The sequence below is a fragment of the Lepisma saccharinum genome, chromosome 24 (assembly GCF_977018435.1).
Source record: "Lepisma saccharinum chromosome 24, izLepSacc3.1, whole genome shotgun sequence".
Lineage (NCBI taxonomy): Eukaryota > Metazoa > Arthropoda > Insecta > Zygentoma > Lepismatidae > Lepisma > Lepisma saccharinum.
The window spans coordinates 35,893,889-35,965,977 of record NC_139252.1 but is presented as its reverse complement, the minus strand read 5'-3'; the positions used below and the strand labels follow the sequence as shown (position 1 = coordinate 35,965,977).

General features: G+C 37.2%; 1 protein-coding gene and 1 non-coding gene across 2 annotated transcripts; one reads left to right on the top strand and one right to left on the bottom strand.

Annotated features, from left to right (window-relative positions):
* Window positions 1-12,117: 12,117 nt before the first annotated feature.
* Window positions 12,118-59,864, bottom strand: LOC145978090 (synaptic vesicle glycoprotein 2B-like). Its single transcript, XM_083110530.1, has 11 exons — window positions 59,530-59,864; window positions 45,312-45,365; window positions 29,325-29,486; window positions 24,787-24,949; window positions 21,776-21,897; window positions 20,735-20,973; window positions 19,890-20,065; window positions 16,729-16,988; window positions 15,612-15,771; window positions 15,029-15,156; window positions 12,118-12,592 (listed from the first exon to the last, which is right to left on the bottom strand). The coding sequence occupies exons 1-11, from the start codon at window positions 59,654-59,656 to the stop codon at window positions 12,537-12,539; spliced, it is 1,647 nt and encodes a 548-aa protein (XP_082966656.1). The 5' UTR covers window positions 59,657-59,864; the 3' UTR covers window positions 12,118-12,536.
* TRNAT-UGU (transfer RNA threonine (anticodon UGU)) lies at window positions 28,179-28,253 on the top strand. The gene has a single exon. It is a non-coding gene; the product is annotated as a tRNA-Thr (tRNA).
* Window positions 59,865-72,089: the final 12,225 nt, after the last annotated feature.

Sequence of the window (72,089 nt, the reverse complement as noted above, 5' to 3'; positions counted from 1 at the left end):
CGATGCTTGTGAGGGACGTGTGTTTTTGAAAAACAGACTCGTGTTGCGAGCGGACCAGGTTCGAGGGCACAAACTCAACTGGCATCTCTTGCATTACTATTTCAGCGAAGCGTTGCAGAACAAGCAATATTTGTGTTTCCCACGGCAGCATCTCGAGTATCATCACAACCTGGTCGGGGGTTACGTGCACCGTAACCCTCACATGAACGTGGTACTCAAAAACAGAACAGAAAATAAGATTATTTTGACATTGGATTTTACGTCACTCTACCCGAGCGTCATGCTCGCAGCCGGCCTCCCCCCTTTCAACGTGAACTTGGGGAGTGGCGCGAATTCCATGCCGCCGGAACAGGCGTTCTGCCCGGTACGGAAGTTGATGTTTATCGTGGCGTTATAAATCCAGTCGGCTGTATGGAAGCTGATCTTCACGTGTATTTCTCACGAGACACGCTCAATGCCACGTGCATCCGTAAGATCATAGCCTTGTGTAAAAAAAATCAAAAAATTTAAAAACGATAAGACTTTACCGCCGGGCAAACTGCTCAAAATTGATGCCAAACAGAACACGGCTAAATTAATAATAAATAGTATGCACAGGTAAATATACAAATTGAAAAACACCCCCGAAGAGATTCGCCCCCACGTCAATCAATTTTACGTTCGAAGGCTGTACGGGAAAACCTTTACTTTTTTGGTTGGGCACCACGCACTCCTGGCGGGGTTATGGGGGCCAGGAATCCTAAAAAACAACAATTATTATTATTTTGTTTGTTTGCTTGCGTCACAATACACGCGCACGCGTGTGTGTGTGTGTGTGTGTGTGTGACACATCGTTCCCCCGAGAGAGGTTTACAAAGGTCACGATATACAAACATTGCCGGAGTTGGAAAATTACGATAAGGCGCATTCGCTCATTACTGTTGCCAGCCATAAATCTCTCTCTCTCTCTCTTTTCATCTTACAGCAACGTTGGCATCTCTATTTTTTTTTAGTTGTAAGTAAATTGCCAACACACTCTAGTTAATAATGCTACATATTATACGCACACACGCACGCACATACTATATTACCATCCACCCATCTCTCTCTCTCTCTTTTACGGCAGTGCATGTTTGTTGCCGGCTCTCCTTGTTTAGTATATGTAGGTTGGCAAAAATTGCTTTATGCACTGTAAGGCAAGCCTCAAGCAAAGTTGCCAGCTCCTTGCTTTAGGCTAGGTTAGACCAAGGAAAAAAAAAGCTGTAGGTAGGCTGTCGGTTGTTTAACTCCTCCCTCTCTCTCTCCTCTCTCTTTTTTGTAAAAGATTATGGCAAAAATACCAGTAGGTTGGCAACCTTGCTTTATGCACTGTAAGGCAAGTCTTAAGTAAGGTTGCCAGCTCCTTGCTTTAGGTTAGGTTAGACCTGGTTAGGTTAGGTTAGGTTAGGTTAGGTTAGGTTAGGGTGGGTTAGGTTAGGTTAGGGTAGGTTAGGTTAGGTTAGGTTAGGGTGGGTGTTGGCAGCTGTCGGTTGTTTAACTCTTCCCTCTCTCTCTCCTCTCCTTTTTTTTGTAAAAGGCTATGGCAAAAGTACCAGTAGGTTGGCAACCTTGCTTTATGCACTGTAAAGCAAGTCTTAAGTAAGGTTGCCAGCTCCTTGCTTTAGGTTAGGTTAGACCTGGTTAGGTTAGGTTAGGTTAGGTTAGGTTAGACCTGGTTAGGTTAGGTTAGGTTAGGTTAGGGTGGGTTAGGTTAGGTTAGGTTAGGGTAGGTTAGGTTAGGTTAGGTTGGGTTAGGTTAGGTTAGGTTAGGTTAGGGTGGGTGTTGGCAGCTGTCGGTTGTTTAACTCTTCCCTCTCTCTCTCTCTCCTCTCTCTTTTTTGTAAAAGATTATGGCAAAAATACCAGTAGGTTGGCAACTTTGCTTTATGCACTGTAAGGCAAGTCTTAAGTAAGGTTGCCAGCTCCTTGCTTTAGGTTAGGTTAGACCTGGTTAGGTTACGTTAGGTTAGGTTAGGTTAAGTTAGGTTAGGTTAGGGTGGGTTAGGTTAGGTTAGGTTAGGTTAGGTTAGGTTAGGTTAGGGTGGGTGTTGGCAGCTGTCGGTTGTTTAACTCTTCCCTCTCTCTCTCCTCTCTCTTTTTTGTAAAAGGCTATGGCAAAAGTACCAGTAGGTTGGCAACCTTGCTTTATGCACTGTAAGGCAAGTCTTAAAGAAAGTTGCCAGCTCCTTGCTTTAGGTTAGGTTAGACCTGGTTAGGTTAGGTTAGGTTAGGTTAGGTTAGGGTGGGTTAGGTTAGGTTAGGTTAGGTTAGGTTAGGTTAGGTTAGAGTGGGTTAGGTTAGGTTAGGTTAGGTTAGGTTAGGGTGGGTGTTGGCAGCTGTCGGTTGTTTAACTCTTCCCTCTCTCTCTCCTCTCTCTTTTTTTTGTAAAAAGCTATGGCAAAAGTACCAGTAGGTTGGCAACTTTGCTTTATGCACTGTAAGGCAAGCCTCATCAAGGTTGCCAGCTTCTTGCTTTATGCACTGTAACGCAAGTCTCAAGCAAGATTGCCAGCTCCTTGCTTTAGGCTAGGTTAGACCCAAAAAAAAACCTTGGTGATTTTTTCGATTAAAATATTGGCAACACTGCGAGAAAATAGAGCTCATGCCTTACAAGAGCAAACCATTAAGGCGTGCCTCAAGCAAGATTGCCAGCTCCTTGCTTTAGGCTAGGTTAGACCCATAAAAAAACCTTGGTGATTTTTCGAGTAAGGAGCTGGCAACACTGCCAGAAAATGGAGCTCATGCCTTACGAGAGAAATCCATTAAGGCGAGCTCCACCGAGCTCCATTTTCTGTTGGTGAACTGTCTAATCTGCACTACTAGAGTCTTACAAGTAAAGAGAGACAAGTTGTAATAAATATTATTGTATACTTAAATCAGAAAAATCCTGGTAAAAGTGTTAGTTGGACTGCAAGCGAGAATGCTGAAACGACTGGAATTTCGTTCAAAACTGTTTACAAAATTAATAGCGAAGCGATTAAAGGTCCTCTTGGAACACCAAACGAGCAGAAAAACGGCAAGAAACAACAGGTAAGCAAAATCCAACGACTTCGAATATAACTTTTATACGAGGCGATGTCCGGCGAAAAGTCCCAGGCACATTGTATATAATTCATTGGCGGATTTTTCGGGAGGAGGTTCACTTGCCGCTCCCAAAATGATGACTAAGTATTATGAAAAGTATTGAGAGCATCATATTAAAAGATAAAGAAAATGATCGAGCCGTTTTCCCTAGATAGTTACAAGAATGCCAGTCTCCTTCTTTCTGTAATTATTCTTCATACAAATACAATAGAACTCCTTTAATTTCACACCTCTACTAATAATTGATTGATTGAGTTTTAAGTCCACTTTTATGCACAGATAGGTTAATTGGGACTGAACCTACAATTTTATGTGAGATACGAACTACTATGTGCCTCCAGCAGGTATGGAACCCTGGATCCCTTGATTATAATGCGACGACGGAAATTCTGCTAATGCTATACCCTTAGAATCGAAGGACCCTGGGTTCGTTTCCTGGCGGAGGTACATTCTAGGATGGATTATACATTGAAGGTTCAGTCCCGATTAGTTCATCTGACCACAAATTAGACCTAGAACGAACCCTTGTAATTGTATTGATGTGAATGACATGACATGTCCAATGGGGGTATGTGCTGCTCATAACTCCCCCTTGGATAAGTATTCCTAAAAGAAGAGGGTCAACGGCAGGAGAAGATGGCATATGAGGACCGGCTACTAAAAAGTATACGTACTACCCCCGCCCTCACCCTCTTCGAAAACACTGGGTACAACACTGATATAAGGGCACTTTTTGATGTGTCGAACAAGTTGCAAATCTGCACATTATACTGTGTATTTCCAATATTGCGTAATGTTTACAGCATATTCTGTGCACGTCCCAGAAAAAAAATCTAGACCCGCCTATGACTGGCGAGCTGCTGCTGTGCAAAACGAATAGAGGGACAAAACAATAAAGACACAACAAGACTTTCTGTGAGGCCTTACGAGTTGTTTGCGAGCACTTACAGGTCGGGGGGAGAGATTTGCTTTGGTGCATGCCGGTAATGAACACGGTTTTGTCTCAAACGAGACAGTGTGCCGATAAATGTGAAACAGGCCTCCCCGATGGCACAGTGGTAACGTCCTGGTTTGATACCCGGTGGAGCCATATAGTGGTTCGGATCCTAGTTTAAACTGTAGGTCCAGTCCCGATTAGCCTTTCTGTGCAAAAAGTGGACTTAAAAGAAAAAAACACGGCCAACGTACACGATGAAATGGACAGCAAGACGTATGACAAGTATATTCGGGAACAGTTATTTGCAAATCTCCATCCATGGACCGTCATTACTCTGTACCACAGCCGCATCAAAGAACAGCTTCCCATCAAATCATGGCGAAAGGATTTACATTCTTGTATTGAACAGTACCCGTTCCGTTGACCACTAACTTTTGTTGCGGCGTGTACTACAGCAGACGTTCGATGCGCGCCGGAGCCTTCTTCCACTGCGCACCATGCGGCAACACTGTCGCCATAAGCCCCATACTGAACTCTTAAGTTGGGCTCACCAATAGTGACAAGCTAGATACATTTTTTAACTAGTACTGCTGGTCTAGGCCAAAGTACCAACCTCTTATATATATATATATATATATATATATATATATATATATATATATATATATATATATATATATATATATATATATATATATATATATATATATATATATATTACCGTGTTTAAATTAAAGAGGATCGTGTCATTTTCTATGTGGGGGTTATTTCATATGTAATTCTATGTACATATTTAAGCAACGAAATAAATAGTATTTTTGTATATTTTTAAACAGAACGTCTGATCTATCATTGAAGAATTAAAGAACTGAGATTTTCCTAATATCCATGATATTGAATATGGTAGTTATTCAATGACTTAATATTCGATTGAACCGTTTTTGTTAGTTTTTTTTAAGTGTTATGCTAATTATTTTGCCTGGGGAAGTAACGAAGACAAGTAACAGGTCGAGACAAGGCAGGTTACTCCCTCCAGAAGAGAAATAGAGCATTACAAAGTGGAGAGTCTTTTAGAAGGAAAGAGACTTCCAGCTGTGTAGAATATAGGGAACAAATTTATTGAGTCAAGTATCACTTCGTAAGTTTCTGAAGAACACAGAAAATAAACCTGTGGATACAAGCGGAACAACCCAACACAGTCATTTGTACAGTCACGGACACTGCCGGCTTGTAATGAGAATATTGACTTTCAATGGAATCGTTACAAGCCGGCAGTGTCCGTGACTGTACGACTTGCATTTTCTATTTTTCTTACAAGCATGTGGATCGTTTATCTGTGAATGGTGTTGTAGTGAAAAGCACGTGTGTTAGAGAGGTTTCAGACCGAAGCGACAAGCAACAGCAGGCCCCTTTGGTCTATAAGCAAACATGGCGAGCAACAGACTGAGGCGACACCATGCACGCCGTTAGGAGTCCGAAAAACACGTGCAGCTTGTTGCGTCGCTTCGGTTTGATTTGATTTGCTTTATTTTACTTCGTTTTTTTGTGCCTCTTTTGGCTAATTTGCGAAGATGGGAATGAGTGATGATATGATGAAATTGATGAATGAACACTCAGAAACATCCATGCCTAGGCCAGGATTCGAACCCGGGACCCCTAGCGTCGTAGTGCGATTTGCTAACCACTCCACCACAGGGGCCGGCTCGCGTCGCTTCGGTTCGGAAGGTTGCATTTAGGGTGTGCGGGACAGATTCTCCCTCCTCCCCCATATTCTAACATAAAACATTGCTGCTTCTTTTAGAATCACAGTCACAGACCCCCCTCCCCCGTTCACACGCCTGTGCCTAGCCTTCCAGCAACACTACGGTTCACCACTGAACCCGATTACTATTGAACAACTTTTAATACGAAGGTTAAAATACTCATCGTTAATTATACGCAGTGGCGGCTGGCAGCTAGTATGATGGGTAGTGCCAACGTGATCAAGAAATCGAAAAATTGTCGCTAGCATATGTCATATAAATCTATTGAAAGAGGTAATTTTAATGGAACTTTGTTTACTAAAATTGCAGACAAAAATTCAGAGTTCCTAAGATTGGTTTATTTTACTTCGCATTTGTACTTCTTTTGGCTAATCGCGAAGATAAGGATGAGTGAACACTCACAAAGAGTTACGATGCTCAGGCCGAGATTCGAACCCGCAATCCCTGGCGTCGTAGCAGAGGTGGGCCAGAGTTTCTAGGAAATAAATGCGACTATTAAAATTTCGACGCCTGGCACCTTTACCATTTTTTTGATATTTTAAAATAGAATTGATGTTTAAATCTGACGTGTGACAGCCAAGTTGTTTAACTTTTAATTTAATATCGTATAGTACCTTGGAAAACGGTGTATGTAATAATTGGAGCCCGGAAGTTTGGCAAAATGCCTCTTTTTATCTACTGCATATATTGATAAATTTTTTCCGGATATACGTTTCTTATGTTGTTTCGAATGTTTTAGAAGCCTTTTCATTTTGCCTATTTTGCCTATTTGGGATCCCACTGCCTATTTTTAATTATAATGCCTTTTTTTGCCTTTTTCAATTAAATTTCACAATTTTTTTTTTAAAAAAAAATGTGTATATAAATTATTTTTCTCCCAAAAAACGTTGTTGGCATTTATTTTTCTTCCGTTTAATATGTGAATAATTTTCGCTTTATTTAAGTAATATTGAACTCACGCATGTTTCAACATTGCTGAAGGAGAAAAGTGTGAGAAAAATTTTTTCATGCTGAGTTAGGATATTGTCTTTCGGTTAACATTTCCTTGTGCATGATTGACTGCTGAAGTGGACAGGTTGATTTCGAACACAAAGAAGATATTTCTGAAATCTCCCTCTCGAACCTGAAAATTTCAGGAAGTTGCGCCTGAGCTTAGTTTACCTCCGCAACCAGTCTTGACGAGATGGGGAACCTGGATATCAGCAGCTATATATTATGCTAACAACCTTGAAAAAATCAGTGAGGTGATCGATGCTCTTCCAGAAAATGAAGCGGCTTCAATTCGTGAAGTGAAATAACTCCTGTGCTATTCAAGTTTATTTTTGCACATTATGGTGCATTGCCAGAGACAATTACAATTATAGCATCCATGAGAATCTACGAGGAATCTATGCAGCAGATGATGGAAGTGCCAGCTGTTGCGGAAAAGTGCAAAAGGGTAGTGAGTGCAAACGATGACTTGAAACAATTGAAAACAATTTGTGATATTCTTAAAGGTGAAAATGCTGTTACCAAAATGAGTTCAGCTACATTAGCTTGTTTTATGTATGCTCCAATAACTTCTGTCGAAGTAGAAAGATCATTTTCTATTATGAAAAACATTCTCTCTGACAAAACGACTATCAAAGAATGTTGAGAACTTAAAAAAACATCTTGTAGTTATGTGCAATCAAGACGGAGTAAATTGAAATGCTCTTCCCAATGTAGATTTTAATATTTTGCCAGAAATTATAGATAAAAGTAAGCGACTTCCAAATGTGCCTTTTTTCGGTTTATTTTGCCTTTTCTTTCATTTTTAGTGCCTATTTTCCACATTATAAATGCCTTTTTGCCTGCCTATTTTAACGAAAATAAATGCCTGAACTTCCGGGCTCTAGACTCATCTTTACTAACTACCCTTCCTTTCACACACCATCGGACACTTTCACTTCACTAAAAAGAAAAACACTGAACAGTTAGAGACACCGAGTCGATCACGGTATTCTCGCCTTGCTTTGTTTATAATTTGCTACCCCAGCACGGCAGATGGTACATCAACAATCGGTGTTAGTAACAACTGAAATATGATTATCTGCTAAATGTACTGTAGATCTACAATTTTTAGAATTCAATGCAACAAATTGAATTATATCTCCAAAAGAAATTCTTATACTGATAGATTTTCCGTGTGATTTTTTATAAATATTAAAGTAAAAAATCCCCTGGTGATGCGAATTCCCTTTGATATTTAGGCAATTCTTTTGAACAGAAAATGTATTCAATGTTGTCAACGTCAGTTGCAACACGTGAGTGTCTGTGCGCGTGAGAGCAAGGGATATATTTTTTCTTAAGGAAGAAATCGATAACAAAAAAGTCTGGATGGCTCTTTAGACGCATCTATCTAAATGGTTATATAAATTTGGGGAAGATATTACGTTCGTTCTTGCCAAGTATGCAGGAAAGTATATTTCTAGCGAATTACTTCTCCAACAAGTATTACAAATCGGTCAGGATTTGTCACTTCTGTGTGAAGTTTGCAACTATGTCAACACAATGCGAAAGCTCTCACGTCGTGCCAGCCGAAAAGGGGCACGGCTGGTTGTCTTATGGCTACCACCTCTTCGCTCGTTAACTGCGGAGACTTTTCATGCCTCCGCGCATGCCTCTGCGCACAGGCCAGATTATGCTGGCCCAGAGCAAGTGAGAGAACAGCTGGGGATGCGGTGCAGGAATTGAGGCTGCCGTAAGGTTGAACGCTTACGAGATTCGAATCTCCTCGTTCGTAAATGTATTAATTTAACTATATTTTGGCAAAGCAAGTGCTTTTTCTTTTTCTGAGGGTAGAGCCATGGCATGACGGCTTTCCCCTTAGAGCCGCCGCTGATTATACGTACTCGAACCAGAAAATTTGATTGATTTGCCTTATTTTACTGCCACTTTTGGCTAATTTGCGAAGATGGGAATGAGTGATATGATGATATTGATGAATGGACACTCACAAACATCCATGCCCAGGCCGGCATTCGAACCCGGGACCCCTGGCGTCGTAGCGCAATGTGCTAACCACTCCGCCACAGGGGCCGGCTCGAACCAGAAAAAATATAAAGCGCAATGTAGAACTTAAATGTTTGAATTATCAACCCACGGCAAATTAGGGTAAAGGTTGGTATTATCGTGATATAGGTAATATCGGGATAGTTTTGTATTGACGTATCCTGGTCAACGCGTGTGTTTCTGCCTGGCGCCATTTTGCTCACTTACTGGCAGGACCTTTACGAAACACGTACGAACGACAGGCAGTTTTTCGCACGCGAGGTTATTTCGTGATACGTCAATACAAAACTATCACGATTTTACCTATATCACGATAATACCAACCTTTACCCTATATCAAGTTTAGTGTTCTTTGTGTACATAGGCGCCGACTCCATGGGGCTTGGGGGGGCTCGAGCCCCCCAATGTTAACGGTGGGGAGGCAGAGCACCCAAAATAATTTTGCTTAAGAGGATCAAATGTATTATTTTGCTTCTCTTGTAAAGTTTACTCTGAATTGTGCCACATGAACTTAACTTTAAATACACATTTGAAATGTTCAGGACCATCAACTTTGGGGGACTGAGACCGCTAAACCATCAACTTTGGGGGGAGGGGGCTATGACCAGAGACAGCAACACACGTGACTTATTACTATATACTAAGTATGTAATTATGCGTATTGTTAAAATTTTTACTAAAAACAATTTCAAAGGACGATGTGCATGAATTAGGGTAGTGGATAGGACGTTCGGGCTACAAATGGGTTTCACATTACATTCAGAACGAGATCATTGATATATTAGGGAGATCTGTTTTGCGCTCCGTGTTAGCAGTTATTAAAAGTAGGGAATTTTTTGCTATTATGGTTGACGAAACGTGTGACATATCCATCCGTGGACAATTAATAAAAATTCTGCATTCGAACTGTGAATAAAAATGTTGATATTTTAGAGGAATTCATGGGCTTTTATGAGATTCCGAACACTGAGGCCAAAACTTAAAAAAGAGGGAGAGTGAGTCAATCATTAATTTTTTTCAGTGATCAGAGCCCCCCCAATAATTTTGCCAAGTCGGCGCCCCTGTTTGTGTATAAACATTCGTTATTTACCTCATTCGAGCTACCTTGCCTTTGCGCTTTAATATATTAATTTCTAGCTTCACAAGAATCCTTTTCGGATATTTGTGACTTGATTAACAAAAATGTTTAGGTAACGCATTTTCATTATCGATTTAGAAAGAAGCTCTTCATTTCGGTGAATGTAAAGCTTATGGAAACTAAATGACGAACGAAATTCTCTGACAGAAATATGCTGGCGCCGCCACAGGAAAAGTTTGACAGTGAGCAGCTCCATTAGTCTGATACTTATTGGTCGTTCCGCGATTTTTTCCCTCGACATGCAAGGAAAAACCTGGCAACCTTGCAGGTGGCAAAAACGAAATATAAATTTTACATTTTTAAGTAATAAGTATAATTCGTGAATGAGTACTGTCCTTTTCTAATAAAACGGGGGATCAGGATGTACGAAGAATAACATTTGAAACAGGTACAGTATGTAACTTTTACTAATCAAAATGAGCAGGTTAATTTAAACAGCTAACAAAGATTCATTGTCATGTTATGGCTAAAGTCGAGTTGATCTTCGATGATGAAATCAGCGACCATTTCAATTCACGACAATGAATATTCTTTGTTCCGAGATGTTAACAAAAAAGATCAGAAATTAAATATTTTTAGAATCTTAACGTACAGTGTTGACAGTCTAGGGTGACAGCAAGTTCATATTCTCAATATAGAGTCTAAGGGTACGTTCACCTTACATCCGGTGTCGTCCGATATTTTCCACTAGGATACAGGACAGAATACGGCAAAAACAACTACACAGTGTTAATTAGTGTGGACGCTCACATTGGAGCCCAGCCACTCCGGCGTGCACGGCCATTTTTCGAACCAAATCATCTTTTTTCGAATGACCCATAAGTGCCTTGCGCTGTTCATACAGGACTTTTTTCGTTTTGGGATGATCACAAGGGTCTGGGATTATGACGCAGACTGCGCCATCAAAATTTTGGAGGGAGAATTTTCTTCTTTAAAATAATGAAAAACTCAACATAAATACCTACATTTTTCTAAAAATATAATATATGTAAAAAGTTTTACACCTTAGGTGCACCATATTTAATCCATTAGATGAAGAAAATGAAAATTTTAGAGACAGAGGACGGGTTTGTGCCAACAGGCAGGTGGATCTATGATTGAAACTTGATTCAGTAAAGAGTACAGAATTGGACACAAACAAATTGAATTACGTTATCATTCCATTGTTGTTGTTATGTAAATAGCCATTTGTAGACTAACAAGGCAACTGTAACGGGTAATATGTATTATTAGAGAGGATAATATCCAACTTTTACATATTAGGCCTTAAATTCTGGTGGGGGAACAATATACAACCCTTGAATATCAATGTTAAGTCTTAGATCATGACGGAAATTTTAGTTAGGGGGAATGACCATTGAATTTGGGGGGGGGGGGATATTCAGCTCTTGAGTATCTTATCTTAGATTCTTGGTAAATCATTTTTTTTTTTTTGAAGGACTGTTTTCCTAAGACTGTTTTAACAATCAGCCATATTGTTCAGGTTCAGATGTGGTACTTGTGCAAACAGTTAAAATGTCCTTATTGTATGACAAAGCAATGACAACAGAAGCGCGTTACTTTTGGAAGCAAAATAACGGAAACGTGTTACTTTTCTAGAACAACTTACTCAACTCTGCTAACCATCAACAACAATATGGTGTTTGGACCTCGCCGATAGAACAGTGGCTAAGGCCTTGCATTCAATCGTTTGTGGAAGCAAACACAGTGAACTAGTCCCGATTAGCCTAAACACGAAGTGAACTTAAACAAACAGCTTGGTATTTGTTAGAATATAGCAACTTTATATTTACTTGTCTTTCTACTGAGTACAAGGTTATAAATCAGCATATGACTTACCCACATCGAAATTGGTTTATGGCATAATCAATATCAACGAGGCTGGTTAAAATAGAAAATGAAGATGACAATCGTGGCAGAGTATGTCACTTCTTTTCAAGTAGGCATTATGTAAAAATGTAATATTGTCCTCATGTTGCTGGGCCAGTATCAAAGTTTATATAGGGGCACTTTCCCAGAGCATAAAAAAAGGAGTTGAGGGTACAATATATTCCCTCCTCATGTGCAAGTGATGTCGGCATAAACAAATTCCAAATATCTTAAAAACAATGTGCACAAGTACAAAGAATAGTATATTTTCACTGCGACATGAAAAAATACACTAACTTATCACAGTTCAAAAATAATGTTTTGTTTTGTTGTTTTGTAAAAATATACATCCAGGAATAATTTATTAACAAGTATAAAATATATGATCAATAACATGTCTTAAAACAAATGAAATACAATATATACAGCAATATTTTAAGCTCTCTACATGATACAATGTACTTTTCATATCTATTTTATTATTTATTAAGGCTAGGCAATGCCTTGGTAAATATGGAAGAGTAATTTTGGCTTATCAGGAGCACGTCAATAGTGTTGAGATGCCGTTATATTGGCAATTGGAAGTTTGTTTCTTCAAATATACTACTCTAGCCATCTCTTGTGTCCTATTGGACAAGGACCTCACTACGCCTCAGATCTTATTGGTACGGCCTTCAGCCAATAGCAGAGAGTTTCAGGATAGTGATCCACCTGTAGTGTTGGGGAACAATAGCGACAGTAGGGCAGCAACTAGAATGGAAAACAAAAGATATGTGGGGAAAGAATCGTGATTAATTTTCGCATTCATAGAAATGCTACAAGGAAATGAATCAGACGTTGCAACGAAACTCTCATTTATTACAATGGAAAGCAGGAGGATTTTTTTCTTCATTGCTAGCACCAGCACTATTTATTTATTTATATATTTAAAAACATTACACTACAGGCAAATGCCCACTTACAGTGTCTTGTATTATAACACTGTTTGGTACACAAAATATGCAATCAGCAGAATTCATAAGGTACAATACTATGATAATATGTGTTACAGTAATATAAAAATTAATACAAGATTAGATATGAAAAAGAAGTATAAAGTAGTAACCTGACAGGTGAGGTTAGAACTTACACATGATAACCAAGAAAATAACAAAGGAAAAACATATGAGCTTCACCTTACATATAAACGATGATTGTAGATGTAATGATAGTAACTAGTAATTAGTAAATAACACAAAAAGAAAAAAATAGGATGGACCCTTTCGCCTGTACATAAAGAGACTGAACTACTAAACAAAGTTAAGTCTGGTGTTGGAAGTAAGTTTCAGTTTCCCTTTTGAACCTTTGAAAACTTTGGAAGATGTGGTACATAAAAAGGGATTTCTGAGAGCAGCTGACAGGAGTCTAATGAGTTGTTTAAAAGTTTATGAAAGAATAGTAACTGATGTAGTTTCTTCTATCGCCTAGGGATTGTACATTGAAGTATTTTTTTAGGGTATGGTAAGGAGTATATTTGGGGTAAACGCCGTCTTTTTTAGTCTTAAGAATCGAAGGAACTTCTTTTGTACATTCTCTATTCTGCTGGTTTCATTTAGGTTTTGTGGGAACCAGACGATAGACGCGTATTCCAATTTCGACCTTACGTAGGTATTGTATAGCATTTGGAATGTTTCTGATTTCTGAAAGTCGTTTCCCATTCTCATTATAAACCCAAGGTTTCGATAGCTACCCTTCTGCTACAATGCGGTCGATGTGCTTTCGGAAACTGTTATTTTCTTCAAACTGAACACCAAGATCTTTGTAACTAGAAACTCTGTCTAACATGTGGCCACTGATTGTGTAAGTGTGCGTGTGGGGTTGTTTCTTTCGAGTGCAAGTCATAATTTTGCATTTGTTAAAATTGAGTTTTAGTTTGTTTTGAGCGCACCATTCTACAAGATTTTCAATGTCTTTTTCCAGTTCCAAGGTATCATTATCGTTCGTTATAGACTTAAATATTTTCAGGTCATCCGCGTACAGGAGTTTCTTGGAATGTAGCAGGCAATCTGGGAGATCGTTAACAATCACAAGAAATAGCAGTGGTCCAAGGTTCGATCTTTCCGAGACACTCGAGGAGGTCTGGAATACAGTAGACATGCTATTATCATATCTAACATACTGTTTTCGGTCTTTCAGGTAGGAGGAGATAAGTTTTAAAACACGGACTGAGAGGTAAAGATGGTGAAGCTTTTGGAGAAGTGTATCATGGTCAACAAGATCGAACGCTTTTGAAATCAGTAGTTATAAATTACATCAACTTGCCCTTTCCTGTCCAGCATCAAGGTTATAAAGTCGGAGATTTCCAATAAATCTGTTACAATGGACCGTTTGGGTATGAATCCATGCTGGTGAGGGGACAGTATCGGATGAAGGTGCCTGGAAATCTATTTACGTAAGATTTGTTCGAAGAGTTTTGCGGGAGTTGAAATAAGTGCGACTGGCCTATAGTTGTTGATATCAGCTTTGTCGGAGGTCTTTTACGGGACACACCTCAGAAAGCTTCCATACCAAAAATGACGCAGGACAACACACGAAATTGAGTACACAAATGCATATTTCTTTGTGTCATTTCCTTTTCCTACCCATTTAGTTTCTCACTTCAAGTAAATTGAAAATCTTGAATTCTATACAGGGATGCATTATACCTCGATAATGGTTAATATTATTCTGATTTGGTTGTGTGGAAGTAATACTCGTACGTGTAATATTTCATATTCAATATCAAAGCAATTATGTCAAATTTTATATTAGTTAATATAATCGAAATACTGACTCCAATAATTGATATAGTTGTTAAAAATTAAAACCATTATATTATATATTTAGCTTTAACGTTGAAATCAATATGACATTTTTCAGGTTGAGTGTTATATGTATGATTTTACTTGAATTGTGTTTTATGGATTAAGGTGTGCCTTTGGTGTGCTAATGGTGAAACAGAGCGTTTTGAATTGAAAAGTCTTCACCTTTATTGTAGGCTCTGTGATACCTAGTCGTGGTTTAAAGCCTATTAAATGGTAATTTGTTAAAGACTTTCTAATATTTTGAACAATTAAAATAATTTCGGTCACAATTGTACAGTCACGGACATTTCTGGGTTGTAGCAACCCCCAATGATACCTTATTGTTTACTGAAGCACTACTTACCGATCATTATTCCGGATACACATAGAATCACGTGTGCACAATAGTAGTCTACAAGTTGTCCAATAACTACATTTCCTACGATAGATCCTAGTCGCCCTGCAACCATGGATAGAGATACAGCTTGAGCTCTGGAAAAGATATAACAATGTTTTGGTACTCAATTATGCAAGAGGATGGCACTTATTCACAGCCTTTGTATATATCACAGAAAGCTGTGATATATACATGTAAAACACTGAAAAAATAAAGGAAGACAGAGATCCTAATATGGAGAGAAGAAAGATCTTGCTAATAAGAAGGAGATAGAAGAACATTTATTCTATCATATAATATACATATACATATGCGTGTGTGGTATAAAGCCAATAATGGTTATTGAATAATTTTATGTTTCCCCCGTCTGCCACACCCCACCCATTGCCCACCCTGAAAATATTCTGGCTTCGCCAATGGCTCACTTGTGGTGATATAATTGGTGCAATTTTAAGAAGATCAACCTATCTGATGAGACGAGAAACAAACTATTTTTTTAACAATTAAAAAAATGAGAATTTCAAAGCACGATAATACTATTTTAAGTTACCTCAGGTGTGTCGGGAAGAGCTCCACAACAATGCAGCAGAGAACGCTAAATGGTATTGTTGCTGTGGCTTCGAAAATGCAACTCATCACCAAACTCTCCATTTTGGAATTCACGAGATAGAAGGCGAGTGCTGAGCATCCAGCAGCCAATAGACTCGATACTGAAAAAGAAACATAAAACATAAAATAAATAAATTATAGGTCTTATGGAGCCATATCTAGATGTTTAAGTCTACACCCTCCCCCCCCTCCAAGAAATAAAAATGAAAAAATAATATATTATTGCTGGTTCAGAGCTTAAAGTTATAAAGTGAACATGTTTACCATAGCTTTTACAGATATATTTCAATCCTAAACACATTCAATAATTCATAATTAATATTTTTATCATATAAACTTCTTTAAACTTATTTTAACTACTTAAAATTAACTCGTAAAACTATATACGTACACTGGTTATTTAATAATTTTTGATGCAGTTATTATTAGGGTCAAAAGTTATAATGACGTTTTATGTAAAAAATATTAGCTGCTTATGTTCATTGAAAAGTGGAAAGGTTTGCAATAGTTAATTTTAATGGTGATAAATTAGTATAAATTAATTTCCAAATGCAAACACAATAAGGAGATTCAGAATATTGAGGCTGACAAAACAGAATGAAGAAATTATTCCTCATTTATATACTACAAATTTTGTTATTGCGTTTTTTTGTACTGTTAATATGTGAATATTTTTAAATTCACTGTAATATTTTCATTTAACATTTATGTCAAGTTATTATTTTTATCATCATATATCCTATAGCTTTTACTCTAAACACCAGATGAACGAATATCTGATACGTACAACTGCTTCTTTATTTTTTCAGATTTCAAACCAGCACTGAGCTAAACAATTATTTTTATATTTTGTTAATATTTAAAAGTTGACCAATCTCAATAAGGGAAAATCTCTGAGAATCAAGGGAAAATTTTAGTCACAAAGACTATATTTTGTAACTTTTTTCATAAAAATCAAATTATTAAAATATGAATTTCTGACCCACGGTTTCAGCACCTTTATTTATCTTCGGTTAGTCTTCCGTAACGCTAATTAACTGAAACAAATTATAACTTACCAAGGAAAAACTTCCTCCCGAGCCTGTCGATGCAGAAAACGACGAATATGTTCATGGGGATCGAGGAGACGCTGATGATGAGGGTCGAAATGAGGACGTCCTTGTCCATTTCGTTCTCGCAGAAGTCGTCAATTCCTGTCACCATGTCGGCCCCGACTGAGGCAACCTCGCACACCGAGGCAGTCTCGTTGGGATAAAGACTCTCGAAGATCTCGTACCTGTTGTATATCTCCGGATTCCACAGCACCAGCGTGAAGTATCTGCAATATGAGAACACACACACACACAAGTAGAATGCTATCACAGAGTAATGTGACTCAATTGGGTACTGGTTCTGTATTAGAGATATTTTAAGGACCAGTGATTTACCTACACATACCTACACACACCCAAACTAAATTTACCCTTATATCATCCAGACGAAAAATTGTGCACAAACCTCTGTTCTGAACATCCACGACCGACGACGTAAAAAATATGCAAATATGCCTACTACAAAAAAAAATCAACTTAATTCTCGAGGGGGTACAGGGTCAACGGCCCAATAATGAATTCCCAATTAATCCAAATAATAATAACACATCCTTCTAGCTAATAACAACATAAAACATTTATAAACAACATAATCTTCATAAACCATGCACTATCTCAACGGGGTACAGAGGGTCAAGGGTAATTTCATTATATTTTGGGGTACTCCGCGAAAAGTGGTACTCCATGTAAATAACATCATCATCAGTTAATGTGGAAATTATTATTGCTTTTAATTGCGTTAACGCTTAAATGTTTGTAAATGCATATAATTTGCACATATCACCAATAAAAGTCACTAGCATCTGCAGCACATACAAATGAAGTCAAAATTTACACACGTAATGCACTGTTGTTGGTGCTTTTCAGGCACTCAGCCTATACCATCATACTCAAGGTTTTTTTCCCACTTGTTAGCAGACACCACAATGAAATCAGTTCATTATGAAGATTTTAATTCAATTGTCATGACTAGAACCTAAATATTTTATGTGTAAAATTTCACATACGTAACGCTGAAATGGCTCTTTTACATCTGCAGATGGTTTTTGAAACTTCATGTTTTACATTTTAATGAATTCATTAAATAAAACTTTACGAAATTACCCATTAAATTAAATTGAATTACGCAGTTGTTTATTGTTCTTGGAAAGCTAAGTGGAGAGAGATTAATAGAAGCGAAGAAAGAGGAAACTTTGAACAAAGAAATATACAAGATAGAGGAAGTGCTGAAGACATAGGGAGAATGTGAAAGAGGAAAATCACTTAAGAGAAAAAAATAGGAAAGTGTGAAGAGAGAGAGAGAGGGGGGGGTGAATAGCATATAAGTGGTAAAGAGAGGTCTGGTTAAGGAGTGGAATAGAAAAAGGGAGATGCAGAGGAAGGATAAGAAGGAAACTAAGAGAAATATGGGAAAAGAGAGAGGTACACACGATCATAAGTGATATAAGAGATAAATAACAAAACAAGGAGAGGAAAAGAGGAATATAGACATGAGAGAAAGAGAAATAATAAAAATAAATAACCAGGCGAGAGGAGAGGACACCCCAAATATTCTCGTCCCAACTGCATCTCTGTGACCTAAACATTCATGAACTTGTAGAATCTCCTTTTCTATGTTTGTAGAAGTGTGTCACACAAGGTGACGTCAATTCTTTTGAATGAAATATCCTTGTTTGTGAAAGACATGGTTTATATGAATCAGTAAATGAAACATCTGTTTCCAAAGTGCAAGTCAAAATACTAAAATAGGCTGTACGCAGGAAACGGAGTAATGATTGAACATTGTAAACATTGCAAGCTGTAAATATCAGTGACTGACGTCACTCCACTGAACTACATACGAACGGCGTGGAGGCAGGATTCTTTATAATGAACGCGATGAAGTCACCAGTGTTGGCGGTGTACGTTTTTGCTCGGTAGCGATCACACGACATCCACAAATGGGGCCTTAACTCCACATCTTCCTCCATATGCCTTCACCTTTAATTGATTTTTCTGAAGTAGCGATCCTTTTTTTCAGTTATTAGTAGTAATTTCCTGGGGCAGCGGTTCATAACCCTTCGGCTGTGGACCTGCAATGACCCACCATGTCCTCGCAGGGCATGCTTGTCGTGAAGGTTCAAAGATAATATATTGTGAATTACAAAACCAATATATTTATAAAATTCAAATATTGTCTCACAACTTGTTAGGAGAAAAATGTGAAATATTTATTATTTTATTAAAATTATATATTGTTTATAATACGCGCAAAATCTCAGCAAGGGGCCCCGGGATTGATAACTGTAAGTCCGTTCCCAAGTAGCCTTTGTGTGCATAAAGTGCACTTATATAAACTCAAACGAACTCATCATCAGGAGCAAACCTAAGAGGCGGAGTGGTCATCACAGCGCGGTACGACGACAGAGGTTCCGGGTTCGAATCACGTCCTGAACATGGGTTTTCTTTGTGAGCGTCTGTTCTTCAGTTTAATCCCTAATCCTAATCTTCGGAATTAGCCAAAAGTGGTAGCAAAGCGAACCAATCATCATTAGGACTTCATACAATATGATGCACTTCAGGACTTTTAATATTAAGTCCTGGGCGGAAAGGGAGAAGGGGCAACAAGAAAATATATATAATGGTGATCCGGAGTAAATCGAAGGCTAAGCACAGCCGCCTATGAAAAAGTAAATATTCATGCACAGCATATATAATTCATGAATGAATTCTCTCGGGCATCATCGACCAGATCAATTCTGGAACAGTTTCCTAGCTTTTGAGAGTTAACGTCACTCTCATCTTCAGAGTAGAAGGGAAGATGAAGATGAGAGCGACCTTAGCTCTCTAAAGCTCGGAAACTGTTCCAGAAATGACCTTGTCGCTGAAGTCCAAGAGAATTTATTCATCATTCACCGCCAGATTTACTTTATATATAATTCAGTTTTGCAGTAACAATAACCGAGAGTTAATTTAACAAATAAGTAACTGCATAGCTGAGTTATTTTTCAGATAAGTAAGTTCGGTTACCTAAAAATACATTATTTTTTTAAAGATTTACCAAAATATAATGGAATCTTCAGTATCACCAACTTAGTAAAAAAAATCAGTGACATGAAAATATATAACCAAAGAATGAAATTACTTACCCATACATGAAGCCGAACTGAACGAAGAGCATGATGAGGGTGTTCTTAAGATGCTTAATCCCGAAGAGACTCTTCACCTGGTACCATACATGCCTCAGAATGGTGCAGTGCCTGCTGCCTGACTCCAGGACTGGAAAGAGAGCTGTGTCTGTGGTTCCCACACTTAACACCTTTACCTGAGGGTTAAAAAAATCATTATTATAAAAAGGTATCATAGATATGTACAAATCAAAGATTTATTTATCTCGAACACAACAGGGAAGAATCCAATCACAGCGTTCTACATTGTGGATTTTAAATTGGTAATGAGCGTTATTGGCAATGAAAATTTTACAACTTACCATAACAGACTGAGAAAAAAAGAAAAAGGTGTCAAAACAACACAACATTTTGGTCAACTTTTAACTTCGGTGGTGTTAAAAAACACATGAGCTGTGTGCTGACCTGCTTTTGAACACCAGTACAATAGTCTCGAAGCAAGCCTTTTTACAAGTTTCACCAGAAATTTAAAGTAAATACGCAATATTGTATATGGTTATCCTGATGCCATTATAGTCAAATAATCAAAATATTTTTATAGGCTATATATAAAAAGAGGGGCCCAGCCGCTTCTCTGGTTTCAGTTCCTGACGAGGAATTGTTTTGAATTCGTTTTGAATGAACGAACTTGAAAGAAATATAAATTACTTTATTGCAAATATTTTGTTTTTGTTAAAGGCCTTCTTCCCTCCAAACTGTGAGAGGCTCAAATAGTCAATGTGTTGAAAAACCCTTCATTTTGAAAGCAATTTATTCATTAATCAAACTAGAACTACTTAGATGCTTAGAAAAATGTCTAAACTCACAGGATAGTCCAATTTGTTCTTCCCTGTGTTCAGGCTGAACATCGTTCTGAACACTCGAAGAGCATCGTCCTGTCTGCCGCTGGACAAAAGATACTTTGGGCTTTCTGGAAACGTGGTCAGCATCAGAGCTGCTACGAGATTAGGAATGGTCGACAGAGCCACGAACATCCTCCACGAATTGAAGAGGAATATGTCGGATTCGTATGCCCAAGGCTGTGGGATCACCATTCTCGCAAGACCTGGAAGAAAACGTGAGGATTCAGTATGTTATTTTGCAAGGACATTTCATGTTTATTGCCTCAAATTTGTTCTCTGTAGGCTTTAGTAAAAGAAGTAGTTTGTTTTGTAAATCTTTGAAGAAAGAACTAAGGAGGGGGGATTTTAAAACCTACGTTAGAAGCTTCATAAGTTTGGCCATGGCGAAGAACGAAGCGGGTGAAATGACAAACTAAGAAATAAGACTGTGTTGGAAGAAACTGATAAAAGAAGAGGTCCCAGGCTCGATCCCTAACCAGGGCCCCTAACCCAGAATCCCTGGCTTCGTACCGCGCTGTGCTAACCACTCCGCCACACAGGTCGGCAGGTCCCCGGTTCGAATTCCGGCTTGGACCGTGGTGGAGTGGTTAGCACATCGCGCTACGACTCCAGGGGTCCTGGGTTCGAATTCCGGCCTGGGGATGGATGTTTGTTAGTGTCCATTCATCAATTTCATTATTTCATCACTCATCTTCATCTTCGTAATTAGCCAAAAGTGGCACAAAAACCGAAGTAAAATAAAGCAAATCAATCAACCAATTCTGGCTTGGGCTTGCGTGTTGTTTGGGGGTGTCCCTTCATCAATTTCATCATATCATTACTCATCCTCATCTTCACGATTAGCCAAAACTGGGAGAAAACGAAATGAAATAAACCATATCAATCAATCAGTTAGTTCATCATTCATCCTTATCGTTACGATTGATCAAAGAAGTAGAGAAGCGATGTGAAATAACAAAAATAGAAATGGATGTGTATTTCTAACCAAACTACGTAAATACGTACCTGCTATGCCTACTTTCCCAAGTAACCAATAGACATCCAGCCAACAGACAGAGCCTCCTCGGTTTTTCGACGGTTGGAATTCCGCTAGATAAGGGTACATGACCGTCACGGCACCACTTACGCTGAAATTATTACATAGTAGTAACAAATATATCAACAGCAATGGAATATTACTAAACTTATATCAATTAATGATACTACAACGTATAAGAAATTAAGATTTGGCCTTTTTTTTGCAAATTAGTGGACAAAGTCACAAAGATGTGTCCATTGCGTAACATTGTTTCTGATGTATAGATACAAGCACGAACAAAGTGTATTCAAAAGTAAGCTCTATCAATGAAATTCTCACTTTAACTCATTACTTAACTTCAATCAGCTGTGTTTATTACATCAGTCAACACTTTGGCAGCCTGTGACTACTTTTCTGAAGTTCTTTTTCCTACCAAAACCTCAATTTCTATACCGAAGTTTTTCTTTTATCTTTTCCACATCTTCTATTATTGTCCCTTGCACTTAAAAAAATCCTTGCTTTTAGTTATTCCCTTCTACATCTACATCTATCCTTTTTTATCTTCTATTCTAATCACCAGGGAACGAATTTATACGTAAATACACATTTGAAGCTGAAATCAGTTATATTTTGTATTATCTTTGCTCATCATGGCATGTAGACTCGAAAAATTCAGTTTTTATTTTCGATATTTGTACATATATTAGGTTTTGGCTCACACTTTACATGTTTTAGTTATTTTTACATATCATTTTCATATTTGAGAACATTTCTCAACATATACTCCATATTCGCGGAATAACTACATGTCCCTGTGTGACCTAATGAGTTGGGTGAATTTCTTTCGAATAACTGACAATCTCCGAAACGACATTACACAAACGAAAGTTTACGAGCTATTGTTATACCCTCCAATTGCGATAATTAAAAGGTTTCTGTCATCCGAATAATAATGTGTTTTTTTCAAAACTGTTTGGTTTTGCTCATAGGCGCCGACTCCAAGGGGCTTGGGGGGGCTCGAGCCCCCCCAATGTTAATGATGTGGGGGCAGAGCCCCTCAAATAATTTTGCTTAAGAGGATCTAATGTATTATTTTGCTTCTCTTGTGAAGTTTACTCTGAATTGTGCAACATGAACTTAACTTTAAATACACATTTGAAATGTTCTAGACCATCAAATTTGGGGGGGGAGCTATGAACGGAGACAGCAAAACACATGACTTATTACTATATACTAAGTATATAATTATGAGTATTGTTAACATTTTTACTAAAAAGAGTTTCAAAATAACGAGGTGATATGACAATTATACCAGTATGTTGTTTAGTGAATTCTGAACAATTTGAGGTCGTAAACACGACTTTCAGGCAATATTGATATGTACGATATTTAGTTATCCTCGAAATCTCTTCCTCTAGTCCAAAGAATAAGGGGAAAATCATTCTAAAGTCTTTGAGTTTATTTAACACTGGTTTGCAGTAAAGTACGCAAGGAAAGCTTATGAAAAGTCTGTATTGTGAAAGCGGGAACGACTATGATCAAAGGCATTATTGGTAAAGCACAGCGTGTTATGCGTTTTTTTATTATTGCAAAATTAAATTTAAAAAGTAAAATATTGTAACAAGAACAAAAAAGTAAAACTAATTTTCCTGCGATTTGTGTTAGCATTTATGTAAATATTTAAATAAAACTGTTAAATATTGTAAATTTTCGTTATTTTTATTTGTACGTCAACACTAAGGTTATTTGCACCCGCCACATGTCCTTTCTTTACAAGTCTTTTGGGGACATTAAAACACACACACCCATCCCCTCGCCGGCACTCGAACCCGAGACCTCCGGATCAAAGCGAGTTTAGTCGAACACTGAACACGTTCCGCTACCGAGGCCGGCATAAAACTGTTATGTTGGCCTCTTAATGTAAAGACATAGCCTATTTTTAAATAAAAATGTTAATTGTTATCTAAAAAAAAAAAAATGAGCAGACACAGAAGACATAATGAGAGTTTGAAACATTTTCTAAAAGTTTTTCATGTTACATTTCATTTGCATGAGGAATATAATAGCTGCTTAAACACTGCTATACGAAGACGTAATTTTTATTTTTTAAAAAGGGAGTGAGTGAGTCATTCATTCATTTAATTCAGTGTTCAGAGCCCCCCAATAATTTTGACAAGTCGGCGCCCCTTTTGCTATTCTAAAACACTTCAAATTCCCGACAACGCCTGACAGCAGCGCCAGAAGCAACGGTTTTGTGGCGCACGTATGGGATTCACTTCTGGTTTCTATTCAAGACAGTCACGGTAATAGTCACAATGCCGAGGCTTTATTTTATGTAGCTCATGTAGTCTTATGTTAAAAAGGTAATTTTTATACAATTTCAAGTCTATATTTATCTCCATATTTTGGTGAAAATAACTAAATACGTATTTACATATATAGCACATTTTTACTACTTACAAATCCGTTCCCTGCTAATTACTTTTGTTTATATTTTCATTAATTGTTATACCAGAACACAGTCGTACGTGAAATAGTTGTTGATGTAAGGCACAAGATCGGATAGACTGGATATTGCAGTGAAAAGCTGGCTATGAATGAAATAATGCATAACACAAACATTTGACATATATTTTTATATATTGTAGCTAAAAGCAATATGCTTTATAGATTCAATTGATTCCATTTCTATTATCATGTAATTGTTGCTTCTCTATCAATATCTGGGAAGGGACATTCTTGGATTATACATATAACTAATATATAATTTTCATTAAAGTAATAAGATTTGAATCCATTATATTCTCTTCTTTAATACCATCCTGGTGTAGAGTTACCATCTCCGTTCTCCAAATCATCTGTTTTCTCTATGATAGAAATCCCTCTCATTCTTAATCCCATATTTTTCCTTCCCAGTATTATTTCACATAGAAATTGTAGCCAAGAAATATTATGCATTATTGATAGTAATTCTTAAAATCAGCGCAAAAGACCTCACCTGAAACCAGATATGAACCGACACACGAGAAACAGTTCGTAGGTCTGAGCAACGCTGGATGCCAATCCGGATACAACGTTAACCACGATTGACGCCACGAGGATCGACTTCCTGCCCATGGAGTCCGCCAGCGACCCCCAGACAAAGGCACCCATGCACATACCTTGGAAAGAAAAAGAGAACAGTGTAGTTACTTTTCACATGAAACTTGTCCTCGCATCTCATCTCGAGAGTTCCTATATCAGGACAAAAGACAGGATACGGTCACTTTACTAAAAGGAAAAATAAATATTGTGCTTTGAACTGTGTGCGTATATTGTCTATTATCTATTAGTTAAGCTACAACCATAATTAATGGGCAGGATCTGAACCACTGTAATTTGCTCGCAGCTGAAATCCACTCCGAGACCACTTTTGATCCGTCTATAATGAGTTCACGATTAGTATGACGCGCTCAATTGGTGCGTTGATTCTAAGAAGGAAAGACAGAGGAATAATGATACAGAACGACAGACAGAATGGAAGAAATAGGAGGATTTGAGGGAGAAATACAACTACAAAAAGAGACAGAAATAAAATAGAAAAAGGGACAGAGAAATGAACCAATACATGCAGTAGACAGGAAGGCATAATAAGAGTGAAGAAGAGAGAGGGAAAAACATGAATAGAGAGAAGAGGATAAAAACCGACTAAAGAACAGGGAGAAAGAAAATTATAAACAGAGAAGAAAGAGAACTCGAGAGAGAGAAAAACAGGTAATAATCGAAGTTACAATGAGAGAGAGAGAGATAAATAAATAAATAAACAGAAAGCGAGATAAGAGAGATACAGATAAAAGATAACGACACAGAGAGAAAAAAAGAAACATAAAGCAAGAGTAATAGAGCCTGATACAAATCAAGGAAGTTAGAAGGAGAGAGAGAAATGAAGAAGGAAGATACAAAGTCGGAGAGAAGGAGAGGGAGAGAGATAAATAAAGAAACAGAATAAAAAGACACAGAGAGAGAGAAATAAAGGAATAGTAAACAATAAAACGAAAGTATAAGAGACAGATAGAAGTAGAAGTTAGAATAAAGACAGAGAGAGAGGGAGAGAGAGAGAGAGAGACAGAGAGAGAGAGAGAGAGAGAAATAAACAAAAACAAAACGGAGAGAAAAAAAGAGAAATAAACATAAATCCGAGTTTTTGATACAGCCTCCCTGATGGCGCAGTGGTAGCATCATCGCCTTGCAATCAAGGGGTCCCGGGTTCGATACCCGATAGAGGCTCATAATGGTTCGGACCCCCTTTAAACTGTAGCCCCAGTCCCGATTAGCCTTACTGTGCACAAAGGAGACTTAAAACACCAAATCAATCAATCAATAAGTTTTTGATACATATGACAAAAATTTTCAAAAATTTAATTTCTAAAAAATCTACAGTAAGAATCACGAACCTTCCGACCCTCTGTAAACAACCGTATCACTTCGAGTAACGTATCACTCCGCGCCAGCTGTTCGTGAATGGTGCGGCCATCATATGCTGCTCGCTCGCAACTTTAATTTTACGTAACATGGAAAAACGTATTCTTATTTTAACTGATAATCTACACATTGAAGTATAATAAATTTTCTACAAGTGATTAAATACGTGTTCTTGTTCAAGAATGAACATATTTTTCTACGCCAAAAGTCCCATTTATCTGACACTGGGTTAACAGATCCCCCCTTCCCCCCTCCTCTCTCAGTATGACAGCGCCAAAGTTATACAAGAGAGTGAGAGATTCGTTTCAGTAAATTCAAGCCTTTATTGCCCAACATTGTTGACATGTAGAGTATTGTTTTCTCCTTTGTGCAACAAATATACCGCCAGTTTTAGCAGAAGCTAAACAAAGATAAGCCGGGGGATGAAAAGAGATTGTTTATCTTTCTCTCGGTTTCTCGTGCACAAGAAGGCGATGATAAGCGCATTATTTACGCACGTCTCATGCAAGTAATGTATTTTCTTACCTTGATTCAGCAGTTCCTTTTTGAACTTCAGGCATTTTCGGCGCTAGACATCATCCTGTCACAGTACGGTCTGTCAAATTTGCTTCCCAAAAAGGAACTCAACGTGGCACAAGAGGCGATTTAACACCGACTGCTAAAATTGGAAAGATCGTCATCAATCATCACTATCAACATCTTCCCAACAGTGCACAGGACGGCTCTTTGATTGAAAGAATACGAAAGCACCTCGCGTTGTATTGCGCTTATCTCAAAATCGGTGTACTTGTTTATACGAGCAACAACGTGTTTTTTTCGCGGGACTCACGACTTGACCGGTCGTTTTCCTTTCTTTCACAGCACCGAAAACACAAAGACGCAGACACACAATTACACTTGGACACCAACTTCACTGCTTGCTCAGGATAGCACCGACACAACGTCGCATAAACGTTAAGAACAACCTGCTTCTTGCCACTTTTCAAACGGCTGTATTTCCGAATGACTACTCTGAAAACACGGGAGACCTTCCTGCACGCATGGAAGTCGCCATGTTCGAAATTGGCGCTATTTTCTTGCTGTTCACGTGATCGATTGTAATTTATATAATAATCACGTATTATTATTATAAATAGAAACCTTTAATGAAAATATATTTTAAAATGTATAATCCAATGTAATTTACATGTTTCTCTTCCATTGGCGTACTTTCATAGAACGGACTACATGATGCGGAAGAAATCCGTTATTAGGCTGTTGCCAACCTCAATACTTCTCACTAAGTCAAGTACAGAAAACGGAAGTGGTATGTCGAATGTCGGCATATGATAGTGCGATTTCACATTGTCAGTGACGATCCTCCGGGATGGGGGAGGGGGTGGGACGAAGGAGTATATCTATAATTCAGAGGTGTTCACCATCCGGATGGTGACATCCTCACACTCCGGAATACTTTTGTGGGTGAAGGAGGGCAGGCCGTAGGGTGAGGGAGGTTGATTTAAAATGAACACCTCTCAACAAGAGAGAAGAAAAATGTGACAATATTTAAAAATTCACCCGCAAACATGCATTTTATTTTATATGTAGCGTACAATAAAATGTGACTGCCTCAAAATATTTCTGTATTCCTGAATCTTCTTTCCCCACTTTTATGCTTCTCTAAGTTGCCGTTTTAGTTTCCCTTGGTGTCTTTGCTGCATAATCCAGCATTTTTGAACGGGATGAAAAGGACATACGAGTGTGTTTTCGGATGAAGTAACTTTAGATATGTTGAAGTACATTCTGGAGGATACTGGAATGTGTGGCACTGAGGTGTAGATCGACCACGCTGTGACACGCACATTTGTCATTAGTTACGAGATGATGAGGGATAGGTGATATTTGAATGCCAAATTAGTTAGCCGTCCCCGTGACGGAGTGGTTAGTAGGGCCTCCACCATGGCGCAGTGGTAGCGTCCTTGCCTTGTAATCAAGGGGTCCCGGGTTCGATACCCGGTGGAGGCACAAGTGGTTCGGATCCCACTTTAAACTGTAGGTTCAGTCACGATTAGCCTTACTGTGCATAAAGTGGACTTAAAACAGCAACTCAAACCAAACGGAGTGGTTAGCACATCGGGCTACGACGCCAGGGGTCCCGGGTTCGAATCGTGGCCTGGGCATGAATGTTTGTGAATGTCCATTCATCGATTGCATCATATCATCATCATTCATCCCCATCTTCGCAAATTAGCCATAAGAGGCACAAGAGGGGAAATAAAATAAAGCAAACCAATCAAATCAAATGAGTTAGTTTGATTATTTTATCTAATTAATAATTATTAATTTAGTCAATCAAATCATATGTATTAACTTACTTTCATTATCTATAATAATAAATCATAACACTTTCAAACATCAAATAAATTTAATGAAGCGACCCCGGTTTCAAAACGTAATTTATCTCAGTGTGTCACATTCTTCTAGCAAGGTTTTTTTTTAGTAAAATATGAGAGAAAATTAATCCTTTGGTACGGAACCGTCTTACTTCTGGGGGATAAGATGTCAATTTTATATTTGATTTTTTTAAATTTAGCGTTGCTTTTCTTCCACTTTTGGCTAATCCCGACGATGAGAATGAGTGATCGTCAGATGAAATTGATGAAGGTACACTCACAAATAACACCCATGCCGGGATTCGAGCCAGGGAACTTCGGTGATGAGTCTGAAAGTCGGCCACCAGGCAAGATGTACAGTTTTTTTACATACATTCAATAACTTTCAACAGGTCATCAGTGATACACTGCTTATTCCGCATCTGTTGACAAATGGAAATGTTTTTACACCTTGTAGGCTATGTGGATTATTTTTTTTCATAAGTTTGCAACACTGTTAGGGTACACGTGCTTTTGTTTACAGAAGGTCTGAAGTTCTATGATTCTCACTTTTTTTTTATTTTTAAAAATTGTCGATTTTCGAACAATATAATAACCAAGTGACTTGTAAGCGATCAAAGAAATCTAACTGCACTGAATTGAAATACTGTGATACCTATTTCTTTTTCAAGGACGAAATTATGGTACATTTCAAGCAACTTACCGGCCAGTGGTGCAACATTAAGCCATCCTTTCTTGTCTGAGGTAAGTTCGAAGTCGCACTGTGCTGAAGGTAGCAGATAAGACACCACAGAAATATCCATGGTTGCTCCTGCATTTAGAACCCCACAGATTAGAAGGAGAAGATGATGAAATTTCCCACTACCTGGAAGATTTGGAAAATCAATCAAATAGCCTTTTATAAAATATAATTATATTATTATTTATAGTTTGTGAGATGAACATATACCTATGTATGTTTTTTAAACATTAAAATTCCGACTGGAATACTGGCATTCTCCTACAGCTAGTTAAATTAGTGTAGATCTAACTTTTACCCACAGGTGGTACAGTAAAGTTAAATATTGACTTCTCATGGAATTTATAAATGTACGGGAACGCTATAATATTCTTCCAGTTAATATCATTATAATTTTTTGCGTAATTAACTAAATCCAAATATTTGAGTATCTTTATAATGTAAATCTACTATTAATTTTAGAATGAACTTAAAACGCACGCGGTGGCTCAGTCGGTAACGCGTCTGACTACCATGCTAAAGGTCCCAGCCCCGGCCGGTTTAAATCCGGGAACTTTTCTAACGATGGAAGCGGCCCTGGCGCCCACCCAGCGTCGAATAACATGTGTACCTGGGGGAAACCGTGGAGGGTAAAGGCGGTCATGGGCGTGATGCTGATCACATCACCCCCACTCACGACCGGATACCCCCTATACGCCTTCATGGCGTGGTGCTATGCACAGGGGACCACTTTACTTTTTTTTTTACTTAAAACGCACGAAATAATTTTCCATATAAATATCATATCATTGTGGTTTAACTTCAGCATCTGTTCGTTTTAACTTTAACTTTTCATATCTTCAAACATCAAATGTTTAATAACGTTATTTTTCTGTCTGTTTTTTCTGTGTACAATAAGTTCTATAATACTATTTTGCAATATTGACCTTATTATAGTGAGAAAAAATAATAACAGTTATGGTTATGGGTGATAAAATGGATTTATCAAGACTTGATTGGTACATTCTCTCTCCCATAATACCCAGGTAATACGATGAATCAACCCACGAAAGTTAACATCAAATTCGCGAATTTCTGGAGTATTCGACTAGGGGAAAACTAAGTTATGAGTAGAGTTTAATAGCACTAGTGACGTTCACAGCACAACTCTTACTCTCGTACGGTGTGTTTTAACTAAAATTTTGAGAACAATTTTTCTAAAGTCTGTAAGTTTTGTGAAATAGACTTTTAATTAAAAGTGTTAGTGCTTCATATACATAGTCCGACAATTAAGTAATGAGACAGTCGTTAACAAATGAAATGGAAATAAAATATCTGAACATTGCTCGGCAAATTGTCCATGACTATTTTCATTAATTTTTCTCTTACCTGCTTGTTTTTTTAAGCAGTGGATTTTTATGTATGCTGGTGCAGAAGTTCTCAACAGCTTGTTTTGAGTTTTCTTTTAATTCTTGAAGCTCTTATTGGGTCAAATAAAGTGCACGAACATGGTGATGGACAATTTGCACGGTAATACTCGTGGATCCCACTGTACGCCCCTCCTGCATGAATGCAGCAATTGGCATGGTTGGCCAACGATTGAAACGACATCTACAAGTCTTTATGTGGTATGACTTGGAAAACACTTTTGTTTTAAACATGCCAACCCTGCTTTATAGACAGAATGAGAATAGTCTGTGGTGAAATATTAGCTAGTTGCGTAATATATAGTTACAGACAAATTCAAGCTTAAATTGTGGATTTAATCATAGCTTTTATTGTAAAAGTGTTGTGTGTCATTACAAGAAAGTACATTTATTGAAACGTAAGTTAATATTAAATAATCTTGTGATTTAGAAGATAAATCAGTGTTAAAATCTAGATTGCATGGAAGGCTCTGGGCCATCCAGATAAAGTTTCCTGCTTGTAAGAAATTCAACAAATTTCATTCAAGTGAGGGAAATGTCTAGCGAGGAAACTATTAATCAAAACAGAGAGGACGTCCAAATGGAGATGAATGAAGTAGTGGAAGTAAAAAAGGATAAGTCTTCAAATAAAGACGGAGACAATATGGATGTTGAATCGGTTGCTAAGCAACCAAAAAGTCAGAACACAAAACGAAATCGAGAAAAAGTTAGTGGAAAGGAGGAATCTATAAATGCTCCAAAAATTTTCAAAGCAAACGTATTAGAGCGTACAGTGCAATCAAAGGATAATGTGAATAAAAATGACTTATTCTATCCTGGGCACGATGGCCCATATATTGTTCTTGTTGAAGGCGTGGAACACAATGTTCGTAGCTTTAGTGCTATTATGTTAGGTAATCACTTAAGAGAAGCTAGAATTAAGGTGATTTTTTTTAAGGCATCGGGTCCTAATCGTGCAAAGGTTTACTTTTTAACATCCAATGATGCAAATTACTTTTACTTGAACAAAGAGTTTCAGAAGAAGTACAACGTAAATGTCAAAATCCCGAAGAGTCTTTTACACAGAATGGGACTAATATATGGGTTACCGTTATATATAAATTTAGAAGAAGTACAAGATGAAGCAGAGGCTGAGAGAAATATTCCAATAATCAAAATGGAAAGAATGAAGAAGAAGATTTATCAAGAAAATGGGGAATTTGGGTTCAAACCGACCAAATTGATCAGCATAACGTTTCAATCACAAAGGTTGCCTTCGCATGTAAAGCTACTCAGTAACATATTTCAGGTACAACCTAAAATAAAATCTGTGATGCAGTGCAGGAATTGTTTCCGTTTCTCTCATACAAAGGATGTTTGTAAGTCCAAAGCGATATGTCCAAGGTGCGGTTATTATGAACATGATGATATATGTGCTGCAGTATCTAAATGCATAAATTGCTCAGGAAATCATCTTGCAACTGAGAGGTCGTGCAATTGATTTGGTGTTTTAAGTCCACTTTATGCACAGTAAGGCTAATCGGGACTGGACCTACAATTTAAAGTGGGATCCGAACCACTTGTGCCTCCACCGGGTATCGAACCCGGGACCCCTTGTTTCCAAGGCGACAACGCTACCACTGCGCCATCGGGGAGGTCAAGAGAGGTCGTGCAATAAGTGGGAAGAGGAAAGAGAAATTCAGAAGGTGATAGCATATGAGGGCTGTTCATATCAAGAAGCAAAGAGAAAAGTTAGTTCTAGTAGTTCATTTATGACCGAAAGAGAAGATTATTCTTATGCAAACATACTACAAGATTTCCCAGTGCAAAAAACAACTAAAGCAGACTCTTCCTTTGTACACGCTCCAAGTTCAGCAATTACAACAGGTAACAGATATGAGGTACTGGACACTCTAAGAGATGAGGAATCAGGGACATCAAGAAACTTATATTCTTAGAAATCTTCTCAACCTGAATTTTACAACAAGAACAATAGTTATGCTGATCAAAGACTTGGGAAGATATTTAAAAGTAAAGAAGTTATGATAAAGGTATGCAAAATCTAAAGTCGTGTGACAAACCTAAAACCCAAAACGAACAAGAAAGACCAGATTATATTTTACTAAATTCCCAAAGCAGTCCAACGTCAGTGACAACAAGGGAAAAACAAAAATTACGGACTAGCATCCCACAATATGACTCTCAAAAGCAAATAATGATTAGTTTATTACAAGTTATGGCGAAACTAACGTCGAACATAACTGTGGATGATAATCTTCAGAGAATTAAAATTATTTTAGTCGATTGTGCAAATATTACTTCACAGTTATTGAAACTAATTGAAGATCTTGAATCATATGAGATGCTCAACATTAAATATAATAATCAGTAAGTTATCACATGGAAAATATGTTTTTGTTTGTGCAATGGAATTTATAATCGTTTCCTTCAAGAAAACTTGAACTCATGAAACTGATAGAAGAGCATCATCCTCTCGTTATATGTGTGTGTGAAGTATGGGGGGATGGAAGAGTTTCTATTGAAATAAATGTATCATGCAGTACTTAATCAAAAAGGTGGAAAAGGAGTGGGTATATTTATAAATGGAAGTCTGGCATTCCAACCCATATCATTTAATCCCAATTTAGTGATTCTTCGAGAATATCGGGTGGAAGTAGTGGGAATACAAGTGCAAATTTTGAATAAAATATTTACCGTTATCTCGATCTATATACCATCTTCCTATACATCGCAAAAAATTGCAGTGAAGCATTTAAGGTCTATGATTAGTTCGTTCAAGACTCCATTAATCATAACTGGAGATTTCAATTGCCACCACCCATTGTGGGGTCGACAGGCAGCAGATAAGTTGGGTCGAACTGTTGTTGAATGGATGGAGGCGGAACAGTTAACTATAATAAATGATGGTTCACCTACTCATATGCCTAGAAATGGAAGTAATCCGTCATCTATAGACTTAACATTAATTTCAGAAAAGTATTGTGCAGACTTTACATGGGAGGCTGATATGGACTTGAGAACAAGCGATCATTATCCATGTTATTTTTATCTGGCTTATTGCCATGCAACAAATGAAAGAATATTAACTATTCGTAAATGGAAAGTATTCAAAGCTAATTGGTCTAATTATACTAAACTTTTAAATATTTATTTCTCAGAGGATGATGGATTAAAACCTGATAATATTACATATGAGGAGTTTGTAAAAATCATTTCGGCTGCGATGGACTTGAGTTGTCCCAGGGTGATAAAAAGTAGTCAGCTACACTTCCCAAAGATATACTGGTGGACAGAAGAGTGTGCTGAAGCAAAACTGCATAGAGTCGAATTAGCAAGAATATACTCACATCAACGAAATCTGGAGAACTGGATAGCATTCAGACGTTCTATGGCTAAATCAAAGATATTATGCATAAAAGCAAAAAGAAAATCATGGAAATTATTTTGTGAAAATTTACACCCAAGCATGAAATTAGGATATGTGTGGAAAAAGTTTAGGTCGCTCAAAAATCCTCGTACAGCAAATTTTGAAATCAAATTGGAAGGCTGAATTTATTCAGAAACTCATACCTACAGTGCCAGACGGAGTAATTGAAACACCAAATGAATTATGTAGTTACACATCAAAACTACGTTCGGCGAAAGGTTTTGCAACTCCAATTTCAAAAGAGGAAATCTATGAAATCATCGGTAAGAGTAAAGAATCTGCTCCAGGGATGGATGGATGGAATTACTTATTCGATGATTAAACACCTTCCAGATGTAGCGTTAACAGGGATGTGCACAATTTTCAATAAATTCCTAAATAATGGAAAAGTACCAGAAGATTGGTCCAACCAGTTGATTATTCCAATTTTAAAAACAGGCAAGGACCCTCAAGTAGGTAAATCATATAGACCTATAGCTTTGACGTCAGTTATAGGAAAGATATTTGAGAAACTGATACAAAAAAGAATAGAATGTTTTTTTTAGAAAGCCAAAACATATTTGAGTTCGAACAAATAGGATTTCGAAAGGGATTAGGATGCCAAGACGGATTAATCACTCTTTCCTCGTATATTTTCGACTCACTGAAAAGAAATAGAATTGTATTAGCTGCATTCTTAGATGTAAGCGCAGCTTATGATAATGTAGATATTAATATCCTAATCCAAACAATACAACAGCTAAAAATACCTCACAACTATGTTTTGATATTATGGAAGTTACTGAGTAAAAGATCTGTATATTTCCACTTTTTCAGTGAAAGTAGAAAACTGTATTCAGCCTGCAAAGGGTTGGTTATCTCAAGGAAGTCCTTTGTTATTCAACATATATATGATTGGGATGGAAAGGAAATTAATTCCAACAATCAATTATCTTCAATATGCAGATTATATCTATCTATATGTCCACGACACAAATTCATACTGATTTTCCTGTTTTAGAGGGACAAATATTGCAAGTGCAAAAGTGGCTTGAAAGTAAAAAACTCTCTATTGTCATCTTGGATGAAAAACTAACTTGGAAGGACCAAATTAAAGCAATACAAGTCAAATCAGAAAAAGTGTTTAATTTGTTCAAAGCAATAGCAAATACTCAGTGGGGATGTCATCCTCGAGTTACGTTTTTATTTTACAAGAATTAGTTTTGGCCTATGATAGATTATTCTCTATTGGCAATGTGTAACTTGACAGAAGGAAAATTGAATTCTATTGATGTCATACAAAGGAAATTCTTGAGAAGATGTTTAGGCGTTATGAACAGCACTCCAAACGTAGTAGTATACATGGAAGCGGGTGAATGTTCCATTTCATGTAGACAGAAGATGTTAGCAGCAAATATGCTCTTCAAAGTGAAATCATATTGTGAGCATCCTTACAACAATGTACTAACAAATATGATACACTTATATGAAACAGGAAAAATAACAAACAGAAAAGCTGCTATGTGGATAGAATTGTATAATTCGTTTTGTAAAGAATACCAGGATGTTCTACAGATGCGTTTACGGCCTGTTTTTTCATTAGATTATCCTCAAACAGTCTCTGGATAATATTCATTTCCCTCGTTATTCGCACATATCGGAATATTTTACTCAATGGCCAAGTTTTTATTTCATATACACAGATGGATCTAAAAGTGAGTCAGGAGTTGGATGTGCAGTGTACGATCCACAACATAAAACATACCTATTATTTCGGCTTCCACAAGACTGTTCAATATTTACAGCAGAATCTTAAGCAATTTACCAAGCTTTAATATATGTCCAAAAATTAAATTTACGAAAGTTCTTAATACTTACTGACTCGCAAAGTGTATTACAGGCTCTTAAATCTTCTTACAAGAGTCTTTACAAATTATCCCCTTATATTATAAATTGTATACAATTAGTTCAAACAATACAAAAATCTGGAAAAACCATTGAGTTTTCTTGGGTTAGAGCTCATAGCAATATTACAGGTAATTCTCATGTAGATGAATGAGCAAAGAATGATTAAAGAAAGCAGTGCGTCTTCCAAATATTACGAATTTATCATTATACTATATGGATCATCTCCCTAGAGTAAAGAAGAAAATTCTAAATGAATGGTTTGATTGGTGTCGAAATGAACTTACAACAGTTGGAGAATCATACAGTCCATTTGCTGAATTCAAAACACAAAACCATGGTTTCATCATGTAAGTGCTACAAGAAATGTAATTGTATTAATTAATAGACTGAGAACGGGCCATTTGTGTACTAGGCAACATTTATCCAAAATTGGAATAACGAACAATAAGAAATGTGAATGTGGCTGGGAAAGTGCAGATGCACAACATATAATACTGGAATGCTCAAAATATAATAGAGAGAGAAAGATCTTGTATAAAACTTTAAATAATCTAAAGGTTCAGTTTCCAACAAATTTGTTAAGTTTAGTTGTTAATCCAGATGTGCGGATTGGTTATAGTTTGTTATAATTTTTAAGGAAGTGTAACATAAAATTGTAGCCTAAAAGGCAAAGTGTTCTTTTTTTTTAAAAAAATATCTAATATCTGTAAAATAGGGGGGAACGACTGATAATTTTATTGTAAAACAAATGTTTATATTTTATATGTGTATTGTTATGGACAAAAAAACGGCATATAAGCTGTTAGGTTCCAAATAAAGGAATGAATGAATGAATTATAGACAGATTGCACACGCGGGACAACATAAAATCAGTCTCATTCCTTAATTGTCGGACTGATCTGTGTAACTATTCTGTCACCAGCACTATAAGCACTTTCAGAAAATTATACAAATTATAGTTTAATGAAATAAAATGATCGAGATGTATCAATGGAGAAATTTTAACTTGTTGTGTACTTGCAGCAATATTATTATTTCTAAACTAAGGTAATATTATCTTACAAGAATTCGACATTTTTCTGCAGTTAATAAAGTTATAGGAATGTTAACAATTTTCTGCATTTAATGAAGTAGTAGGAATGTTAGTATTTTCTACAGTTAATAAACTGTCTGGAATGTTCACACTTGTAACGGTAGTTTAATTAAAGCAAGGAAAGTAACTGTCTACAATTAACGAAGTAGTTAGAACGATAACCTTTCGTTAGAAAAATTGACTAAGTACATTAGACAAACTTTATTTCATGGCTTGGTTTTTAGGGGAATGGTGGGATAGCGTCCTCGATGCTTGATCAATACAGAACACACTACGCATAACGGTAAGAAAATACTCGTAAATGTCACAATTACCGGACCCTGTGCATTAATATTATCAACGTACTGCATTGCCTTGTTAGGTGTTATTCTCCCTAGAACCACCAGTTCATATTCTGCCTACAATATAATTAAATATAATTAAATTAACAATTTCTATTACACTGAAAAAAGCAACATAAAATTTGTCGCTATTGATGATGAAATGTAAACATTGTTGTTCATATTACATTTTAAATGCTAAATAGGATGTATTTCTCCGTTTGCATCTCCTCAAAATCTCTAAAAACTACATTTCAGACAAGATCTCATTCCCGACACATTCCCAAATAGATGTAAGGAATTGTGATCACTCATTAGAACATCGGCGTGTTATTTTTTCTTTTCATTCGTACTTATTCGTAAATATCTTCTTGGTTCTCAATGTTATGGCTAAATTTTAAAAGCTTGGAATTAATTCGATATTGCTAAATCCATTTGAGATCCATCTTTACGTGGCTATGTAATCACACACGAACGCCTAGCTCTTACTGGTCTGTTCCCAGTAAATGTGTTGTTGCAACAAGCGCAGTACTGCCCAGATGTAGTAAAACGACCCGTTTTTTAAAAGTACTTACAAGCTATTGTCTTGCTAAGAACCAAGAGGCATTACTTTCTCCTTTAACGACACGTCATGAGCGCTATGCATCCTGATGTAGAAGCATTCACAAGATTACTTCTGTGTCTGAGGTTTCATTTGTGTGTATTTTTCAAGTTCAAGATGAAGTTGAAGTTTATGCATGTTAGCAGTCTGGTACAGTGGCGTAGAAACGTTTCTGTTTTCGGGGGTACAAACAAATTTCACACTCCGTTCATGTATACATGCGCGGGCATAGGATACGACTAGTATGTCAGTACAACAGGAAGGATGGAGTTTTTTTTATGCCATCTTTGCAATATAGAAATTTGCAAATTATTTAATTCTTTCTATTATTTGTGTTTCCGGTCCCACTTTCTGTTCTCACTTCTCTAGATTTTCATTTTTGTTTCAATATCTTAGAATCTACGTGGTTCTTCCTTGTTCATTCTTTTTTAACTGCATTTTCTTTGCTATTCTCTGCGTTGTTTTCCTTTTCTTTCTTTATCTCTTAAAACATTCATAACATAACTTCCCATAACATATAAATATACAGGGTGACCAGTAATTAGATGTATTCCCTGAAAGGGGTTGAAGTAGAGACAATAAATTTGACCATATGATGCCCCCCCCGAAAATTAGTAGTTTCCAAGATAATCGAATTTCTATTCTTTTTTTAAAAAAAAATAACAATTTTCCACATAAAAAGATGAATTGAGAAAAAATTGCTCATTGTATGGCACAAATTTCAGCGTTTTCTGATAGCTAACAAATAAGTGGTTCGTTGGAAAAAAGTTTTTCCCAAATAATAATCACATGTAAGTAACGTGTGCGTCTAAACTTACAAGTGGTGATAAAAAAATACACTCGTAGTTTACTAGGCAACGTATTACTAACAAAAATGGTATGACACGAAGCGTACAAATTACTTAAATCAGCTATCCAACAAGGTACAAATGTTGCTAACATTCACATTTGTGTACAATAAATAATACTTGATTCATTTCCATGTGAATGGAATCAATGAACATTACAATTAAAGAACATTACACGTCTTGCTCAAAGTGGGGCACCTCCGTTACGAATGCAGGCACGCAGGTTTTTACGGACAATTGATCTCGTCACTAGTGTGATGGTGTCCTTGATGTGTTGAGCAGCTGTTAAGATCCTCTCCCTGAGCTCTCTTTCGAGTTTACCGGTGTCTTGTAAAATACGTCTTTCATGTGGCCCCAAATGCAGAAGTCGCAAGGCGACAAATCGGGGGATCGAGCCGGCCAGGGAATCAGGCCGCCTCGGCCAATCCATTTATTTATTTGGGTAATTTTCATCCAGCCACTGTCGCACGCCCAGGCAGAAGTGAGCTGGGCAGCCATCATGCTGGTAAATCATGTCACATCTTGTGGCTAGAGTAAAGGCCTGCACAAGACCTGGAGCAGACCCGTTCGCGAGACATCGCTCCTGAAATGACATGCAACCTGCGCAACACCCTCGCTTGAGCAGCTTGTATGCCCACCTGCACAGATCGTTCCTGGCAGGCATTGTAGACCCGCCGGGTACCCGCAGTCTTACGATACCTAGTAGGTCTCAGTTCGTTCTTTCCATCAACTGCAGACCCCTCCCTCTGCATGACGTAGTTGCTTCGAGTAGAAACTGCACCTGGCCCACACCGTTCTGCAGTGTTGCCAACTGCAATAGATTTTCACTACTTAAAAAAGGGGACTCGAAGCTTCGTAAGCCACATCACCAATGAAATGAGATTTACGAATGTTGCTACCCCCCCCCCCCACACACACATTGAAATAGGTTTTCCGTGGCACAGGTTCCATAAGTATATGTCGTAAACAACCAATATACGTATATATAGTGATATAGGACAGGACTGAAACATGTCACGTTCGACGCTGAGGTCGCGAGTCGAACAACACACTGTTCTACTGCGAACACCAGGGCCGTAGCCAGCCAGGGCCATTGCCGTTACCCTCGTTTGGGGGGTAGGGTCAAGTACTTGGATAAACGTGCCAACAAGAACAATCACAATAATAGTAATAAAGTAGCATGAAAGGCATTATAATCCTCATAAATCACGCAAAAAGGGGGTAGAAGTCGGTTCTCACGCGCATTTGTGTTGAAACAGAGGATTAGAAATATTTTTTTTCAACACGTCAATTTCACATTAGCTAATAATGGAAAACAAGCACACAAACTGTTTTTGAAAGAAAGAAAGTGCATGATAAATGCATTCCGAATGTACAGACATATGGCATGTAAAATTTCCATCTACAATATTTTCTTTTCACATGGAGCGACGTATTACATAATCAATTCATCCAACTCGTAACAAACCAACATTAATAGCAAATAATATCACGGGCCGCCATAGCATTCTCTGTTTTAAAACTTTTCTCACTTAGATCGTTCGGCGCTCAGGGCCGACTCCCACTACCCCTTTGCTACGGCATTGAACTTGATGAGACTGGATAATATTTTATAATATATTTCTACTTTCATAAAATTTGAAATCAAGGGGTTGCAATTACCCCTGGTTGCGCCACTGCGTACCTGGTTAAGGCACCATGCAATGAAAAGCAATTAGTTTTCAGTGAGGAGATTTTTGTTTGCTCGATCATTTATTTAAATAAATGAAGCTGTAATACTGCGTGCATTTCCTGGCAATAAGATAAAAACTGCTTACGCTGAACTGAAATCGCTAAGTATATAAATTCTCCTTGAAGGAGAGAGCTCCTCCTAGGACCTCGTAGGATTTACGAGCTACGTAAGTAGGCAACACTGGCTGAAGCTGTCCACGTGGTGATGAAACACCTGGAGCGACACGCTGCCGGAGGGCTGTTTCCTTCCAGCAGGTTTTGCAGGCGCCCGGGTCTTGTTGAATGCCCAGTTACCTTGTAAGCGCAGAGCGCCTGGAAGACGAAGAACCCGGGTAAAGACGCAAGTCGACTCGTTGCCGTGGGCAGGCTAGCAGGTATACCTGTCCTCACGGGCAAGCGGGCAGTGGGTAGGTAAAATGCAGACTATGCTGGCCTCTGGGCTAGAGGCACATCCGCCAACAACATTGCCATCTCGTTCCTCAAAATATGTTCACAAGTGATGCCATTTAAGATTTGGGGCAGGAAAAATGGCCCGATGAAATGATTGTTGATGACACCCATCCATACATTCTCAATGAGAATCTCCTCTGACTGGCTTTTTCTTTGACTTTTTTCGGGTTCTCGCCGTTTGGCGCCCAATAATGCGCATTATGGTAATTGGTTACACCGTTCCGCTCGAACATTGATTCATCCGTCCATAAAATCTTGCTGAGGTAATCTGGATATTCAAGATCAGCGTTTATTAGAAAACGACAAAAATCCATCCTCCTGGCAGGGTCACCCTCCTCCAAAGCATGCACGGGCGTGTAGTGGTATGGATATAGCCGTGCCGTATGCAAAGTGAACCACACTTTCCACTGACCCATGCCAAGTTGCTTGGCCCCAACTCTCGTCGAAGTAGTGGGGTCTCTTTGAAAACACTCCAGTATTTTTTCCTCCGCTTCAGGAGCAAACTCGCGAGGTCTACCTCCATCGCCTTGCCGTCATCGAACCGAACCGGTTTCCCGGATGCGCCGGTATGTCGTACAAAACACTCGCGCGTCTGGTAAACGGCGATTAGGGAAACGACGCTCGTATTCTCTTCATGCTGCAGCTGCGTCACCATAACAAAACCCGTAAAAGTACAAAATATCAGCGTATTCTTCATTCTCGAATGCAGCCATTGCTGAACAGCACGATAACAACATTAGCACCTATTCTATCACTTATTTATTTCATTGCGAGGCTACGCAAAGGAGATTTATGCAGATCAGCCACTTCCAACCTGAGATAAGCTCTTAGATACTGCCATCTAGTGAGCGTCATTTCACTGCCATCTACCGGGCTGCATGTTTCACATTTGTATCACTTGTTTACGCCAGAGCTAGGAATTTTAGGTGCAAAAATTTGCCAATAAATGTGCAAAAAAAGGTGCTAAAATAGGTGCTAATTTTCAGACGTAAACTTTATTGTGAGCAGTGCATACATTTATGATTCAACTTGTCAGGATAAACACATAGAGTATTCTCTGGTTTTAAATAGTTTAATATAACTAAGCAAAGAAAATTCTCTGATACATTAGAAAGCAACATAAAGGAAAACATGCTTCTTCTTACTTGCTTAGAATTAGTCATCTAGAAAACTGTTAAAATAGATTACATTCAAAATTTCTATGTTCTTCTGAGTGAGGCTACATCTGCTGTCACTAAGCAGATATTTGTAAGTTGAAAAAGAACGTTCAAAGTCAACAGACACAAGTGGTGCGTATTTTGTTTTCAACCGGTAATCCACATCCTTGTTGGTTGCGACTTCCTGAACATCAGGGTTTTTGGCTAAACTTTGTTCTAACTTCTCTTTCCCGACCCCTTGCAGCTGTCGTTGCACATCCATCAAAACAGCCCACTGTGCTTCCTTTTCAGGACACTGCTCCTCCAGTTTTGTGATTGCAGTAGTAAGGAAAGAGAAGCCATGTATAATATAGAGTTCATCTTGCAATTCCTGTTTAAGTGCAAGTTTCTTGGCGTTTTCTACAGCTGAGGAATCACTAGGCAAAGCATCTAAAAATTTCGATATTGTATGGAAATGATTGCAAATAAACACTGCAGCTTTTAACCATGTACCTCATCCAGTGAGGATGGGAGAGGGTGGTAGTGGAAGTTTCGTAATTTCTACGTACTTCTGTATTCTAGAAGGAGCCTTTTCAGTATTTTCTTAATGCTAGAAATAAATTCGTTCACATATGTATATTCATCTTTAAGAGCTTCACAAACTCGATGCAAAGCATGAACAATGCAGGTCACATGTTTTAAGTTAGGATACATATTCTTCAGATTAGAAAATGCAGCTAACATGTAAGATGCTTGGTCTGTAAGAACTAACCACACTCTATCATATTTTACACCCTCCGGCCACAATACAAAACATGCATCATTGAAACTTTGCATTACACTTGCATTATCTGTTTTTCCGAGAAAATAAGTTTTAAAAAGCATGGGTTTCACTTGATGTATTGAGAGGTGCTACTAAAATGTTCAAAACGTACCTGTTTTGCCTATCTGTGGTTTCATCTGGTATGAAATAGACTGGATGGTCAGCTACTACTTGCCAGATCTGCGAGATTTTAGCTTCATAAAGAGGTCGAAGGTAAAATTTCCTTAAGGTGCTCTCATCTGGAACTGACTTCCCAGTATATTTTTGCAAATATGATTTTATGACAGGATTGTTAAGTTTCGAAAGAGATATTCCACACGCTATAAATGTCCTTGCTGTCTCACTGAAAAATCCATTTATATTTCTTGAACTCGAAGATGCAAGCTCTTCACCAATGAATTGCTGTCGCTTGCCACCTTTACCATCTCGTAGTTCTTTATTCCTGATGTGCTTCCCACTTTGTAGATGCTGAACAACCCGAGTGCGTTGGTGTCATCAACAGCAATAGAAATATCACACACATCACACCTCAGAACAGATCCATCACTCTGAACGCCGTCACCACTAAACTGTTTAACAATGTCCTGCAGTTTTCCAACATTTACTTTATGTTTTGGTATGGTGAACAAGCAAATCCGATGATGCATTGATCAGTCGATCACAGACGGCAGTTACCTTGCTCGCTGAGACGGGAGAAGGAAACGAAAACAAAACAGCTTTCCTACAACAATTGGTAAACAATACAGCATAGGACAAAAAGAGTACAATTTCTAGCAATTATAAAGCGTCATTGTTGGCATTGTTTAAAGTCCGCGTTTACTACATTAACGTCCAAGAACTGAAGAAAGACGATTCATTGTTGTGCGGTAAACAAGAATCGCGTGCCAAGAAGCCGTGCCTCGAATGTGGGTGGGGTTAAACAGATGCAAAATGGGCGAAAAGGTGCAAAAGGTTCTGAGATTGTGAAAAAGGTGCAGCTGGGATGAGTCACTTTTTTACCCGTTTTCACACAAAAAAATTAAGGTGCAGCACCTAAAATTCCTAGCTCTGGTGATAACACAAGTATTGTCATCTAGTTGGCGTACAATGTAACATGAAACAACCAAAGTGTAAGTAACAGTGGCCCAGATAGCGCGCTTCTAATGAAATTCACATGAAAATGAATGAAGTATTATTTCTTGTACACAAATGTGAATGTTAGCAACATTTGTACCTTGTTGGATAGCTGATGACTCAAGGAAGTAATTTAAGTAATTTGTACGCTTCGTGTCATACCATTTTTGTTATTAATACGTTGCCTAGTAAACTAAGAGTGTATTTTTTTATCATCACTTGTAAGTTTAGACCCACCCGTTACTTACATGTGATTGTTATTTGTGAAAAACTTTTTTTTTTCAACGAACCACTTATTTGTTAGCTATCAGAAAACGTTGAAATATGTGCCATACAATGAGCGGTTTTTTTCCTCAATTCAACTTTTTATGTGAAAAATTGTCATTTTTTAAAAAAAATTCGATTATCTCGAAAACTACTAATTTTCGGACGGGGTATCATGTAGTCAAATTTATTGCAAATTGTCTCTACTTTAACCCCTTTCAGGGAATACACCTAATTACAAGTCACCCTGTATGTTGCAATTTTATGTGTGTGTAGCTTATGTACGACATGATGGTAAAGGTAACCGTGTACGTGTTCACACATGCCATTAAGGCATATGGAGTGACGTGAAGGTATAGAGTTCCATATAGCCTATTCTTGATCTCGGCCATAATTGGAATGATGCGATCAGCATTACATCTCGCCGCCTTTACGACCCAGAGTTGCTCCCAGGTACCCATTATACGAGGCTGGGTGAACCTCAGAGCCAAACAGAAACAGGAAAATGACTGGAAAATTTCCTGGTCTCGGGATTCGAACCCTGGTCTTCCGCGAGGTAGCCAGATGCTCTATTTTGTTTTCGTTATTTTATGTTTTTTCTGCGATTGTAGCTAATCGTGACGATGATGATGAAAGATGATTGAGTGAAATTGATTAAAGGACACTCATGTAGAATACCCAAGCCCAAGCCAGAATTCGAATCTCGGAAATTCCAATTTCTACCACTTAATGCGTTCCACTGTTCAGCTGTTTATACACCACTTGAGGATACGACTTTTGGAGACCTGAGGTCCGCCACTGTACGTATATATGTACGTGCTTGTAATGCGCTAAGTTTTAAAGAATGCTTACCTGTCAGCTCTATCGCTTTGTCGAAGTTGATTTCCTTTTCATTTTCACACGCTTCTGAAAAGAGAGAAATCAATAACCATGAGAAATATAATCACTTAGACTATTTCTATTAAATATGTTGTACTCTCGAGTAACATTTCGTTAAAAAATCAATTTAAATCCTAGTAAATTGGTAAACATGTTGAATTATGCTTTGTTTACCTATTTCTTGAGATTGAAACGCCTGTCTCCAGTGGTCCCATAATTTAATCAGCTTTGGAAGTGCAGCCTCTTATCGCATTATCTACCAAACGAATAAATTATCAGGAAAGAAGGAGTAAGTATACAAGCGTTTTCCTATTTTTCTCATACTATGTAAAATACTGAGAGTGGATATTATAGGAGGTATGCCCTTGAGGAATAAGGGGTTGGAGTGTCTTGGCTCCTCCTGAATGCCAGCGCTTATAATCACAACATTTTTGATGCCTAAAATTGAAAGATGGTAACCCTATCTTAACATCTAAAATTATAGAAGATACTCAGCCTTCCACATTCAACTTCTACGTAAAATTTAATAAATGTTCCATTCTTTGAAGATAACGAATGTGTAGCAATAATAATGTTATAATTTTCGTGGTACTATTACAAGATTATTTAGAATTTATGAGATGAACACACACACACACACACACACACACACACACACACACACACACACACACACACACACACACACACACACATATATATATATATATATATATATATATATATATATATATATATATATAAATATAAATTCATTTGGTAAACCAGCAGCTTGCTGGTATTCTGCTACAGCTAGTTAAATTAGTGTAGGTCTAACTTTTCCCTACAGGTGGCACAGTGAAAGGAAATATTGACTTCTCATGGAATTAATAAATGTAGGGGAACTCTATAATATTCTTCCAGTTAATAATATTATAAATTTTACGTAATTTAGTAAATCGAAGTATTTGAATATATTTGTAATGTAAACCTATTATTAATTTTAGCATGAACTTAAAACATACTAAATGATTCTCCACATAAATATCATTGTTTTAACGTACTTCTATGTCGGTTCGTTCGGAAATAATCACTTATATTTCTCTAATATACGATTAAATACGTATGTTATACTCTCGAGTAACATTTGGTTGATCCTATTAAACTTGGTGGACATGTTGAATTATCCTTGCCCAGAGTATAAGGAATGTGGGAAGCAGGGCTAGAATTGGAAATTTTCACGGAACGTTCCGCTTTACTTTCGTTGGATATTGTCTTCTTTGTCTCTGATACTACAGCAACGAGATTAACGACTAGTGAAATTACGTGCTGTATTAAAATTCATAATAGTTAATATTAAAGTTTACCCCGCCAGTTGACAAGTACCGTGCGTGATTCGATTTCTTAACGCCAAAGGTTGTGAGAAGATGTGAAGTGTATGGTCCGAGTGTAATGAGTGAATCATAAGTACGGTAGTGGTGTGCGTTCAGACCCAAAAAGGGCGTAAAAAGTTCAAGCAAACTCCATCTGCACGGAAAGTCATTTCAGCTGCTTTCAGGGACCAACAAGGTGTGCTTTTGGAGGATTTAAAAGAGCCAGGCTAAACACATCGCAGTCGTACTGTGAAACCAAAACAAGACGTGCCATACAAAACCGCGGATGTGGAATGCTACGCTAAGGAACTGCTCTTATCCATGACAACACTTGACCATACACTGTTCCCTCACTCGAGACAAACGGTTCTGAAACTTTCTTTCTCATGGTACCCTTTAGTCGTAACTGGACGTCTAATGTACCCCCACCATAGGTTTTCTCAGAATAGTGGGTTTTGGGTAACTGATTGGTGAGGCGTTTTTGATATGTTGAAGGTATGTATCTTCAATAGGGAAAAATTGCATTCGAACTGTATGTGGAAAGATGATAAACAAACATTATAATCCTACACTTTATTATTTTTTTTGGTGTTCCTACGTTTACAATATTTATGATTAGTTACAAAAATAAAAATGCAGAACACCTGTATGCTAAGAGTACATTAAAAACTTTAATTTTCATATATTTTTTCTAGTTATTGAAAAAAAAGTAAAGAACCAAAATAAGTTTGTAAACAAACTGTCAAAAGCACAATTTTGGAGTTTTATTGTGAATCCTCAGAGTTTGTAGTGAGAAGGATGTGTCTCCACAGTTTCTTGATGTCTGGTTGTGCACTTGAAACTTTCAAGCGGATATTCGGCTCCAAATTTAGCCTATTTGGGTACTTGTTGCTTTAGATGGATGAATGAAAATGCACTCTCCCATTCAAGTGGTTCATGAGCCCCTGGGGGTACGCGTAACACAGTTTGAGAAAAAACTGCTCTAGACGATTCAGAGGCTCAGATGAGAACTTTCTGATCATTTCTCTGATAGTCCGGACTTTGTACAGTGGGATCCATGAGTCTTACCGTGCAAATTGTCCATGACTATTTTCATTAATTTTTCCTTTGCATCCAATGTGTTTTTAAGCGATGGATTCTTATGTATGCTGGTGCAGAAGTTGTCAACAGCTTGTTTTGAGTTTTGTTTCAATGATTGAAGTTCTTATTGGGCCAAATAAAGTGCACGAACATGGTGATGGACAATTTGCACGGTAATACTCTTAGATCCCACTGTACCTAGTAACTATCACGTCTTCCTGCACCTCAAAAAGTGGCATGCCTCTCAACGATTTGAAGAAACTGAGCTGTTGAATATGTGTTGCATTGGCTGAATTCCCAGGTGGCAAACTTCTATGCAGAGGGTATAAAAAAATCTTGTTCCACGGTACAAAAAGTGCTTGGACTACTATGTTATAATAATAATAGTGACTATGTTGAAAAATGAACTGGATATATACGTGTTTGTAACCACCAATACAGACTTGCTACACTTCTTTTCTTATCAATCGGCCTTTCGTTTGAAATGCGCCTCGTATATTCAACATATACACAGCCCCAATCCGAACACTGATTGACTGACTCACTGACATAAATGTTTGGAGGTGTAACAATACTTTCTTGTTTGTCATGTTTTTTGTATGACATGGAAACGAACGAATTTTCAAATAAGTGTACGTACTCAGTTGCTTCTCTTCTTTCAATAGTGGATGCCGACATTTTCAAAGACATGAAGATCATTGAGGAACCCCAACTCAACACTTCCTCTGGACAATTTTCGCGATTTATCAAACAACCCTCTTAATTAAATATAGAATAAGGTTGTTTTTAAAAGTTACACACACAGAACTCGAAATGTGCAAATTGATACAAATATCTTGACTTCAATAACATATTAAAGTGCAAAAATAGCTAATGTTGCGATTTTGGTTCACCAAAATACACAGAGCGATGCGTCAAAAGATAGTTTTGTAAGCTGCAGTTCCGTGCGATGCACTGGAAATTTATCAATTGAGAAGATATAACCACAGATTAACATATAACCACAGATTAAATATAACAATCATTTCAAAGAAACAAAAATTACACGTTTAATTGTGTCAATTTGTTTCGAGTTACGTGGGTAAAATACGCTACACTTTCCACAAAAGTATAATAAATATGACTTCCTTATCCAACTCTGTTTCCACAGGGGTTAAAATTTATACAAAAATGGCTCAAAATTTTTATACTCTTTACGTGTTACGTTGAGAAAATCTGAGTACATTTTAACATTCTCGAAATATTGTCGATAGAATTTTAAAGAAAATTCTTATTTTTCTTACAGCGTAATGAAGTCCAATAGCAAGCAAACTAGGAAAGTATGAAGACTATTGATTCATCCTTTCCAAGAATAACCAGAATGCTCACTATGTTTGTGCAGCTAGGAGACCAGTCACATTTCTACAAGGTATGTACGAAAGTAATTTCTTACTAGCATAAGCGTAACTTGGCGGGGACAAGAGGAGGCACTTGCTCCTCCAAAACTTTCAGGTTACTAAATTTAAAAGTGTAGGATAATTTTGCTAAGATCTTCGGACCTGAGGAGTTAAGTATTGAAGAGTATTTCTTATGATTGTACAAATGTAAGTTATTTAGCAAAATAGTCCTGAATGCTATTGTTGATTCTGCTCCCCGAAGTTAAGTTGCAAGTTTGATTGTACCCACCCAGAAAGTTAGTCTCAAGTTTGATTGTACCAACCCCGAAAGTTGTCTCAAGTTTAATTATACTCACTCCGAAAATTAAGTCTCAAGTTTGATTGTACCCACCCCTAAAGTTAAGTCTCAAGTTTGATTGTACCCACCCCGAAAGTTATGTCTCAGGTTTGATTGTACCCACCCCGAAAGATAAGTCTCAAGTTTGATTGTACTCTCCCCGAAAGTTAAGTCTGTAGTTTGATTGTACCCACCCAGAAAGTTTGTCTCGAGTTTGATTGTACCCACCCCGAAAGTTGTCTTAAGTTTGATTATACTCACCCCGAAAATTAAGTCTCAAGTTTGATTGTACCTACCCCGAAAGTTAAGTCTCAAGTTTGATTGTACCCACCCAGAAAGTTAGTCTCAAGTTTGATTTTACCAACCCCGAAAGTTGTCTCAAGTTTAATTATACTCACTCCGAAAATTAAGTTTCAAGTTTGATTGTACCCACCCCTAAAGTTAAGTCTCAAGTTTGATTGTACTCACCCCGAAAGTTATGTCTCGGGTTTGATTACACCCACTCGGAAAATTAAGTCCCAAGTTTGATTGTACCCACCCCTAAAGTTAAGTCTCAAGTTTGATTGTACCCACCCAGAAAGTTAGTCTCAAGTTTGATTGTACCCACCCCAAAAGTTATGTCTCAGGTTTGATTGTACTCACCCCGAAAGTTAAGTGTTAAGTTTGTGTTAATTTCTTCCCCCTGAAATTAAGTCACAAGATCGATTTTGCCCCCTCCCCAAAGGTTAGGCGCCGGACCCCGTGGCCGAGTGGTTAGCACATCGCGCTGCGACGCTAGGGATCCCAGGTTGGACTCCCGCTCAGGCATGGTTGTTTGTCAATGTTCATTCATCAATTTCATCATTTCATCCATCCCATCTTCGAAAATTAGCCAAGAGGCACAAAATGCGAAGTAAAATAAAACAAATCAATCAATCAATCAATCAAACCAAAAGTTAGGCACCAAGTTACGTCCATGCTTCCTAGCCAATACTCAAATTGAAGAAGAGAAAGAGCGGGAAATTCTGAACTGTAATTTTTCGTATTTCGCGCATAATGAAAGTTGATCCAAGTTCTGTATATTTCATTAGAATGCCAATATTCGTACAATTTTTGCGATATCTTTATTAAAACCTGCAATTTTGATCTCCATTTGTATTCCAGGATATCATAGTTTAACAAATCAGTGGTAAAGCATCGTTTCGTCTGTTTGAAATCACATAGCGAGCTACTATTGGGCCATTCCATTGTGACGGATACAAATTTACGTTTATTTTTAAATTATTTTCTTAGCATCCTCAAACATATGCCGTAACTCTATCAATTCATGTAATATCATTTTCTTTGATGAAAGTTACTTAATTTCAGAATATTCCTCAATTTTCAGCTACAGATTTGACTTTAGGACCTTCCTCAGTTTTTCAGAAAACTCTTTGAAATATAAGGATTTACTGAAACAATTTCATTTCATTTTCACAAAGGAAACTTTACTCGACATTTATATGTTTGTTTAGTTTCCAAAAATATTACTACATACTTTTTTTTATAAACATTTTTTGCCTGTGACTGGTTTGACATCATGCACATGTAGGATTCTCGAACAATGTAAAGGCTATGGAAATTATCATAAATAGATTCTTCAAACTAAGGTATGTATCAGAGATTAATTAGAATACTTCAGAGCTTAAGATATAGAAACAATAAATGATACAATTAGAACGAAATTGTAATTAATTTAGTTTTCTTATGGTATGCTTCACAATAAAACTAAAGTAAGTAGAAACATCACACAAAAATCCAAGTTATATAATATAAAATGTTTAGAACAGTATGTTATTTAAAAGCCACAAAACAAATGTTTGTATTAATAATTCCAAATTCAACATAATTTTCCCTTTAATTTCACACATTATAAATGATACTTTAAATAAAAATAAATTAACCTTGTTTGTCGACTTTCACATGGAATGGTTCTAATCTAGGTTCGAATCTTTCCTACCACAAGCAAGAATACTTTTACTAAATATATTTCTTTGCAAACGTGCAACTATATTGATTTAATAGTGCTCTAGTACTTTCAAAGGGGCGCCGAATGGTTCATTTTAAAATTAATAGTTAGGCGCTTAGTCCATTAGGGCAACCGCCCCCCCTCATTCCCTTAGTTATATCACAAACGGGGGTAAGTGCCATTTTGTTATCGATTCTGAGAATGAAAAAAAAACTCGGATAGGACAACATAAATGCCTTTGAACAGGAGATGCCTAATCTTTACAATGCTCAACAAACATTGCGTTAGCACCGTTTACTGTTGTAACCGCATTTATGTAGAGTTGTTCGGCGATGATATCACTTGCATTACCATCCTACGTCAACTCATTGTGCTGGTGAGTTACGACACGTTTTAGTGATAAAAAGGCAACGGTACCTGGTGTTTGCCAATACCGGCTTTGAGGGAATAACTGGGTTTTAACAGAAACAGAAGTAATAAATTGAGAAAAACTAAGCCAATTGTTGTAAGAACCACAAAAGCAGGAAACTATTATTTTTTCTAAATTTGGAACAACACATGCGGTTAGCTTGTGAACGTATTTGAGCATATTGACACATATGTTTTCTTAATTTTTTTCACATATCAGACCGTTAATACTGAAATGCATAGTTATCCTCATATTTTGCTGTAACTTCTGTTGTTCTCAATCAAGGAAAATCCTTGAAACTTAGGGAACATTTTAGTCAATAAGTGTATCTTCTTGTATTTCTCACAATAAGAATCGAATTTTTTGAATTTTAAAATCTCTCTCGTGCAACCATTTATTTTATTTATTTGGGGCATTTAATGTAAAACTGTCCCTGAATCTCAATTCTTGAAATTCAATTACGTGCCGTAACATTTTGTATCTTGTGAATCAATAATGTAAACTCGTCATTTGAAAAAAAAACAACTCAAGTATATATACACAATTAAGTTAGAAGGTATTTTATATACTGTTTGTTTATTTTAACTTTTTTTTATTTACTTTTGTTTTCTAACCTCTCACACCAAAAGACAATTAATTTCTCCTTTAATGATTGATTGATTGACTTGCTTTATTTTACTTCGCTTCTTGTGCCACTTTTGGCTAATTTGCGAAGATGGAGATGAGTGATGATATTATGAAATTGATGAATGGACACTCACAATCATCCATGCCCAAGTCGGGATTCGAACCCGGGATCCCTGGCGTCTTAGCGCGATGTGCTAACCACTCCTCCACGGGGGCCGGCAATTTCTCCTTTAAATGTTTCATTTTCCCTTAAACTTCACAAGAATATTAAAAGGTCAATTATCATCTCATGTCTCAAAACAATTTATTTTTCATAATTTGAAAATTCACAGGAATTAAAATACATTTCTTATCAAGTAAAGAGGCAGTGTTTTGTCTGTCCCACCTATCATACAAAATTGTTCACTTGTAGCTATAAATCTGGGAAAGTATTTTAAGGGTAGTTATGTATAATCAACATAGTTTAGTTTCAAAATTCATTGTACACAAACTTAAGCAAAATGTTGTTTAACTATCAGTAGAATAGTTACTTTAATGTTAGAAATGTAGTCTGTGCGTCCCACTCGTGACAATATAATGCCGAATTTATTTATTTATTTATTTTTTGGATTAGGTATTCTGACATGCTTCCTGCATCTTAGTGGTTTTCCTTCGGTTTTTCTACTTGGAGATTACTAATGAAGTGAAATGTACTTCTTTTTACGATTATCAGAAATATAAGTTTATTCTTTCATTTCTAGTAGAAAAATGACATATGTTAATTCCCTGAAGAAAGGGGTTGTTCCTCGCGATGCACATGACCCACAACCTACAGCAAACAAAAATTTCTCAACATAAAATATTGTTCGACGAGACCACCTCTACGTAATTCTCCTTTATATATAGATAGTGTAGGTTTACTTTACATTAGATGTTAATCAATAATAAGATTATTTATTTTTCCCCCTTTTCTTTTGTTCATTATTGATCACTTCAAAGCGCAATTACAATTAATTACAACTGGCACTTGGTATCAATCTTTAATCTTTCTTAGAATAGTCATGTGTGCTCACTGTAATCAGAAGTCAATTGTCCTCGTGTAATTTCAAGACCTGACCACATTTAATAACGCCATTCTGAATGTCCTTTAGCATGAAGTTATAAAAAAATCTATTATAATTTCATAAAACTCAACACTAATGTTCACGAATATTATCGATTGTTTTGTTGAAATATGTTCAATAAAGAATGACGGTTAATGATCTTTCAAACCAAACTTACCCAAACTTATATTTCTGTCTGACGTCTACCCACAGTTACCATGAATAGCGCGGCTCGAACATTGTCATTCTCAGAAGGCGATATCGCGCAGCCGGGAAGAATAAAAAGAAATCGGAATTACACACACGGCGTGGAAGGCTTTATCTTGGCTCTGTCAGTTTATGACGAGTCGGTAGTTTGATTTTTTACTGTAACAGCTTAATGGCTTGTAGATTCAGGCTATGGCGGGCCGGCTTTTTAATAGTTTCATTCATCATTATACGCTGAAGACGGTTTTAGCCAATAACGAACGGAGAGAATTGAGAACTGAGAACAAGGAAAGTATCAATGCTCATACCAAGGCCAGTGGCGGCGAATGTGTTCCAAAACTGAGGGGGGAAGGTGCAGGGGCAAGGACGGTTCACTTTTCATTGGTATATATGCCGGGTTTGTTAGAACCTGTCCCGTTTCCCGCGTTAGCGATCGCTCGACAGTTTCGGTGCCAATGAGAAACGAGGAAAAATCGTCTGCTGAGCAGCGAGGAGCGAATGGAAGCCAGAAGAGAGGCGCTTACGTAGACACTGTTGAGACGTTGCGTATTTTAATTGGCTGCCTGGCTTTGACTTTCCCCAGCACGGAGAAAAGCCAGCGATCAGCTAGCGCGGGAACCGGGACAGGTTGTAACAAACGCGGTATAAGGTTAGCATACTGCGGGGGTAAAAGTGGCAGAAAATGGGGGGCAACTACCACCCCCACAATCTCCGCCACTGATGAAGCCAGTGATGGATACAACTCTTTTGGAATATTATTTGACTAAACACTACAGCCCCACCTTCTCTGCCCACCCAAAAGTAACTCCAAGTCACGATTTATGATCACAGAAAGAGAAAACTGGAAGATAAGTTGAAAACTGTTACTGAAGATTAAAATTCAAATTCATATTGATGTTCATAGGCGTAACTTGGCGGGGGCAAGGGGAGGCACTTACCCACCCCAAAAATTCAGGTATATTAAAAGTAGAGGAGAAAAGTAATAAAGATTAATATTTGTGATTTCGCAAGCGTCATAGTTATTTAGCAAATAATCCTGGATGTTTGTTTCATGAGATGCAAAACTTTTCGAGTCTCTTCCCTCCCCCACCCCCCTTACGCCAAAGTTAAGCCCATTCTGATGTGTAGTTTCATAGTTAATTTACGACTTAACTTCAGACTATTGTTCAAATTATTGTTATGCACATTACATAATTAAAACATCATAAAAATAAAAAATGAACAAGAGATGATTACATACAGTTTACATCACGGTGTTTGAATACAGCGTCTGCTCTGCAGACAGGGTATTCTTTCATTCCATCTAAAAATGTTCTGTTTTAGATTATAGGAATTTTAGACCATAACTTGGGCTATAATTTTGTATTGTACGAATTTTAAACTTTTGAGTTGATTTTTTTTGTTGCTGAAACAAGTTTTGTCAGATTTAATGCCTAATGTTATATATTAGTGTCAAGTGACGAATACTGGAGGCTACCCCAAACAATCCCCCCTCCCCAAACAAACTTAAAACGTCTGATGGAAAATCGTCTACCTCGGTGGTGGAGTCGCTAGCACGGAGTTACGGGTTCGAATCCCGGTCTGGACATAGGTGTTTTCTTCTGAGTGTCATTTCATCCGTTTTTGATTTGATTTGATTTATTTTACTTCGCTTTTTGTGCCACTTTTGGCTAATTTGCGAAGATGGGAATGAGTGATGATATGATGAAATTGTTGGACACTCAGAAACATCCATGCCCAGACCAGGATTCGAACCCGGGACCCCTAGCGTCGTAGCGCGATGTGCTAACGACTCCGCCACAGGGGCCGGCTCGTCTCATCAGTGTCATCACATCCTCACTCATCCTCATCGTCGCGATTAGCCAAGAGTGGCAGAAAAGCAACGTTTTTGTTAGCTAAAAAGGAGCAAAAGATATGATTGAACTGATATTGAAAGGGTTCTTTTTCACAATTTTATACTCCTTTTCTGTTACAATTTCAAATTTCTATTGCATCACAATATTTTCACTTTTAATATAGTTGATTAGTAAATTAATTATTGTGGGAGTTGGATATTTCGGGCTTTTTGTAAAGATGTGTGACCAATTGCATCTTATTTCATTTGATGCTTTTCTAAAACAATATGATGATATGATTTGATGTTCCATTCTCTGCCCTATAGTAGTAAACATATTTAACCAAATCTTCCAAATGTATTTACTTGTTTAAAATTCGTGACACTCTGATTACAACACTGCACTTATAGTTACGTACTTACTTACTGCGTTTTTAATTCTTAACCCTTTACAAGGTTATTGTTTCAACCACATACGTGTGAATCATTGTTGTTTGTTACTTAGTTTCGCAACTTTATAAACGCTTATCTAGCCTGTGAGATTGCTAATTGTTAGTTCAGACATTTACATCAGTACCATAATAATTTATTGCCTTACGTTGCTGCTTGCCTAGCTAGGTAAGAGTAGCTTATCTAATTTACAAGCAAAAGTTGATTTATGTTAGTAATCACTCTGTGTCAGGAGCTTCTTCGGAAATATATGCTTATTTCTTTGAAATACGAGATTGCACTGTTGGTCATTTTAATGTATGATAAATAACTAAAAGTTATTGTTCTGTTTAGGCCTATTTATTCAAATGAATTTGCATATGTTTTGTTTTTGTATTTGGTTCTAATTTTTTTAGTTCTATATGTTGGTCGTGACGATGAGGATGAAAATGATTAGATTAAATGGATGCAAGAACATTCCATTGATAGAACTGGACAGACACGAGTGCCCAATCTCCCTGAACTAGTAACATTCGCATAAACCAAGCCCCTACGTGGTCCTAATTTTTGCCGTTTTGAACCATGAATTAGCAATCACCCTCCACACATGTCCGTTTTTGCTCCCAAAGGTCGAGTAAACACTCCGTCACCTAACAGTTTCTACTCAAAGCTTTGGAACAAACCTATTCTTACTGCTGGGACTGAAACTCAGAACCATCGAGCCAAGCACTCAATGTACGCGACCAAGAACAAAGTAATTATAACCCAATTTCAACCTAACGATAAAAAATTCACACGTTAAGTTTTCAAATCCATTTTCAGGAAAAGTGTCTGCTTGACTTTAAAAGCCAGTTAATTATTTAACTTTTTAAATACTGAGAACAAAGTTCTGTCAATAGCTTTCGTGCCGAAAAGCAAAAATGATTAATGGATAACATTGCAATGATGCTAAAATGATTACCAACTTTCATCATCACAGAAAAAATAGATTTGTTTGAATATACGAAACACGTTTGGTTAAGCATTTTGGCAACAGTAAACAAAAAAATTGGCACCTTTTACTAAATTTGGTAATTTTGATTAAATAACTCTAAGCAAATGTGCACGATTACTAAAAGAATTTGGTTCTGGTGAACATTTTATTGTTTATCGCCTATTTGAACAAATATTTGTTTACTTGAAAATATTTTTTGCTTATTCCAAACGAACTTTTTTATTTCCTCTGCGTAGGCTAATCGGGACTGGAAATACAGTTTGAAGTGGGATCCCAACCACTATGGAACGTGCCTGCACCGGGAAAATATCCCGGGACTCCTTCATAACAAGGACAAACTTTCATGTTTAATACTGTATGCTATCTTATTAATAACATTCGGGTTGAAAAATCAAATGCTTAAATTTTTCGTAAATGAACACATTCAATATAACAAGCAATGACTGCGAATTTAACATACTCTCTGTTAAACAATAATAATGATGACGGAGGGGTTCCGGGTTCGATACCCGGTGGAGGCACATATTGGTTCGGATCCCACTTTAAACTGTAGGTCCAGTTCCGATTAGCCTTATTGTGCATAAAGTGGACTTAAAACACCAATTCAATCCTAAATAATAATGACGAAATATTTTTTTCGTTGATTCTGAACCTGGGACAATATACCGTCATTTTCGTGATACGGAAAAAGTAAGTTTCATCTTTCTGATGATTATCGTCAGTTGCGCCAACTTACAAGGGCCTGTGGGGCTCGAGCCCACACAATAATTTCCCTTGTATTGTTATTTCATCTTAGAAATAAACTTACTGCGTTTAACAAAACAGTTTCATAATTATACACTTAAAGAATTCTCGCACATTAATTACTGTGCATAATAATTTGTTAGGTCTCCAATATTTTATATTTGTCCGGGTTCTGTATTTTTTACAATGTCCGTGGTCATGTCGTTATTGTGAAAGTAAGGAAGGACAAGGGCTTATGACGTGTGTTACGTGTCTCTGAGTCAGGCCCTAGGAAAGGGTAACTAACTCATGGAACCCCGCGCGAGAAAAAAAAATTGTTTGCATAAGGTTTATTTCGAGTTGTTTAGAACGTCTAGGTATCCAATTAAGAACTAATGTGATTTTGCCCGACATTATGGATTGTTTTGACACATTTAAAAGTAACCAAATTTAATGAAATCATATTTTAAACGAACCTACATAGAAATCATGTTCAAATATTTCAATTAAAAATTGTTAACATGCTTTATTCGTTCAGTTACGGAATGAAATCATGATGTGAAATTATTAGTTTATATAAAAGAATGTAAATTCAATACATCGTCAAAATTCAACGAAAAGTATACAAAAGAGAACTACGAGAGAGCATGTTAGTGGATGTGATTAAAATGGCCACTTTGATAGGCTCAATAATATTCTGGTATTGAACACAGTTTTGTAATTAAACGCAGCAGTGGCACATTGGTAATGAAAGGAAACACTGATTTAGAAACGTTTACTAGTCTCCTACAATGCTTGGGTTAACCTTCAGCATGTTCTGCTTATTGCTTTTAGATAATAATACGGAAATATAAATTAACTGAAATGATGTTTATATTGTGATCATGGGCGCCCGCAAGAGGGGGTCAAAGGGGACACTTGCTCCCCTGTGATATCTGGGAAAAATTCATATAATTAGAATGGTGAAATTCTATAGATATCTTTACAAATAATATAGTTTTCTGTGATTTACAGGCTGTAAACTACAGCAATTAACTACAATGTCCAAGAAAATAACAATAATTTCACCACAGACATGAGAATCGTGTTGACTGCCAAACTAGGGATGTGCGGAACAGCAATTTTTTTGTCGGGACTGGAATCGGTAGGGACAGATTTTTTTTCTCGAAATATTCATCTTGAAAGTGTTCAATATCTGTGCATCGTGAAGTAGTACAAAATGACAAAGAACTATTCATCAGAAAAGTGATAGATTTTTATAGAAAGAAAGCAAGGGGAATCCAGTTTCTATTTAAATAGATTTTTATAGAAAGAAAGCAAGGGGAATCCAGTTTCTATTTAAATAGATTTTTATAGAAAGAAAGCAAGGGGAATCCAGTTTCTATTTAAATAGTAAACTCAAGATTCAACTTGTCAACAACGCCAAAGTATTTTCAATTCATTTTAAATTGTATGGTTTGTTAAATAATAATAACGATGATGATTATGATAAGTATAATAATTATAACAAGAAAAAAGGTGACATGTTTTTCTATATCTGAATGCCCCCCCCCTTTTAAGAAAAAATACTGCGGGCGTACTTGATTGTGATTAAATAGTACATCTGTACTTCAGACAAAGGAACAAAATTGTCCGATTTTTGCGGACCTCTGAAAAATTTTCGTTTAAGCTCCGCGCAGGGTCGGTCCTGTAGCTCACCCAATATGTTTCAAAGGTTAGCGTCACTGATTATCTCCACAAGCCATGGTACTAACCTGGATCCCTTGTTTTCGTAACACTGGTCTTCCTCGTCTGGTTGGTTGTGTGATCTTTGATTTCTGCATTCGCTTGTAGGTCAGTTCGTTTCTTGAAGCAGTTCAATACTACACTAAGAGTCTTCATGCTGTGATACCGAAATTTAAAAAATCCTACTACCGCTCACACGTACTATCAGCTAATCATAAGAGTTATTGGTACGTCGGATATGTCGAGACGAACAGATGAAAACAAGATGTTTATTTTGTCCCCCAACTTCGACAAAGCAAGCGGCTTCGAAACATGAACGCACTTGAGAGAGGCGAGTTCGGAAAGACTGGACTCAAGCTACCGGCGCGAGAGGGGGTAGGGGAGGGGGTGTAACCGTCGATAAACGCAGTCTAGTATGAGCGGTAGTTGTGCGAAATTGCATAAATACCATTGTCCTGGCGGTCTTGCGACTTCAGCTGACGAACCGATTTGCTTCCTCCACTCCCTTCCACACACCTGTGCGTAATATTGAAACAGTCAAAATGTTTCATAAACATGCTTTGTATCCGTCAACATCGTGTGTGATTCATAATTTGTAAGGTAGCTCGACTTCCTACGTGCCTGAAGGAAGATTGGCTTATCGTTCTCGAGGCCTTCATTAAAAATCTATTAATTGTTCTTTGATTTATTTACAAAAGTGCGCACATGCACGCGAATGCGTCGACAAGGGGTGGGAAGTCGAGGCAATTTACCGCACCTCCCTCCTCACACGGGACCAAAATCCAAAAGTTTTATGAAAATCGGGACACCGCCTACAGTTTAAAGTGTAATTTGAACTATTGAAAAATGTGCATTCACCGGAGATCGAATCTAGGACCTATCACAACGACATCGGGAAGGTCCGATGTCGTGTTTAAGTTATAAGTAGATCTCGCATTTTAGGCTTTGAACCTATTTTTTCCTTTGCAGATAAATAAGAAATAACAAGTTATATCGGCGTTTCATAAAAAAACGAAATAACTGACTAAGTTTTATAGTGCCTAAAATAACCTATTTTGCTTGTTATTTTACGTTTATGTGCCTAAATTAAACCTTTTTTTAGGTTTTACAGGGTTTCTATATCTCGCAGAGGTTTACTAGGTTTGGTGGCGAAATAATTCAATGACTGGCGTGTTTGGAACATGTCTTCTGTCGATTTCCCTCCCTCCATGTATATGGTGTTTATCAAAACTTTAAACAAAACAAAATTGTCTGACGTCACTGTTACCTTCAGACAGTGGCGGCGAAAGGGGACAGTTCCCCCTTACTTTTAACCCCTGCACTATAAACTCTTAATGCTATGCCTTGCCTACTATATAAGATAAAGTAAACTGTCCTTGCCTGCCCCCTCCTCCCGATTCTCTGTTTTGGCACCCAATCGCCTTCTACTGCCTGCACAGTTCGAAGTGCAAACTTATCTGTGTGGCCTTGCTCACTTTCGCGGAAGTTTGGTCCTTTTTGGCATTCACGCCTTGCGAGGTAATATTTCTGCATTCAAATTAGCACTACTGACTATGTTTCTGTTGAAAGATCATTTTCAGCACATGAAATGATCCTCGCAGACAAAAGGTAGAGTTTGAGTGTGGATAACGCAAAAAGATTCATGGTGGTCACTAGGACCATGATAAAATTCAAGTATAATTCCAGGTTTTCAAGGTGAACTTTCCAAAAATTCAAGGATACGAGCAGATGTTTTCTCTATTCCAACCTCACGCATTACCGACTCTCACCCTCCCTTCCATACACAAAAATATTGACAATATGAAAGCTTTGTATGATTCCAATGTAACAAAATGTTACCTAATCAACTTCAAGATATATTATTTTGTAATAATCTTCCGTTTGTGAGATAGATAGTTCTGTAAAAGACACTAAAAAAGTAAACGGATTGAGAAAATGTTGTTTTATTTTCTGTGTAGCTTTCTTTTTCATCCTCAAAAAATGAATGAAATAAAAGCTAAACTGAGAGAAACTTGCCTCAGGGCATTTATAAACATGTATGAATTTAGTGGATTAATAAAAGTTGCAATTTTTCACGTGTGGAGAAGAAAATGGAATACAGAAAACATCCGCTTGTACTTTATTTCATGTCTTGCCAAAATTCATGAATAATTTCCAGAGCCAATAATTCACGTGTAATTCCCGGAATTCAAGGAATTCCGAGTACCCAACCAGATATTGTGCAGCAAACTATACATACGTAATTCCTTTTTCATATTAACAAGTATCTTTTTCTAACAGCACAAGTGCAGTATTATAATAATTTGTAGGTAATTTTTAAAATGATATAAAGAAATGAAAATTTGTTTAGGATATTAAATTTGGTTATTACGGTTCTTGTGAAATTTTGTTTTTAAAGATTGTATCTAATCAGTATTTTTCAGGAATTTTGTACCAAATTAAATCTTCTTGCAACCTATTTCAGGATTTTTCGAGCCTAATTTAAGGTTTTTAGAACCTAATTGAAGGTTTTTAGAATTTGTTTTCGAATTTTTAGAGCCTATTTTCGTATTTTTAGAGCCTATTTTCGTATTTTTAGAGCCTATTTTCGTATTTTTAGAACCTATTTTCGTATTTTTAGAACCTATTTTCGTATTTTAGAGCCTATTTTAGGAACCTAAAAGCACACTTTTTAGAACCTAAAAGTCCACACACACAGAGAGAGAGAGAGAGAGAGAGAGAGAGAGAGAGAGAGAGAGAGAGAGAGAGAGAGAGAGAGAGAGAGGAGAGAGGAGAGGGAGAGAGAGAGAAGGAGAGGAAGAGGGAGAGAGAGAAGGAGAGGGAGAAAAAGAAAGAGAAGACAAATAAAATAAAGAAGCGAGAGACAAGAAGAAAAATAAAAAAGAAGTGAGACAAAAAGAGTGAAGGGAGATAGAGGAAAGAGAAACAAAAGAGAAGAGAAAAATAGAAACAAGGAACTGAGACAGAGAAAGAGAGAGATGGAAGGGAAAGGAAAGAGAAGACAAATAAAGATGCAAGGGAGAGAGAAATAATGGAGTGAAACAGAGAGTAAGAGAAGGAAGACAAAGACAAGGAAAGAGAATACAAATAAAGAAGCTAAGGACAAGGAGAAATAGAAATAAGTAATGAGACAGAAAAGGAGAGAAAGGAACTGAAACGAGACCCAGAGAGAAGTAGAAATAAGGAAATGAGACAGAAAAAGGGAGAGAAAGAGAGGAAAGAGAATACAAATAAAGAAGCGAAGGACAGAGAGAAAGAAAACAAAGAAGAAGAAACATTTTACTTGATTTTTTGTTGTTACTTTTGTAACATAAAAACGATTTAAATCATTAATCGTGTCTAGGCACTTTTCTAATTTCCTTACTTCTGAGAAATAAATGTTGCAAGTAAATAATGACGGCTCAATAATTAACAGCTGTAATTGATGATATTCGAATACATTTAGAAATTTAAGAAATTAATGATTTGAACTCATGCTTTCGCGTATAGAAAAATAGTAAAACATGTAAACAGTTTGGAGCATATGCAATGGAAAGTCACACAACATATATGCCTAAGACAGATAGAATCTATAATTTAAATAGAAGAAATTACAAACAATATTATTATTTTTATAAATATCGGTTTTTATGAAAGATGGCCACTAAGTTTCAAGTTGATGAGCATGTTCAGTATTCTAATGTACCTATCAAGATTTTTCAAATGCATAGCTTTTAGGACTATCAAAATTGCCCCGAAACATAAGGCTGGTATGATGGTGGTTGTGTAAACTGAAATTCTGGGATATATCCACTAAACTTGGTTCCAATACCAGACGTGGGACAGTTAGCCAGTCCATCCCTCTTCCTCTTCCAAAGGGGACCTCGTCTCTTTCACACATATGTGGGTGTGTGTATGTGTGTCTGAATGTGTCCTTGTAGCAGCGGCGGAGCCAGGATTAACCATCTAGGGGTGCTGATTGAGTGCGGAATGAAATTTAAGGGCAGCAAATACCAATCAACATTTAGTAGGCTTCTATGAAAATATGCGAATGACTTGATTTATCTTTGCTTGCTTGCTTTAACCACAACATGTACAAAGAAGTAAATGTGGCTTCCTTTTCAGATTAGTATCAGCTTGCCTTTAGTGTACAATAATAGTAGTAACTTCAATGCTCAATATTAACTTATATATAACTAGGTGATTGCCCGGCGTTGCCCGGGTATTTATTTATCACAATCTTCTATTAGACAGGAAAATAATGAATTCTAACTATAGTGTAAAATGAACTTGGAGTTGAACGGCACTATTCATCTTAGCGACCCCGAAAACTATGGATTCCACACTACTATCGGTCGTTTTCGATTATTTTTACATGTCACCTCTTCCCACCCCCCACCCCTAGGGGTGCCAGAGGTGTCTTGGAGTTGAACGAAATTGGGAGTGTCACTATTGATCTTAGCGACCCCGAAAACTATATAGCCCTACCTTTATTTCTTCACCTTCGCGTGCGTTCTATATTTCTCTTAATAGTCTTATTTTATCTTTTTCTGTTTCTGAAATATTTCATCTCCTCGCAATGATTCCACATGAAAATGAAGAAGAGAAATAGGGAAAGAATCCGAAAAGATTGAAAGGGAAGGAAAAAACAGAGAAAATGAAAATAAAAAAAAAGCTGAAAGAAAGGGGCAATTTGGAAAAATACAGAGAGGGAAAGAACAAAATGAAAAGAAAGAAAGATAAGAAAAAAGAGAAAACAGTGTGAAGAAAGGGAGAAAGATAGATATAAAGGGATAAGAAACGGTAAGAGAGAATGAGAGAAAGAGAAGAATGAGAGAGAGGGGGCGGAAGAGAGAGACGAACTGAGTGAGAGAACCAAATGTCCCTATTGGACTGACTTAAATGAAAATCTCTGTTGACACCCCCTGAAGGAAGAATGAAGCATGGGAAAAAAATTGTGAACATTTCAAACATCGACCATTTTCACAGGAAATTATTCATAAACTAGAAACCAAAATAAATTTTCATAGAATCATATATATATATATATATATACGTGGTGACCGGGATTTTTCGAGCCATACACACACACACACATATATATATATATATATATATATATATATATATATACCGGTCGAGAAGACCTACGACGGCTGGGGGTTAGTCGGGCTGACCACCCGTCACCCCAATACTGGTCTAAGATCACCACGCTACAACAGGTGACGGAGGAACAGTGTGGGAGGGAGACCAGCAGTCGGTAGGTAAGCCAAGGCCCTCACGGGCTGTCGCGCTGTGGGTTAATATATATATATATATATATATATATATATATATATATATATATATATATATACAGGGCTCGAAAAATCCCGGTCACCAGGTATATATATATACCTGATGACAAGGTCGCCATGGGGACTAAAAATTGCAGCTTGGCAACTGTGATCTTTTGCTGTAATATTGCCGTTTTTTAAGTTTCAGTGTACGAAACTTTGAAGATTCTAAGTTTAAATTTCAGTAGCTACAGCGTAAGATAGCAAATGATTATTTTATCAAAGTTGTGAACATTCTATAGAATTAGTAACAATTTCTTATTCTTTGTCCCCCAACCCCCCATTTCACGCTTTCTCACATAATTTAGCGATGTTGTGAATACGGTGATGCTCAGCTTATAGACTGATTGATTTGCTTTATTTTACTTCGCTTTTTGTGTCACTTTTGGCTAATTTGCAAAGATGGTGATGAATGATGATGATATGATGAAATTGATGAATGGACACTCACAAACATCCAAGCCCAGTCCGGGATTCGAAACCGGGACCCCTGGCGTCGTAGCGCAATGTGCTAACCACTCCGCCACAGAGGCTTGCTCAGCTTCTCATAGTATCCACAATTACTAGTAGGTGGTTTCCTTGCGCCTGATTTTCAGAGCATATATATATTTAAAAAAATGTTTACTTATTTCTTGAATTTGTCGTCGTTGGTAAGTGAGAAGCAGTAGCGGCGATTAGGGGTGAGGGGGGCCGTCGCCCCTCCACCTTTTGCCACTTTTGCCCCCCCCCCCCCACAAAGCTAAACCTTGTCTAACAAGGTAAAGTAAACTGTCCTTGCCCCCAGTTTTGGCACCTTGCCCCACCTAGTTTTGGAAACCAAGCGCCGCCACTGGTGAGTAGACAAGAATATTTAGGTGCTCCAATTGCGCCCACACATGACGCCGTCCTTGGCCTTATACCCGATAACCCCTTTTAAACACTCCACCTCAAGGGGTCCCGGGTTCGATACCCGGTAGAGGCACATATAGTGGTTCGGATCCCACTTTAAACTGTAGGTCCAGTCCCGACTAGCCTTTCGGTGTATAAAGTGGACTTAGAACAACAAATCAATCAATCAATAAACACTTCACCCGTCCGACGCCATGTATGAACGTGCATGTTCATTAAATAGCTGGTGATACACGCAAGTTTCTTGGAAATTTCCATCAATTATAAAAAATACTGAAAAGAAAATTGGACGTGATTGTAGTGCAGGCTTATATCATCGTTAGGGTTTGGAATTTATGTTTTTCTTAAGATGTGCTGGTGGTAAAGTAAAATAAAAAATAGTGACGTTGTTCTACAAAATATTTTAGGATGGTGGATGAAAAATCTGTCTTTGAAAGTTCTTACTGTGACAAAAGGCTATAAGCCATTCCTTCTATAAGTGCATTTGATTCTTCGGAATTATTGTGCATTGTGAAATACGAGTTCTTTGGAAGTGGACGAAAATCCGAAAGAATGTAGTTCTTCAACAATTAAACTCAATAACAATGAGCATAAAATCGTGACCAAGCATTTTTACTAGCAACTTGCACATTGATCACCAGAAACGTCACTTTTCTCTTCGAATGGAATGTTTTCTGTACGTTTCCACTCAACAATCAATCGACTTACCTTAGAAAGTATGATAGCTTCGAGAATTCCTCATCGAACAGTGGTGCTCAACATTCGTGAGGCTTCGGTTCGGGAAATTAGTATTTTTTTACTAAACATCTCAACAATTTCACTCGTGAATAGCTTTCCATATTTAAAAAAAACTTTTATACATTAATTAATACAGTCCCGTGCGAATTAATCGGAACAAGATATTTTAATACATAATAGTCTCAAACTTGACTATGGTTTTATGATGATGAATCTATGACAAATCGTGTAATACAAATTATGTAACAGAAAGAAGAACATATTAGCTATTAAGAAATATTACGAATATGCAATTTATTGTTTCTGAATAGTGTAATTGCTTAATTAGGGTATAAGTACAAAGAATACATAAAGTGTGTAGTTATTGTGGTATTTCAATTAATTCGCACTGGACTGTAGACCTCATTTCTGATTGGCCTACTTTATTAGAAATATTTTCTCAACGTTCATACATTTATTAGAGGGCGAATTCACACACACACGTACAGTCCCGTGCGAATTAATTGAAATACGACAATAACTACATACTTTATGTATTTTTCGTACTTATACCCTAATTCATCAATTACACTATTCAGAAACAATAAATTACATATTCGTAATATTTCTTAATAGCTAATATGTTCTTCTTTCTGTTATATAACTTGTATTACACGATTTGTCATAGATTCATCATCATGAAACCATAGTGAAGTTTGAGACTCTATCATGCATAAAAATATCTTCTTCCGATTAATTCGCACGGGACTGTATGTACCCTTAAAATTTAATATTAATAAATAAATTATGGCATAATCATGGAGAGTATTAGCTTGATATGTCTAGGCTTGTTGACAAATATAAAATTAGGTTTAAATTAGTTACAACTGGATCTAATGGAATCTTTTAGTTTCCTCTGGCCAATATCATTAAATTAATTTGATTAGTACCGATTTTCATTGGCATGTTCCATTTCGGGCACCGATAACTTTAAACTAAGTAGAATATCTCCACTTTAATATATTTCTTAATGAATATTGCTTTCAGATTTAGAGGCGGGAAGCATCCCACCTTCGTCCTGTTATATTGTTTGATAGCTAACCGCCACTGTCGGGAACACTGACGCACGCAGAGGGGGGCTGATGGGGCTACACCCCCTCCAAAACTGAGAAAATCATCATTTTCAAAAAAAAAAAAAAAGCAGCGGGCCCCGTGGCGGAGTAGTTAGCACATCGCGCTACGACGCCAGAGGTCCCGGGTTCAAATCCCGGCCTGGGCATGGATGTTTGTGAGCACCTTTATTCATGGATCGAATAACAATAACAGTTTGTGTTAACGAACGAAATATAATAAATAATCAAGTACAGACGTAATTATCAAAATGAATTAAACTTTGAAGATTATCATTTTCATCTTCAAAATTATCGTAAGTATCAGCACCTTTCTGCCGAAACGCAAGCAAACAGTATTGCAAGTATGATTAAACACACCAGTTCGATCCATTTGTACTAAAAGTCACACACAAAGGTGGCAGGCATATGAACTTACTTAAGAGGAAATGTTCACTGCATACTCTGTAATATTCGCTTTTTTCATTAATGTTGGCACGATTTACTTTCGCCAACCAGACGACGCGGTATCTTCTGGGTAACACTTTCATATAGGGGTGACGGATTTCTTAATTTTTACAAGAGAAAGTACTCACGGAAATAATTTTCTGTAGCGTTGTGGAAGTTCGTGAATGTAGTTTTGATCCATTTTAATGCGAATGCATGTTGTTTTCTGCTAAAATCTCTGTCCGACACGCTGTTTCTGCTTTCTGCTTTCTGCACGAGAGCACAATGTTCCGTGTGTTAGATGACGTAAACCCCGTAGTCAGTAGTAGATATAGTTAATCGGTTCAAAGTCATACTTGGTACGACGTCTATTATTTTTATTAATTTAAGCACCATAGAAAACCTATTTTGACGATGTTTTTGTCGATTTTATGCTATTGCAAATCTGTGATTTTTCACCTCATACTTGGTACGAGTGGTACGAGACCTATTGTTTTTAATAATTTAACCACAATGGAAAACCTATTTTGATGATGTTTTTGTTGATTTTATACTATTGTAAATCTGTGTTTTTTCATCTCGTACTTCGTACGAATGTCATAATTTCTTACGAGTTAAAGTACGTAACGCCTACACCCACACCCACCCACGCACACCTACACCCACGCACACCTACACCTATTTACTTCCGGTCTACTTCCGGTCCACTTCCGGTCCACTTGACAGACACCTATGAGTTTTTCCAGTTGTTTTTTTAAAGTAAACACCCACGCACACCCACACAAATTTACTTTTGGTCTACTTCCGGTCTACTTCTATTGTCTCTGGAAAATTCTGTATAAATAGCATAGCTGAAAATTTTATCGTAATAGCTAAAATTATTTTATTTTGAAGAGGGTTCAAGTCGTTTTTCATACAGATTGAATTTGTATGAATTTGTATTTGTATTGAATTTTGTATTTTTTTCGGAGAAAATTTGTATATAAATACCAGAGCTGAAAAAATTATTATAATTATAACTATTGTCTTTTTTAAGTTACATTCTATCAATTATTGTAAGTTTAAAATTGTCTTATTGAATCTTGACTTGATTGTGCGTCTTATTGTTATTTACTTAAAGCATATTAAAAAAAAATGTCATCTACCACTTTCATCGAATGTGTCATTTGTGAAAAATTCATCTCAAAAAGTAATATTAGCAAGCATAGGGCAAGATGTTGCGAAGCAGGTTCGAAAATAAATCGTTCGTTACCTACTAGGCCTTGTACTCAATGCGAAAAAATAATTAGCATTGCTAATTTAAGTAAACACATGAAAATTTGCAAAGCATCAACTCGACATGGAACATTGAAAAGAAAAATTGATCATCCTGAAACTGAAGCGTCTACTTCTAAACAAATTAAGATGTCTAATGACCAAAAGCCGATTAGATCTGCATTCAACAACCAACTCTTGGATTTCTGTTTTACTTCGAACCCACGCTGTGATATTTCTAGTTTCTTGAGTGAAATTAAAACATATATCATAAATATTCTGAAAAATAAACTAGAAAACAACTGCATAAAAGCATATGTTGATCTAATTTGTGAATATGAGAAACCCAATGGTACAAGAAATGTTTTCTTTCACAAAACGAGAAACCAAGTTCTTTATTTGGCAGACATTGATAATTTGAACGTTTTTTATTCTAATCTTACTAGTGAATTGATTAGGAAACACGATGAATTCGAGGCTAAGGGATCAGGTTGGTCTCTATATGGAAGTTCTCACAGGTTAATCGCTTATGTAAACAAATTTACACCTTTTTCTGCTTCGAGCTACGTTCCACTTCCGGTAGAAATTCAGCATAAGAGAGCTTTGGTAAATATTCATAACACTGACAATAAGTGTTTCATGTGGTGCATTTTAGCAGCGCTTCACCCGGTTCATTGGATCGATAATCCAAAACGAGTTAGTCACTATAAGAAATATATGGATGAGATTGAATATGCTATGACAGGCATCGAATACCCTGCTGCTATTTCCGATATAACAAAGTTTGAAAACAGGGTACGAAATAGAGAAGGAAAACGATTAGCTATAAATGTATATTCGTATAGTTCAGTTAAGTATTTTGTGCATCCTGTTAGGAGAACTAATATTGTTGATGACGAAGCCATGGAAATGAATCTGCTTCTCATTGCTGACGATAACAAGTTTCATTACACGCTAATTCGTTCACTCTCCCGCTTAGTCATAAGCTAAACAACCAAGCTTGAACACAACATCGAGGTCTGTCCAAGGTGCTTGACCACGTTCGACGATCAAAAACAAGTCGACTACAGAAAATACACCGGACGTCAAATTGCTGCTCAAAAACTTGCTGAATATAAAGTCTACTGTGGAGTCAACAGACCGGCTCGCATGTTGATGCCCAAAGCAAATGAATTCGAAGAATTTAAAATGCACAAGGCCTTGTTGGAACATCCGGCCATCATCATTGCGGACTTTGAGGCTTTTCTCAAACCATTGTCTTATTGCGATCCGGATCCCGAATTGTCTTCCACAACACCGTACCAGGTTCATGATCCAAATAGTTTTGGATATGTTGTTGTTTGGCAAGATAGGATAGATAAGCCATATATATATCGCAGACCGAATGTTATTGAACTCTTTTTCAAAAAGATGGTGGAGGAGGTTGAGAACATTGGCAGCTTCTTATGTCAATCGAAATCAATGCTTCCACTATCAAGCGATGAACATCAATCTTACAATAACATTGAGACGTGTCCAGTGTGTGATCAAAATTTCACGGATGAGAATCGGAAAGTATTTCACCACAATCACTTCACTGGAAACTACATTAGTGGAATTTGTAACACCTGCAACCTCAAGATCCAGAAGCCCAAATTCGTACCAATATTTTTTTCACAATGGATCCAATTACGACTTTCATTTCTTAATTAGAAATCTTGGATACGATACGCAAAAAATAGATATTCTTGCTCAAAACGAAGAGGGTTATATTGCTATAAGTAAGAAAGTTAAAATTCCAGCAACGAATGAAATCATAGAGATGAGGTTTCTAGATTCTTTTAGATTCCTATCGGCAAGTCTCGATGCTTTAGCGAGTAAACTTACTGACGAACAGTTTAAAATTACAAAAGCTAGTTTTCCCAACGTACACCAAGAACTGATTAAACGTAAAGGCATTTATCCTTACGAATATGTAACTGATGAATCTAAATTTGACGATGACACTCTCCCATCTCAAAAGGAATTCTTCAGTCAACTGAAAAGAACCGGAATCACGAACGAAGAATACGAGCATGCGAAATTAATATGGAAGGAATTGAGATGCAATACTCTTGGCGATTATCAGGATGCGTATCTCAAATTAGACGTATCGATACTTGCTGATGTATTCCAAGTGTTCAGAAAAACAGCAATAAATATTTATAAATTAGATCCAGCATACTTCTACAGTCTTCCTGGTTTGGCGTGGTCTGCTATGTTGCTCCAGACAAGGATCAAGTTGGAATTGATATCGGACGTGGACATGTTACTTTTTATAGAAAGGGGGATACGTGGGGGGATAGTGCAATGTTCGCAGAGATACGCAAAGGCAAGCAATATTCACATGTCTGAGAATCAATACGATGCAAATCGACCATCGAATTACATATTTTACGCTGACGTAAACAATCTCTACGGGTTCGCAATGATACAGAAACTTCCATACGGAGGATTCGAGTGGCTGGATCCTATTTCAATTGATATTAATCGTTTCGACGATCGTGAATTTGGTTTGTTCATTGAGGTGGACATTGCATTTCCAAATACTTTGCATGCTACTTCTTCCGATTTGCCTCCGGCTCCAGAAATTAAATGTCCACCTGATTCTAATAAAAGCAAGCTTATGTTAACTCTAGAGAGAAAAGAGAGATATGTCGTCCACTACAAGAATCTCCAGTTTTTGATTGGGAAGTGTGTTCAGGTAGTAAATGTGAGAAGAATTCTCAAGTTCAAACACTCTGCATGGTTAAAATCTTATATTGAGACCAACACGAGACACAGAACAGCTGCCATTTCATAATTAGATAAAGATTTTTATAAACTAATGAATAATGACGT

What these genes read in the sequence shown, in the direction of transcription:
- LOC145978090 (XM_083110530.1), bottom strand. Translation starts at nt 59,656, where the DNA reads ATGAAGACTCTTAGTGTAGTATTGAACTGCTTCAAGAAACGAACTGAC. An exon ending in CAGTTCGGCTTCATGTATGG is followed by an intron (nt 16,989 to 19,889) that starts GTAAGTAATTTC and finishes CTCATATTGCAG; the next exon opens with ATACTTCACGCTGGTGCTGT. An exon ending in TGTATCCGGAATAATGATCG is followed by an intron (nt 12,593 to 15,028) that starts GTAAGTAGTGCT and finishes TTTCCATTCTAG; the next exon opens with TTGCTGCCCTACTGTCGCTA.